The sequence below is a fragment of the Miscanthus floridulus genome, chromosome 8 (genome assembly GCF_019320115.1).
Source record: "Miscanthus floridulus cultivar M001 chromosome 8, ASM1932011v1, whole genome shotgun sequence".
NCBI classification, from domain to species: Eukaryota; Viridiplantae; Streptophyta; class Magnoliopsida; order Poales; family Poaceae; genus Miscanthus; species Miscanthus floridulus.
In genome coordinates this window covers 172,681,557-172,753,202 of record NC_089587.1, presented here as the reverse complement: position 1 = coordinate 172,753,202, position 71,646 = coordinate 172,681,557, and the positions used below count along the sequence as shown (strand labels likewise).

At 47.3% G+C, this 71,646-nt stretch overlaps 3 protein-coding genes across 3 annotated transcripts; 2 read left to right on the top strand and 1 right to left on the bottom strand.

The window, feature by feature from the left end:
- The first annotated feature begins 11,263 nt into the window (after positions 1-11,263).
- Positions 11,264-13,774, top strand: LOC136474026 (small nuclear ribonucleoprotein SmD1a). Its single transcript, XM_066471645.1, has 4 exons — positions 11,264-11,415; positions 11,535-11,611; positions 13,141-13,332; positions 13,419-13,774. The coding sequence occupies exons 1-4, from the start codon at positions 11,402-11,404 to the stop codon at positions 13,478-13,480; spliced, it is 345 nt and encodes a 114-aa protein (XP_066327742.1). The 5' UTR covers positions 11,264-11,401; the 3' UTR covers positions 13,481-13,774.
- Positions 13,775-14,342: 568 nt separating this feature from the next.
- Positions 14,343-18,102, bottom strand: LOC136474025 (ras-related protein Rab-2-A-like). The gene is made up of 6 exons (XM_066471644.1): positions 17,871-18,102; positions 17,536-17,675; positions 16,287-16,369; positions 15,994-16,198; positions 15,841-15,909; positions 14,343-14,685 (listed from the first exon to the last, which is right to left on the bottom strand). Exons 1-6 carry the CDS (start codon positions 17,914-17,916, stop codon positions 14,596-14,598), a joined length of 633 nt encoding a protein of 210 aa, XP_066327741.1. The 5' UTR covers positions 17,917-18,102; the 3' UTR covers positions 14,343-14,595.
- A 32,337-nt stretch (positions 18,103-50,439) lies between these two features.
- Positions 50,440-53,481, top strand: LOC136474024 (cytochrome P450 724B1-like). Its single transcript, XM_066471643.1, has 8 exons — positions 50,440-50,639; positions 50,811-51,135; positions 51,431-51,583; positions 51,942-52,184; positions 52,288-52,374; positions 52,602-52,680; positions 52,928-53,034; positions 53,120-53,481. Exons 1-8 carry the CDS (start codon positions 50,440-50,442, stop codon positions 53,375-53,377), a joined length of 1,452 nt encoding a protein of 483 aa, XP_066327740.1. The 3' UTR covers positions 53,378-53,481.
- The last annotated feature ends 18,165 nt before the right edge of the window (positions 53,482-71,646 follow it).

Sequence of the window (71,646 nt, the reverse complement as noted above, 5' to 3'; positions counted from 1 at the left end):
GAAGAAGCCCGAGCACTTGGAACAAATCGTAGAACTGCTCGGGATGATCCCGTGGGAGAAACTGGATGGTCCAAGCGTGGTCGGGAACTTCATCAGCCGAAGGATCCAGCCCTGCAAGAGGAGGGTACATCCAGGCTATGAATACTAGGGTAGTGTAGATCCAACGAGGACCAGGAAAGAGGCGCTCGACAAGATAGAAATCAAAGCTAGGATTGGAGAGCTATTCAACTTAGCTGATCCGAATTATGTCAGGTTAAGCGGCATCGAGCACGCCTTCAAGCTAGCCCAACCTCCCCCAATGGTAAATTATGCTGCCTTGTACCTGTAGAGTTATGTTGTAACGAAAATTGACTGTGTTGTCGTCTTTATGTTTCCTAGAGTAATGGCCATGACAGGGCAGCATTGTTCATGTCTCCACCCCCTGGTATGGATTGGCCGCAAGTTACCGGCCCAACCGCCCAGACCAGTGCCAGGGCCGAAGACATCGACTGGGCCATACTCGGGGTTGGGGAGGAGGCAACGACCAGGGCTGCTAGCAAGCGGCCAGCGGCTAGCAAACGTCGTCAGGCCATCTTCCCATCGTCAGATGATGAAATAGAGGATGCAGACATCTTTCGACTCGTTCCTCGAAAGAGGAGGAGACAACTAGAGTCAACGGAGCAGGGTGGCTCCTCTGTGCCAGCGAGGATTGCATCACCGACCACTGCAACACAGAGTACAAGCGGCAAAGGGGTCGAGCACCAAGCCCCGGCGCCGGTACTGGTTGTGGAAAAAGACCCAGTGGCACCCATCGAGCACATGGAGCAAGCACGGTCGAAGAGATGCTCCTTCGCCATGTCATTCCATGCTTCCAAGCTGCAAGTATTTGCAACCTTGATGTAAGCTTACAATCTGTATTGGATACTGTTGTCTTTTGAACTTATCTCTGATATATTAGGTCAGCGTCCACCGAAAATCCCGAACAGCTAGCCGGGTGCGGCATGGCTTTGCCAGCAATGGCGGAGAGAACTGCCCAGCAGCCGGCTATGGAGGAACCTGTAGAAGAAATTCCACCGAAGCCTCAGTAGATGAGCGGCCAAATGACAGTCCCCGAGCAGCTGGTCGAGAAGAGAGCCGAACCAAGTACAAGTGCTCCGAGCACTAACCCTGCTGAGGGGGATACGTCGGCGCCAAGTGGACCAGACCAAGCCGTGGAGCAGCAGCCGGAGGTGGCACAGAGCACGCTTGCCGATGCCACGGCTCATGGGAAAGCCATAGTGGTCGCAGAGACTACAAACTCTAGACCAGCACCGCTTCCTGAACAAGAGGCTGAAGAAGATGAAGTAGAAGAGGTCATGGGCCGTCCCCAAGACAAACGACAATATGTATATGTGTCGTGCTAGCGGAACGACGAGTGGGTTATGCATGAGGAAATCCCAGAGGTCAAAGAGACCCTGAAAGTTGAACGAGCGGCAAAACGTCTGGTGACGGAAGTCCAGGTATGTTTGGCTTGACCACTTGATCCTGTTATTCAATCGAACTGTCTAACTTAGCTTGTTTACATGCAGGACTTGATGAAGACCGCAAAGTACTGAAAAAAGTGCTTCGACCAAATTGAGGGGATCACGGCAAGCAATAGAGAACTGTCTGCCGAGGTGGAACGCTTGCGCCACCAACTTGAAGCCGCCGACCAGGAGAGGACGGAGCAAGAGGCACAAAACCAGAACCTGGCCATCCAGCTAAGTAACAAAGAGCAGGAAAAAACAAGTAAGTTGTCATTTTATCACAGCAAGTGCATGACACGTGTTGTTGCATTGTTGGTAGTGATAGCTGTAGTGTAGGCTTGGAGGCCAAAGTAGTCCGTCTCCAAGAGGAGAATAGCCATGTGGCCACAGAGTGTGGTCGCCTGAAGGAGGACAAGGAGAAACTGGCGCGCGACCAGTCTCAACTCTAGGACCGCACAACTAAGATGAAGGAGGAACTAAAAAGTAAGTGTTCTAGACCACCTTGCTCATTCTGTTGGCCGCCTTATCCTGTTGTGGCATAACCTTTTAATATCTTTTGCGTGTTACAGTTTTAAAAGTCAATGCCAAGAAGCATCTGGAAGCCGTGATGAAAGATCATGACGACTGGAAGGCACGATGCCTAGAGATCACCGAGGATCGGGACACATGGAAGAACCGGTGCTAGGAGGTAGCAACTGGCATCTTGCCCATCCTCGACCTTATCGACCTAGTGCTTATAGAGGAAGTGCCAAGGACGTCGTGGCTCGGACTGGTCGAGAGATGCCGAAAGGCATGGGGATGGTTCCAAGAGTTCGTGAAGGAGGCGGATGAGTACACAGGTGCACATGTGCTAAGCATGGTGCGTGCCCACTACCCCCTGATCGATCTCAAGTGCCTGGAGGCTGGGTACCCGAAGGAGGTAGACCCAGACAAGGCTGAGGAGCTTCGAATGACCCAGCTAGACCTATTGTCAAAGATAATTGGCGATATTAACTTGTGTGGAGACGGGACAGCATCTGTACAGGGTACGTCATTGACAAGCCAGCTGGAAACGCCATCCGTTGCGAGCCAACCGACAAAACCTGCGGTCTCGACCAGCTAGGCATCGGCGGGGCCATCCCCTTTAGCTCGACCAGTACAAGAGTCCCCGAGACTCGAGTAGGATATCGGAAGCAGCGAGCAGCGGGTGCCGCGTGTCCCGACCAGCCAATAGAATAGGCTAGAGCTGTAGAAGAAGGACATAGTTGTGTTATTGTAAACTTGGGCCTTTCCAGGCAAGCTTGTAATAATGTAACTGTATATCATCATAAGCTTGTTTGCGCTGTATAAAACGTATTTAAGCTTGAAACTCATTTTGGTGTAACTAAGTGAGAACATGTTAACGTTCTGTTTAGTTATACCATTTTACTTGACACGTCATCCCGAAAAGTTTGTGCGGCCCTAGTTTGCCATGTGGTCGGAGTGTGAGGTGCGTGACCTATGCACACGTAGACGCGAACAAGTCAAACCAGGGGGGACCTGTCGATCACCCGTAGCGTAGAGAGCGGATCCCATGCACGCGTTGGGAGGAAACAAAGACAGGGCCTGCTTCGAAAACCGTAGAAGGAATGGTGGTCGACTTTTACTGGCTAAGTTGGAATAACCATAAAATTCAAAGTGACACATTAGAGTGGTCGGAGAAATCATAATAGCTTTATTGATTTAAATTGAAAGTACAAGAGGAGTACATATCTTAGTAGTTAAGCATAGAAACGTCTAAGCTTGTCGATATGCCATGAATTTGGTACGTCCGTACTGTCCAGGTGAGCTAACCTGTAAGACGTTGGTCGTGTGACTTCCTTGATCATGAAGGGCCCCTCCCATGGGGTTGTGAGTTTATGGACACCAGCCTGATTCGTCTTCCACTTCAGGACCAAGTCCCCGACCACAAAGAATCGCTCTTTAACGTTTTTGTTGTAGTACCTACGCAAAACAGCAAGGTATTTGGTTGTACGTACACAAGAATCGAGCCGCTTCTCTTCTGCACTATTCACTTCTAGCTCTCGTACTTCATTGACCTTGCCTTCATCGAAGTTCTCTACCCGTGCTAATCTAAAAGCTATATCTGCTGGGAGGACTGCCTCAGCGCCGTAAACCATAAAGTATGGTGAGACGCTGGTGTTACGACTGGGCTGAGTTTTGAGGCCCCAAACCACGACTGGTAACTCTTTGAGCCATCTTCTGGGAGCTTTGTCATTTTCTCTGTACATCCTCTTCTTCAATGCGTCCAAGATCATACCATTTGCCCGCTCGACTTGTCCATTAGCTCTAGGGTGCACCACCGAGACGTATTTTACTACTATGCTCCTTTCATCGCAGAAGTCCCAAAAAGCGTTCCCAATGAACTGAGTACCCAGATCAGTGATGATGCTGTTGGGTATGCCGAAATGGTGGATGATCTAGTCAAGGAACATGACAGCCTTTTCTGAGGATGCCTATACCAGAGGCATGTATTCTATCCACTTAGAAAATTTATCGATCAGCACAAAGACGCATGTAAATTTCCCAGGAGCCGGTTTGAAGGGCCCGATCATATCTAGTCCCCAGCATGTGAAGGGCCAAGAGGCTGGTATTGTCTAGATCTCATGTGCTGGTACGTGGATTCTCTTGGCAAAGAACTAACAACCCTCACAGTGGCGGACTAGCTTCTCTGCGTCGGCTACTGCTGACGGCCAATAGAACCCTGCTCGGAAAGCCTTACCGACCAGTGTTCTTAAGGCCGCATGGTTGCCGCAGCAGCCAGAGTGGATTTGGTCCAGGAGGTGTTCGCCATCCTCCTGGGTTATACACTTCATCAAGATTTCCTCCTTTGCGTTCTTGCGCCATAACTTACCATCGACGAGCAGGTACTGCTTACTACGATGCATCAGGCACTCATTTTCTGTCCGATCAGTGTAACCGCTACCATCTGTTAGGTACTTGATGAAAGGTATTCTCTAGTCAGGCTCATGAGTGGTCGGTGGCGGCTCGGTGGTGCTCGATGCCGGAACCGTAGCCACCAATTGCTAGTCTGGAGGCTTGTCGACCATGGAATCTTCCTCTTCGATGGAAGGCGTGAGCAGGTCTTGAACGAATACGCCATGTGGGACTTTGGCTCGGGATGATCCTAACTTTGACAGCGCATCCGCTACTTGATTTTTGTCCTGGACCACGTGTATGTACTCGATGCCATAGAACTTGCCTTCCAGCTTTCTGATCGATTTGCAGTATGCGTCCATCTTTTCGCTGGTCGTGTCCCAGTCCTTGTTGAGTTGGTTGATGACCAGAGCCGAGTCTCCGTAGACATAGAGACGTTTAACGCCAAGTTCAACCGCAATGCACAAACCACGTAGGCATGCTTCGTACTCGACGGCATTATTAGATGCTGGGAAATAAATCCTGAGGACGTATTGGAGCTGCTCCTTAGATGGTGACATAAAAAGGACTCCTGCTCCCGCACCATCAATGTTGAGAGAGCCGTCGAAGTACATCATCCAATACTCATTGGATCCCGGAGAGGCAGGCGTGCTTAAGTCTGTCCACTCGACGATGAAATCGATGAGTGCCTGAGACTTGATTATAGTACGGCTTGCAAATTCCAAGGAGAAGGGGCATAGCTCCATTGCCCATTTGACGATGCCCCCATTTGCATCCTTGTTGCTAATGATGTCTCGCAGAGGGTACTCAGTCATGACCACCATACGATATCCGTCGAAGTAGTGTTTCAACTTTCGAGATGTTATCAGTATGGCGTAGATCAACTTCTGAATCTATGGGTACCTGGTCTTGGACTCATTGAGTACCTCACTGATGAAATAGATTGGTCGCTGTACCTTGTAGATGTGGTCAGGTTCGTCACGCTCGACCACCATGGCCGTGGAGACCACTCGATTAGTAGCCGCAATGTAAAGCAGGAGTGTTTCATCTTCTCTGGGAGTAGTGAGGACTAGAGGTGACGTAAGGTATTGTTTTAGCTGTGTGAAGGCAGCGTCTGCTTCCTCTGACCACTTAAACTTTTTGGATGCTTTGAGCAGTTTAAAGAACGGTAATCCTTTTTTGCCTAATCTTGATATGAAACGGCTGAGGGCGGCCATGCACCCGGTAAGCTTCTGAACATCCTTCACCTTTTTGGGCGGCTTCATGTCCAAGACATCTTTAACTTTCTCTGGGTTAGGGCGTATGCCATCGTGACTGACGACGTTGCCAAGTAGTATGCTAGAAGGAACACCAAAGATGCACTTTTTGGGTTTAATTTCCACTGGAATGTGTTAAGGGCTGCAAAGGTGCGTTCCAGGTTGTCAACAAGGGTATGTGCATCCTTGGTTTTGACAACTATATCATCAACATAAGCCTCGACGAGGTCGTCTTTGATCTCTTCTTTGAGGCAAGCCTATATAGCGCATTGGTAGGTAGCCCCGGCGTTCTTGAGCCCGAACGACATGGTCGTGTAGCAGTAGGCGCCGAAAGGCGTAATAAAAGATGTCTTGATCTGGTCGTCCTTTTTTAGAGCGATCTGGTGAAAACTAGAGTAGCAATCAAGAAAGGATAGCAGCTCGCAACCGGCGGTTGAATCTATGACCTCGTCTATGCGAGGTAAACTGAAGGGGTCCTTAGGGCAGTGTTTGTTGAGATCAGTGTAATCAACGCACATTCTTCATTCATTATTCTTTTTGCGTACAAGAACCGGGTTGGCTAACCACTCAGGATGATACACTTCTTTGATAAATCTGGCTACCAAAAGCCATGTAACTTCTACCCTAATCGCCTCCTTTTTGTCGCGAGCAAACCGTCGTAGCTTCTGCTTGATAGGTTTGGCCTTGCTGTTGACATTCAAGGAGTGCTCGATCAAGTTTCGAGGTACACCGGGCATGTCAGCAAGTTTCCATGCGAACACATCCACGTTGCTCCTCAAGAACATGACGAGCGTGTCTTCCTATTTGGGATCCAGGTTGGCCCCGATAAGGGCTGTTTTGCTGGGATCGCCGTCGACCAGCTGGATCATCTTGTGCTCCTTGGACTTGATGTTCTTGCGTGGAGCATCGAGCTCTGGGATCTCCAGGTGGTCGGTGGAGGTCTTCTTGGCATCGAGAATGGTCTCGGCCATGCGAATAGAGAGGTCGTGAGCCTCTGCTATTTTGAAGCTGTCGTCCTCACAAGTATAAGCTACGTATACGTTGCCCCTGAGGGTTAGAACTCCTTTCTCAGTGGGCATCTTGAGCACCAGATACCTGTAATGAGGTATGGCCATGAACTTGGTGAGCGACGGTCGACCAAGAATAGCATGGTAGGTGCCGTCGAAGTTAGCGACCACGAAGTTGACGTAGTCGGTGCGGAAGTGGTCCGGGGTCCCAAATTGCACAGGTAGCATGATCTGCCCGAGAGGTGTAGAGCTCTATCTAGGGAGAACCCCCCAGAACTGTGCCTCGTATGGCTTGAGATCCGCCTGGGTTATCTTTAGGGCGGGTAGACTGTTCTTGAACAGTATATCGATGGAGCTGCCGCCGTCGATCAGCACTCTGTCGAACTAAACCTTGTTGATGCAAGGATCAAGGACCAGGGGAAAACGTCCTGGCTCAGGTATTGCAGCCCATTGGTCCTTTCTGCTGAAGGAGATCTCGCGGTGAGACCATGGAGGGAGTCGCGGATCAGCGAGGAGGTTATCGGTGTTGGCCACGTTCAAGCAAGCGTGGGCGAGTAGCTTGTGTTCTCGTTTGGTCTCGATGGACACTTTGCCTCCGATGATGGTGTGGACGTGATCGGTTGGCTTAACGTACTTGTGACAGGGATCTACGTCTTCATCATCGTTGTCCTCGTTGCGCTATTCCCTACGTCGTTAGGCTTATCGGATGTATCCAGAGCCTATTGACGCGTGTAGATAGACTTGAGAACGTGGCAATTCTCCATAGTATGGTTTGACTTGGGATGGAGCTGACAAGGCCCTTTCAATGCTTTGGCGTAGTCATCTTCGTAGTTACGACGTCCGCCACCTTTTTTAACGGTATTGACCTCGCCGTCGTCTTCCCTAGCACGCTTGCCCCTGTAATCGTCACGGCGGTTACGCCACTGATTACGTTGGTCATAGTGGTCGTGGGAGTCATTGCGCTGGTTGCAGCGGTCAAAATTGTTGTTCTGACCACGGTTGTTGCGGTAGTCATCGCGGTGTGGGGGGTGGTCGGAGCGTGGAACCCTTGCTGCTTCTTCGATAATTATCTTTTTAGCGTCGTCGGTGTCCGCATATTTCTTAGCAGTGGCCAGGAGCGCTGTGACCGATTCAGGTCTCTTGCGGAGGAGCTTGTCCCTTAGGGCGTCGTGGAAGCGGAGGCCAGTGATGAAAGCCTCGATTGCCTCGTTGTCGGAGATTGATGGGACCTTGATGCGCATCTCTGAGAAACGTCGGACGTACTCGCGCAGTGGCTCATCTTTTCAATCTTGAATCTGTTGTAGATAATATTTGTTGCCGGGTTGTTCGCAAGTAGCAATGAAGTTGTCGATGAAGGCTTGCTTGAGCTCTTGCCAAGAATCAAAGTAGTTCGCCGGCAAGCTGACCAGCCATTGGTGACCTGCATGGCCAACAGCGACTGGGAAGTAGTTAGACATGACGTGCTCGTCAGCCATGGCTGATCTGCACGCAGTTTCGTAGAGCATGACCCATAATTCAGGGTTTTCCTTGCCGTCGTATTTCTAAAGTTTCTCGAGCTTGAAGTTTTTGGGCCATATGACTTGGCAAAGGTGCGGAGTAAACTATTTTAGACCCGGTGGGCCATGGGTAGTGTCATATTCCATACGGCGATAACTTTCGTGGGATGCTCGATCGTTGGCTCTCTGGTTGATGCGATCGCATAGATCGCGTTCCCCGAGGTAGCGACGGAGATCGTTATTGCCATCACGGCGATCCCGGTTGCCATCCTAATTAACCCTGCGACCATGGCGATTATCGCGGTTATCTCGGCGGTTGTCCTCCCGACGGCGATTGTCGTCCCGACCACCATCATGACCACCGTTTCCGCCTTAACGGTTGTCTGATGGGTCGTTGTTGCACGAGCCACGTTGGTTGAGTGGCTGTGAGCGACTTGAGTATTGGCGGCTGTGGCTTGATTCGACTGAAACGGATGGAGCCTGGGCTTGATTCACCATCTTTGCGGTCTGAGCCATAGCTGCTGTCAGATAAGCTTGTATATCATCGCGAACTGCCTGGCTTTCGGGGGTGTTGGGTAGCCGTTGCATTATCGCCATGGCGATGACTATGTTGGCGCTTGGAGTCCTGAAGACCTATTTGTCCCCCACCCTGTCGAAAGCATTGTTGAGGTCGCGTGGCTGGACCCTTATGCGTCGTGCCTCTTCTTCTGCTTCAGCTTTGATTTGCCGGCGATTAAATCGGTCAATATTGCGTGCCTCGCGTGCAATCCTCTTTTATTCTGTTTCGTCAACTGCTGGTGGTTCGTCATTGCTGACAACATTGATCAAACCCTCTCGCCTTGGCGGGAAAGACAGGAATTGCGGGAACCCTAGGGCATGGTCAAGGATATCCAGATCGTATTCGACGCCTTCATCGTCGTGATGCTGGAGCTTGGTGTGGATGGAGGCATTAGATGCAATGCCAGACGAGGAGCTAGAGTCACCCTCTTGGACCGTGTGGATGGATCCTTCTTGATAATCCTCAATCCGGATCATGTTGACGAAGTTGCTTGGCCTCGGCTGAGGCTGATGTACAAAACATAGATCTGAGCAGCGTTGTATGTTATACGCGTAGTTGGAGGCAGCGTTTCGCAGGCCGTAGGGCTAGGCCTGGTAGTTATCCATCGAGGCTTCGTACTCGAAGAGCCGGAGACCCATCGCGGAGGCTGGCCGGCGACGAGCGGAGCGCCCTTCAGGAGTAGATATGACCACGAGATCTATACCAAGTCATGCAGGACGACTGGCCCAAGCTGGTCGGGTAGATCTGTTGTGGGGAGCGGTTACCTACTCATTAGGTTGACTTTGAATTGTACTTACCAGAGCTAGGGTTTTAGCAAGTTTGGTGCTGACCCGATCGATGGAGTCGAGCAGATCGGTGTTGTCGATCTGCTTCCCTTTATAGCGGGGAAGCGGACGATGGGTTGTCGGCATGGCTGAAGATGATGCAGGCGTGGTCGGAGCCAGATGTATCGTGGTCGGAATCAGATCCATTGTGGTCGGAGCTGTATCCACCGTGGTCGGAGCCGTGTCCACCGTGGTCGGAGCTGTATCCACTATGGTCGGAGCCGTAGCCGATGTAGGTGGAGCAGTGGTCGACGCAGATTGAATCTGCGCTTCCTCCATGGTCATGGCGATGAAGTCGTCGGAGCCGACGGTCTAGGTGATCTGGCCGACGGTGAACGTGAGGCCGTTTGGTGTAGCCACAGAGCCGGAGATGATGACCATCTTATTTGCTTGGAGAGCAGTACGCACACCCCCTACCTGGTGCGCCACTGTCGACGAAATATGGTCGGCAGTCTACCTAGGGGTATGCCCAAGGTAGTAGATTGTCGGCAGACAAATGTGCAAGCCACAAATAAGACGGTGACGTAAGACAGACACGAGGTTTTATCTAGGTTCGGCCACCAAAAAGGCGTAATACCTACGTCATGCGTCTTGATTGTATTGCTGTATGTCAATGAGAGATGTTTTTTAGAGGGGTCCCCTGCCCGCCTTATATAGTTCGGGGGCAGGGTTACAGATCTAGAAACTAATCCTAGTCAGTTACAATTGCCATAGGTGACCGGATAAGGATTCCTATTCTAACCGACCAAGATATTGCTTGATCGCCAAATCTGTCTTGACTCCTTGCGCGGGACTCCGAACAGGTTGGCCGGGCCGCGCGTCGTCTTTTGGTGGACCGGACCCACTGATCCGGGCCGGCCCAATCTTAGCCGTAAGGGTATAGGGGTCAATACCCCCACAGGGTGCGACACAGGGAGGGGCGTGCTTGGGCGGGAGGGGCGCGCGCGGCTCGGGCAGAGGCGTGGCGTGTGCATGTGCGGGGGGCGCTGCTCGGGTAGAGGCGCGTCGCGTCCGATGGAACGGAAGCCACGGTGAGAAAAGGGGTTGGAGGATGAGCGGGGTGGGTTTTTTGAGAGAGATGGGAGCTGGTCCTATGCATGTCAAGCCGCGTCCGCCCGTGGAGAATCATTATCGAATTATCAATTGTTCTTAGCTTAATTTGGGCTTTCAGCTCCCATGGCCTATGTATCTATATGAATTGTTTAATCAGCTGATACAGTACATTGTATCTTTAGTTCTAATTTTGCCTTTTATTCTTTAGCTCTATGTTACCTATTACTTCAATGAAATTAAAGATGAGTACCTGTTTATTTTATGGTATTTGGGTTAATCCAACAATACTAATGATTGCTTCGATTAATGGATTGGAAACTTTGTTGGATTATAAGTGAAAACAATTTATTGGAATTTGAAAATTTTAAATGTAAAGATGTTTTATTTTGTGTCATAATCTAATATACTATTCGGATAATCAGGTTTCACTTAATAATGGTCTTCAGGCTTTCGTGTGTCATTGGACAAAGTTGTTAAAGTTCAATAATTTGTATCCGAAATATAATCTTCTTCTGTTTGCATTATCATTTGTCTTCATATAAACTTATCTATTGTGCTAAAAAAATTAAGATCCATAACAAAGTTCGAGTCGGACTTGAGGGATGTCAAATAAACCTTTTCCTTCAGAAAACCCACCGTAGGCCCAGCTACAGCCCATTGAGCCCATGCCCATCACGCGACTACAGTCCCGCAGATTGGGACTTGGGAGAACCGGAGTAGGGGTTTTATGCCTCCTCACCCCGCTCCGAATCAGCTCGAGGCAGCAGCTGCCCCGCAAAAACCCTAGCTTTACCTCCGCCCCGAGTCTCCCACCAAGCGGCTCCAAGATGAAGCTCGTCAGGTAAGCCATCATCCCCTTTTCCCCCTCTTTTTCCTCGATTCGGTTCACTCTGCTGATTCGTTTGGTGCAATTTTCGCCCGAATTGGTGCGGACTTGGGCCGGGGATTGCGCTTTTACAGGTTCTTGATGAAGCTGAACAACGAAACGGTGACCATCGAGCTCAAGAACGGCACCGTCGTACACGGAACCATTACCGGTATGACGTCCTGCGAGCTTTACCACTGTGGGAACTAGAGGGGCGGGGCACCTTTAGGTGTGCCGGCTTAGAAAGTAGCTTAATACTGTGTTTGTGGCTATAACCGTGGAACATGTGACTAACAGAGCCGATATATGATCTTGTACTGTCATCCAGTTTCCGCTTGGTCCAATTACAGTGGATTTTATTCATCTCTAGTATGCCCATATATTCGAGTTATTCCTTCCATATAACATGTGACTTGCAGCATCATGTTTCCATTTTGTGTAATTCACTTTAATTTTTGCATTGCTACCAGTATTGGCGGTTAGAAATCTGATTTGAAGTGTTGGTCATTTTTATAGTTTCTAATGGTGGTTTCAATGGGTAATGTTGCTCCTGCATACAAAAATTATTCTTAAAGTGGGTAAAATTTTTAGGCGATTTCAGTCGTCAAATGTGGAAATGAAAGATTTCCAGATGCAACCAAAGCCAAATTTGAGTATAGTTTTCCATGTTCCTTCTAAGTTAGGTGCTTGTGAAAATGGATGGTGAACCAAACATTTATTTGTGCTTCACACACAGACCATGTTTACTTTTCTTGTAGGCGTCCCCCCCCCCCCCCCCCCTGAAATCTTCATGTTTACTGACTTAGTTAGTCTATACTAGTGTGAAATCTTCATGTTTAGTTTGTCTATACTAGTGCACTTTTGAACTTTGGATAGTATTTTTTTCATGTACTCATCATATGTTAGAATTTTCAAGAAATTCAATGCCTGCACTAGATACTATGGTATTTGATAAAGGATATGTGCATTGTCCTTTATGTATTGGATTAATCCTACTTAGCATTAATAGTCACAATGTAATGTTTCTTTCATAGGTTGTCCGATTGATTATGATTTACATGTACAGACAGCTAGGTTCAGGTAGTTAAGTATTTTTCATGGTGTTTAGAACTTACCGTATGACACTGTAATTAACACCTAAGAGTAGAGAAGATTTATGTCATTTGTTTGTGATTTAAAAATTGTTCTTCTAATTTCACTCCTTACAAGAACTCCACAAATCTTAGATTTTGCTTCATTGGTAGCATCAGTTACTCCATACCAGTATAACTAAACATGGCAATCCCTACCAACATTAAAAAATCTGAAGCAGGGAGAAGTTTGAAGTTTGATCTTGAGCTATTGTTGAATGTGTATTACAGAATGTGTAGGGAATACTACTATGGCATTTAATTAGGTTAGTAAGCTGCCCAAGTACATATAGGCATAGGATATTTCAATGGTAGTTTATTTAGAAATTTGAATGTTGAAGTGACATGATTTTGCCAGCAAACAACAATGGCTAGTCTTTTAATCTTTTACTTACTAGCCTTTCATTTGTCGCCTATATCATTGCATATCTGTCAGCAGCTTTCGCATGATTTTTATTATGATCAGTTTTTAACATCCCATTAAAATTCTCTTCCATTCCCTCAAACTTTGCAGTAATCCTAGAAATAAGATTATTCAGTACTGTATTCTGAATTTATGATCACTTTGTAGGTGTTGACATCAGCATGAATACTCATCTGAAGACTGTAAAGCTGACGCTAAAAGGGAAAAATCCTGTTACCCTTGATCACCTTAGTGTGAGGGGAAACAACATCCGCTATTATATCCTTCCTGACAGCCTAAATCTGGAGACTTTGCTGGTTGAGGAAACACCAAGGGTCAAGCCTAAGAAGCCTACTTCTGGTCAGAGTTCCTTTTCTTATTCTCCCATTTCAACCTTTGAGCTACCTGCTAGAACTGTCATCTCATCCATCTTCATCCAAAACCAGGGAAGCCCTTGGGACGTGGGCGTGGCCGTGGTCGTGGGCGCGGTCGGGGTCGGGGACGCTGAGCATGCTAACTGCTTTTGGAAATTGCACTGCGTGCATCTGCAGTGTAATCTACATTCCTATCAGTTGTACGGAGCTTGGAAATTGCACTGCAGGCATCTGCAGTGTAATCTACATTCCTATCAGTTGTACGGAGTATGCCTTTGATTACGGCAACCATATTAGTGTCAGTTGTTTTTGCTGTGGATTCATGTTGATGAGGTTACAATGTGATCATATGTTCTTTCCCTAGAACTCCTATGGATGACCACTAAATACTATCTTTATTAAGCATGTCAATGATGGTGAACAGAAAAGGTTGCACTATTCTCTAATCGCAGATGTTCTATGCCTTACATTCCCAATGTATTTGACGTTATCAGAGCCGAGATCATTCTCTAGTCAGCCATACCTGTGGCAATTCTGAAGGAAATGCAAATGTCATGATCTTTGTTTTCTTTAAAGATTCTCGTGAGAATCCAGTGATGCAATCAGGGAGATTGCCCAGTCGCCATAAGCAACACCTGACTTTTTTTTGTTGTTGAAAAAAGACCTGAAAAGAGTGCCTTATATCTGATATTGATCAAGGAAAACAATAGACTTTTCCACAGCGATAGGCAGCAGAGTAACAACACTGGCCACACAAGCATATTCACATTTTTAACAAATGAAAATACTGTAATAAAGCCGATCGCAGTTTGGCTACAGAAGACAGCCCATGGGGCAGTAATAATCGTGAATGATTGCCTTTACGGAATCCAGTACTGCAATCAGGGAGAGATTGTCCAGCAAGATCTATGCCTCGGGTTGTAGCTATAAGCACCACCAAATTTCATCGTAGCGATAGGGTTGCAGGGAAAGAACATGACTTGCCAGAGAAGCATATATAAATTTTGAACAAATGAATACCATAAAACTGATTTCAATTTGGATACAGAAGACACATAGGGTAGTAATCGTGAATGATTGGCTTTACAGAAAGATTGCACAAGTAGAAACGACAGCTAACACTGAAGATGGTTTGTTCATGGATTGAAACGTGATGGCTGAAAGAACAAATCATCCAGGGCCAGCTATAGGCAAACATCAAGATACTGCAGGGAGAACCTTGTGCAATTGTATGACTTGCTGCCACCACTCAACTGCAGCAGCCACCAGCCTGAGAGGACGAGCCAGCACCACCTCCAGATGAGTTGGGAACAACGTAGCCAACTTTGATCCCGTTGGACTGTAACATTTAGGGAAAACATTATATATAATGCAAAACATATAAAAGATTATGATGCTCATCAACACACACAGAAAAAAGGAATAGTACGGTACCATCCTTCACCTGGATACTTCATGCAAAAGACATGTACCTCTTTCACATTGAAGAAAGAATTTCTCCACCCCAAAACCGTAAAAGAATATCAAATGTTGGTTTCATGTATACTTATAGTATTTTACAATCTATATCATATCAATACCGTCATCGAAAAAAAAACCTTAAAAGGACATCTATCATTACACATTCACACTCATATAAAAAAAATAATGTAAGACTACTCTTTCAATCATTAGCTTTGATTCGGATTAGAGATTCCATAACCATACTTCCTACTGTTAAGTAGTAAGTAGAAAAGGTTTGAACTGGAAGAGTTGTAATGTTTCCCCCCTTTTTCTGCACCAAAAAATCTTCCCGAAGCTGAGGTTTTGGGAATCCTAAACAAAATACTACGAAGTACTCCCTCTGTTCCAAATTATAAGTCGCTTTGAGTTTTTTTATACATCCATCATATCAAATTCTATTGTATCAAAAAAGTCAAAATGACTTATAATTTGGAATGGAGGGAGTACATAACATCATATGGTTCATATGGTAGTTCAATTGGTCTTGAATGTACAAGTAAGCAAATGCATCAGATAGGCCTCAAACATTTTTAATTATATCTAGAAAGACGAAAGGATTTGGGGGTAGTGAAAAAGTGCAAGAGTGAGTTTTTTTTTAAAAGTTTTGTGCAAAAATGTGACTCGAATGACAGTTCTATTCTTTTGTTGATTTTTACGATTCCTAGTGGCAAGTTTGCAATAATCATGCGAAACCGGTGGCAAGTTTAAGACCAATCCCGCATTAAAGAATTATTACTGTAAAGTGTAAGCGGTTTTTTTTTAGTTTTGTGCAAAAAATGTGACTCGAATGACAGTTTTATTTCTTTTGTTGATTTTTACAATTTCTAGTGGCAAGTTTGCAATAATCATGCAAACCGGTGGCAAGTTTAAGACCAATCCCGCATTAATGAATTATTACTGTGGTATAAACTTGCGATCTCAGTAATTACCAATGCTTAGCACAACCTTGAACAAACACTTGAAAAAGGAAAGGAAGTTACTAAAGCCTAACCTCATTTGATACATCAAATATGCCATCTTGGATTTTCTTGTATATTGTACCAGCGGTCTTAATGAATGCCTACATCAGAAAAAGATGTTAAAATGGTTAGAAAACACACTAGTGGGCAATAGCAGTAAACATGTAGTAGGGTAAAAATTTCACCTCCTCAACATTTTGTGCAGTTTTGGCAGATGCCTCCATAAAGACCAGACCATGCTCCTTGGCAAACTGTTCGCCTTCCTCATAGCTGACAGCACGTCTATGAGAAAGATCACATTTGTTTCCAATCAGCATCACTGTCATGTTAGCATTTGCATGCTGCCTGGCATCTTCTAGCCAACTTGCGAGATGATTGAAGGTCTCCCTCCTGAAGTCCGGTAGCAAAAGAACTATCAGTGATTGTAAATGCCGAAATAAGATATATATAACCAAAAAACCATATAAGTAGTGAGTACCTAGTGATATCATAAACCAAAAGGGCACCAGCAGCACCTCTGTAGTATGACCTAGTAATAGATCTGAATGATTCTTGGCCCGCCTGAAATTCAAGTCATAATCAAATGAGAATATAGAGCTTTATGACTTCAGACTCAACAAAATAGTAATGAATGTGTTGCAGTTGTAGTTAATAAAACCATACTCCTAAGCAAATAAACAAAAGGCAACATGAACATACCACATGATGAAGAAACCAAACAATTATAAAGATAAACAGATTCTGAAACTCGAAGTTAGGTGGGAAATGGCAATAAAAAAGGCTTTACATGTTACAATACCCTGGTTACAAGTTTTAAATAAATTCTTGAAAAAATGTAGCCAGACCATGGGAGCAATTACCAAAGGTTTGCAATAGAAGTGTTGCAATTACATATAGTTGAGAAAAATACAGGTGCAATTGTCTAAGAGGAGATATTTCTTACATCACTATATAACTTTACTATGTTTATTGATAAGTACGAATAACATCAGGCAAGACTACGCTTCTTTTGGTACTGCCAGTAGTATTCCATACGGAAACAAGGACTAATAACATATAATCAAAACATACTTGTTAGCTTGTTGGGGTCCGGTGGTATTTCACTACCTCGACAGACAGTGGCGAAGCATGGCCCATGAATTAGGGCTAAATTGCTTACTTCAGCATCAAATCATGGTGAGATGTTAAATAGACATGTAGTTTAGACTTCTAGGGATTTATGGGTCACTGAATTTCTGTCAAGCAAGGGGGGGCTGAGGCCCAGTTTGGCCTCCACTACCCTCCGCCCCTGTCGACAGATGCTGATTGATTTGATAGTGGTAGCCTAAGTTTGGGACGTTTTTGTAAACCAGCAGTATGTCCGAAACATGCATACAACCTTATTCGCTTTCTATAAAAGCAGGGTATCCTACTTCAAAAGGGAAAATTGACAAAAGTCTGCAAAAGGATACACAATTTTGCACAGAGCGGCTGGATGTTGCAGAACTGCAGAGTCCATGTGATTCCAAAATTGCAACATTATCAAGTCAGTACAGCAAACACCAAGAGGAACATAAGTACCATCGGCAATTAAGGATCCCAATGTCCAACTCAACTGCCTTGTTTATGAATTATTTTGAAATTCCTACAACCACCGTTGCTTAAAACTGCTAACCTCGCACACAGCCTAAACGACACCACGAAGAGGACAGGAAAAAAAAAGAACGGAAGGGAGGAGCAGGACGGACCGTGTCCCAAATCTGGAGCTTGATGGGCTTATTGTCGATGGTGATCATGCGGGCGCCGAATTCGACGCCGATGGTGAGGTCGTGCACGGGCTGGAAGCGCTTGTCCGTGAACTGCAGCAGCAGGCACGACTTCCCCACGCCTGCAACACAAACAAACAAACAGCCAACCAACCGATCAATCGCCGCTCGAATCTACCGACACCGACGACCACACGTCCACACGACACCCGAGCAGCAGATCCCCAGCCGCGTGGATCCAATCCAATCTCCCCCGCGCGGGGCAGGGCGGCGGGGATCAGGGGAGCAGCGGGTTCAGAAGCGAGAGGGCGACGGACCTGTGTCGCCGATGATGATGTACTTGAAGAGATAGGCGTACGACATCCTCGATCGATAGGATCAGGTCGGTCGGTCCCGGCGGCGGCGGCAGTCCTACGGCGGCGAGTTCCGGAGGATTCGGTTCGATCCTGCGTCGTTGGGGACTTGGGGTGGGGGTTGTCAAGGCCGAACGGGAACGGGGCTAACGAAACGTAACTGACGCGACAGCTAATGGCGACGCGTCCCGTCCCAGCGCTCCCAATCAGGATTCCAACGGAGCGCCTCGCTGGCTGGCCGGTGGGCCGGCGCGCGGCGCGGTTTTGCTACCTAAGGCTGTCTGCAACAGCAAACAACTGCGGAACCCAAACACAAATAAGGTAACAGAGTCCGAAGACATATTTTAGATGTTAGAAGAGACATAACTTAAATTTAAGTATCCTCTCTTCTGGAGACCTATTTATAGAAATGGTGGTCTTTTGGGTCTTGTTGTTTGAGAAGAAAAAAAAAAGTATTGCACCCTTTGACGGTAGCGTTATCCAAAGGACAAATAGGTCTTGTATTTTGGATCGCGGTTGTTAAGACGGTATAAGAAACTGATGTATGCTTGTATGTGATCCCGTCCCATCGCGACGCGGTTATTAGATTGTGATGTGGGTTTTTTTTTTCATTTCTTCATTTCAGGTGCATGAATTTTATGATGATTTCACACAATACTCTTGTATCACCAATTAGTACAAGTAAATTGTTATTTTTATAATTTGTTATTTGCCTTTATGTCATAACATTTTTTTGTCTTTGTCTAGATATAGAAACAATTGTAAATTGTTAATTATCTTTGTCAGGTTTGTGGTTTTGTCTAACGGGTTTTTTATTCTCGGAACTGAAAATTGCAGATTGTGCCTACAGAATTGCAACGAACTAAACCTGCAATTTTAATATGATTATATGGAATAACCATCGCCTGAAAGAATACTAAAACTCAAGCACCTGAGTTTTAGCAATTTTTTTTATATATAATTGCACCAAACAAGTGAATGGATATTCACCGGCACATACTTCTTATAATCTTATATGAACACAATGAAGAATAGCATTTTGAGATTGACGAAAGTTACCATAATCTCGCTACATCGTCTATATTTCAAAAGATGGTCGTTTCTTTCGAGAATAAATATCGCTACTCCATTGCATAATAATCTCTGCAAGACACAACATAAGCATATTCTAACACTAATATAATCAATTCTTAGCATTGTGCTAACTGGGAGCTCTCAAATGTAAGTAAACACGTCCCCTCTAACTTTAGCCACCTTCAATAATATCCACAAGGCCCAATCAATAATATCCACAAGGCCTGGCGTGAGGTATGAACAACTCTAACACATATATCTAGCCGTTGCACTTACTGGCACAAAAATAATATCATTGTGTGTACTAATGTGTCTTCACTAAAGCACATGGGTATAGTCAAGCTAACATTTAGAAATGCTATTGAACCCTCAACAACATCTTTATGCAATCTTCTCAAAAAGTACATGGGCATAAAGTGTCTAAGCAATCTTCTACTATGGAATTGCACCGGTAAGCATCTTCCTCATAACTAGTGTGGGATGATGCCCTTGTCAATGTTCCGGTGAAACATTGGCACACATTGCTTGTGCAATTGAAAATAAGAAAGGGAAATTTTGCCATTAGAAAATCTAATTTGGATGGTAATGGCCTGCAACACCAAAATTTATAAGGTACTGTTACAAAATAACGGTTGTTTGCCATGAGACCACACCCATTAAAATATTAATTTTCAAATCTCAAAGAAAGAAAGTTTAACACCCTAAATTTAATTTTGCAATAACTAAAATTTTTGTTAGAGTTAAATAGAGACAACACCTAATTATTAGAAGGAGGAAAATAACATGTCATAAAATAAATTAAAGACAATATGTTGTGAAGTTGTTGCATTCATGCCCTCATGCATTGTGTTTTATTGGATGTGAAAATGATTTAAAATGCATTTGAATAAAAAGGATTTAAAATCTATTTCAAAAACATGCTCGCAAAAATATCAAAAGTTCCTAATGTTGTTTTGGCCAAATACCAAGCCTGTCCCAAACTCCTCTTTTCCATCCCCCTTCCTTTCTTTTTGGCTAGCCCATCGTCCTAACTCTAATCAAACCTAAGAGTTTTGGTGACTATGTGAGTATAGGAATAAATGAATGAAAAATGGGCCAGATCGGAGGTCAAGTGACCTAACCCTAGGTCGACTGACTCCCCATCTACCCACCAATGCATCCCATGCAAAGCAAACACACTTGGAAGTCATCCTGCACGCTGGTTCAACGTCGATTTAAATCGAGGGATGAGATGAATCCAAAGGAAAGCACAAGGATTCATGGGCCCATCCAATAGGTCCAATCCAATACTTTGTAGTCAAAGCTTTTTCCATTTAAGATCACTTAGTGGCTAAAATATCCAATACAAGGTTATGTGATGCTGTATTAACATTTCTTAATCTTGTACGAACATTTCATGAACATCCTCTACGTCATACGCCAATAAATGAAAGAAGTCTTGGGGCCAAGACACTTGTGGCCATTTTCATGGTGACTAGCTCAATTAGATTCACCATAGTAAAACACACGTTAGTCACAACACTTGTGCTCATCAATCGCCAAAACTCTAAACACAACACATTGGGCCTAAATGCGTTCAACCATATAAGGATTAATAGTGTGCAATTCCAAAGCATATTGTAAAAGAAGTTTAATTAATTCATAAAGGTTGTTTGATGAGGACATCGCCACGCTGGACACACCGACGCCATGGTCTTCCCCAAGTTGCAATTCGTTCCCAACTCAGCTGCCACGTCACCCTCGGATTCAGCAGATACGTCGTCACTGTTTCGGTCATAACTTTCTCATACGACATCGAAACGGGCCGTTCTTGGATGCGTTGGAAAGGGGACGACGGCGCCGTCGTTTTAGATCTGGTCCCAGCTCCAAAAGGTACGTGGATCATTCTGTGTGACCACGGCAAGGTGCTGCGTCACCTATTTGGGCCAACTTGGCCATGTATCGTGTCGGGCCTTAAGCCTAAGTTGTGGGCGCCCAACCCTTGGCCGTCCCCAACCCTAGGTCGAGTCTTAGACTATAAACACAGCCGCCGCTGCTGCTACACAATTGGGTTTTGTTTAGAGTTTAGTTTTCCATCGAGAAACTGAATCGTTCATTGTAACTGTGGTAACAAATCCTTTTACAATGATCTAGGGCCCCCGTTCTTGATCTCCTCCACTGTGTCGATTAGTCCTTTGGAACCGAGTTCTTGAATCATCTATTGATATTCGCGTCATTCATATTTGCAATTTCAGATTGCGTGTTTTACCTTCTTGCTTGTGCTCTTCGATTCGCTTGCAGGAAAAGCCTTCTTGGCGAGGTCAATCAAGTTGTGCTTGGTTGATAACCAACGGAGCAGTGGTGTAACGGTTGCAGGGTTCGAATCGCGTCTGATTTGAAGCCGGATCGCCAACGTCGAGATCTCCACAAAATCGAACTTATCGGCTACCTCTCGGAAGATCGGGCCTGTACTCATCATTGTTGGTGCTGGAGGGGTTAACACGTTTCTACCACCCCTTAAGTTTTATCAGTTGGCCAGAGAAACCAGCAAAAAATAAAAAGGCTCACACTTTTCTCAAGAGATTATTGGGCTAATTATTGAGGTTGAAGGCTTCTATCACATCACCGCACCGCAAACTATCTATCTATAATAATACCACTTTGTAGGATTTCGTAGGATATTATATTGTAGATTTGTAGCCTTGTAGCAGTTACGTGTAAGGAGTGGTTTGGACTTTAGAGAGTTCTTTTTTAATTATATCTATCTCTGCAACTGTTCTTGACGTGACCATATGACACGAAGGCAACAGCGAAGTCAAGTCAAAAGATGACCTCGGAGAAATGTAGGCAGACAAAACTCAGGTGGACGGATGATGGAGGAATTTAAAAAGGTTATAACAAAGGCAGAATGCAATACCAATCAGCCTGTTCGTTCAGCCAGCCTAAATCAATCAACCAACAGTATTTTTCTCTCACAACAAATCAACATTAATTAATTTAAATTAGTTTAGAATTCAACCAGCCAACAGGACGAATGAGAGAAAGAGAAACACGACAAGAAACTGGCCCTCGTGCGACCTGGAGGAGCGTGAGATCACGGGCACCGACGCGCCGTACGTGCGCCAGCATGCAGCGTCAAGCGTCGTCGTTTCGCCCAGGCCAGCCACACGCCCACGGCTCTCACATTCACAGGGGGGCACACCTGTGTCCGGACCGCTGGCGCTGGGGCCTGCGGCGCTGCCTATCTACAGTACAGGACGGCGCACGCTTCCGACAGAACCAGTACACACGTGCGCATGGCAGGTCTATCTCGCTTCTTGTCGTTGTTGCCTTGCCCTTGCGTTGCGTGCCAGATGGTCGGCCGACCATCCAGTATGTACAGTACTCCCTTTCCAAAAAAAAGATGTAAGCCCTTGTTTAGTTTTTCAAAAGTGCATTATGAAAAAAGAAGATTTTCCGTCACATTAAATTTATGGTACATGTATGGAGCACTAAATATAGACAAAATCAAAAATTAATTGCACAGTTTGCTTTAACTTTGCGAGACGAATCTTTTGAGCCTAATTAGTCAATGTTTGGACAATAATTCATAAATACAAACAAAATACTACAGTGAAGAATCGTGCACTGTGCAAAGTTTGCAGGTGCAAACTTTGCCGAACTAAACGCGCCCTAACTGTGGAAACCACGCCGATCAAGCAAACTCAGGTTTGACCAATGTTATAGTAAATAATATTAGTATTTATGTCTCTAAGTAATTTTATTATGAAAATATAATCTATAACTAATCTAATGATACTCATTTTATATCACGAATGTTAGTATTTTTTATATAAATTTAGTTAAAATTTAAACTATTTGACTTCTCGTAAAACGAGAATTGAATTCTTTTGAGGACCGAGGAAATATATATATATAAAAACATGTGGTCGTATCAATGTATGGTTCACATTGGGAGCAAATAATAATTGTGTATACAAATCGCCAGCGGCGCACCGCATATCGTGCACCGTGCACCGCTGTTTGACTTCCGGGGGAAAAAACGGCGGCCGTGCCTTGACGACGACACACACAAACATCTCCTGGCTAGCGTACGAACTAGCTAGCTATATATTCAGTACTCCTCATCTATCTATGAGTAAATAAAATAAAACAAAGAAATAAAAAGGATATTGTTCCAACGTTCAAGATATCATGTTGCATCACCATCGATCTGCTACCACAGTCCACAAGCCACTGGCAACCGATTGCAAATTGATCAGCACTATCCGCACACACAATAGCTATAGGGATGAAAACGGTACGGATATTTTTCGACCGTATTCGAGATCGAATTCGTTTAGAGGGTTTTAGATCTGTCCGTATCCGAGTCCGGATATTCAACATCCGATACATTATCCGTATCCGAATACTCAAATAGCATATTTATGATGTCGATATCTAATCGTATCATATCCGGCATGGTTGACACTATCCGTATTCGAATTCGAATCCGGACAGAAATATGAAAACAAATATAATATCAGTGATATCCGTCCGTATCCGATCCGTTTTCATTCCTAATAGATACTGATAAAATTTCCTATTTAATAAGGGGCATGTCTCCATTATAGTACTTCCCTTTTGGTCATAAATGCTTAAATAATTTTTGTTTTATCTCAGCAAACCTTTTGAACTCTGATTATCTTTAAAATATTTGGCTTAAAATGGGATTTAAGAAAATACTTTCATTATTACGTACGTTTGCCAAAGTCCTATTTTTCCATTTTTATGAACAACTTGCTCACAACTTTTTGCTATTAAACTTATTAGGTAAAAATTGTTCAAGAAACTTTCTTTTTTAGAAAACTTTAATGGGCAACGCATTATACATATAAGTCTCTCACTGTCCAACATCTTCAAATAATAAGGTTTAACAACATATCGAAGATCCAGAACTTTTTTGCTCACACACTACGCCTAAGATGAATGTGGCACAAGTGGACATGTAAGGATCGAGCATGGCCACAAATGGAGGTGCCTCGTCATAAGATTGACAAAGAGCTCTTCTCTGCCTTGACCTAGTGATAACGTCGTTCTGGCACTGCAACTGGGTTAATGGCTTGGCGCCGAAGAATATTGCGCCATTACTATTTGATAAATCAAGCAGGGAAAACATCATTATCCAAAAGGCTGTGCAAAATAACAAATGGATTGACCACATACCCTGAATCAACTCAAGAGAAGAAATAATTCAATTTGTGGCTCTTTGGTCTGCATTAGAACATGGTCTTAGATCATGGACAAGAGGATATACAATTTGGTGGCGGTGGACACCCGGCGACATCTATTCTACTAAAAGTGCTTATCTCATCCTGTTCAAAGGCAGGACCACTAGGATGAAATTATGTCCAATATGGAAAGCAAAAGCAGAACCAAAATGTAGATTCTTTACAAGACTCTCATGCATCAGAAGATACTAACGACAAACAATCTGGAAAAAAAGGCTGGCCAAATTATCCAAATCTACATGCTTTGCTCCAACCACCACCGAATCTGGACTGTCCAGGTTACATCTATAGATCGACATTGGGGAAAAAAAAACAAGATGCAAGATGAAAAAAGAAGAGCAGAGACAACTTGATGGTATACTGGTTTACTTTTGGTAGTATATTTGGAAAGAAATGAACTAAAGAACTTTCTAACCTACCTCTTTGCAACTATTACAGCTGGCGTTCTTAATCAAGGAAGAAATCCAACTCTCGGCCTGTTCGCTGGTTGGTTTCTGGGCTGGTTTGGGCTGGCTGGTGCTGGTTTATTATGAGAGAAAAACACTGTTGGCTGACTGGTTTGGGCTGGCTGAAACCAACAAGCGAACAGGCTGTCTATAAGATGTCACACTCCCCAAATATTTCTTAGGAGCAGCGTTAGGAGCAGTCTTGCTGAGATTTTTGTTTAGGTTAAGTCTATGGGTCAGCCTGTTTAAGTGTTGGCAGGGTGGTGTGAGGATGTTTTATCCGCTTTAGTTATAGCAGCCCCCCGTTTTTATCGGTTTCATTAGAAACACATTTTGTGGAACAAGTGGTGAGAAGAGGATGGAGCTGTCACCTTTGCCATCGCCATAGTGATCATTGCCGCTACTGCTCCTCCTCCTCCTCCTCCTCCTCCGCCGCCACCTGCTCTTCCTCTCCATGCTCTTAGGCCTTTCCGCCTCCTCCGTGCTCTTTGCGCTCCTCCCATCACCCTCCTATGTGCGCTGGGGCATCACCATGCTGCCTACCTACTCACGAGCATCCGAGAGGATATCAAGAAGCTCTTATGGCTGCTTGTCCCCCTCTACCAGTCGAGGAACCAATACCTACTCCACCTCTCCATCGTCCTCCGAGCGCTCCGAGCTTGCCATGGCTGTCATGCGCACTACTCCCAAGGTGTGTGCGCTCAAGAACTATGGACCCCCGCCTAGCTATGCTCAGGCCACACCTTGCTTCGCACATGTACACCCGTTCGCTTAGTGCCACGTAGCGCCAAAGCGTCATGGCACCAAGAGGAGCACTTGAGGTGACATGAATGCTTACCGTGCGCTAGCCAAGCCAGCCTTACAGGAAACGAGCCCACCCAGCCTTTCAAAGAAGCCAAGCTAAGGGATGGTCGGTGTATTAGCTAGGCCTAGCTATATGAGCCAAAAATAGGCAACCGATAAACAGACCTAAACTGTATTCCTAGAGCCTGGATAGGGGGTGAGCCACCCAACCAAACACACCCTATATAGTTTGTTCTAGGCAACTCTTAGAAGGTTAGAAAATTAAAATGGACATTGAGATCGAGGTGAATAAATGGCTTTGAGCGATTACTTCGCAATGATATAGGAGGACTCAGGGGGGAGATTGAGTGTGTGATGGTTAGGTGATTTGAAAGAGAAACAAGATGGAAGTAGCGGTAGAGGAGGTAGCAGAGCTTCATCGAACCTATGTCAAGTGGTAAGATAAGGTGGACATGAATGGACATTTTTTTCTGCAAAATTAGGTTGAATTCATGTTAGTAAAGAAACTGCATGCCTCAAATTACGCAAAGGATCCTAAGACTAAGAAAGACAAAATTACAATGGAGTCATTGAGAAGCCCTCCTGATCATCTTCTTGGTCACAAAATGTATTAACTCGTGGCATCAACACCCGGTTGAAGCTAGGAAATACGTAGTAATAAAGGATGAATGTGAAAGACGCTTCTAGACTAGATGCGGTAGGGTGAACCCTTTGGAATAGTGCAGGAGATGAAAATGTTCCAAAACTTTTGTAGGCATCCGTAAATAACTTTGAATGATGATTAATTGGCCTCAACGACTTTTGTGGATATGAAGGAGATTAGACCCATCGCATCCAACTCCACAACTGATGAAAGTGGAAGCTCATAAATCAAATCCACCACTAGGATACTGAGATAAAGTAGGAGATATATGTAACTCCTCTAGCCTGTGCACAACAAGATGAGGAAAACAAACCTCATAGATGAAGAATATTTGAGTTCTTCTAGAGTATACAAATTAAAACTAAGTCAATGCCAGAGACTCTCTGAACTCTAGCTTATTGGCAACTTTATAACTCGAATACTTGAAGTTATGTACTATGCCAGGCTTTGATTTGTTCATTCCCTTCCACTTGCTCCAGTGTCAGCTGAGACTGTTATATAATGGAGTTCACTCAAAGATCGATATTGGAAACAGGGTCACCCCTGTTTTGCCCTCTCCATTACTGTAGTAAGGGGAACTAGTTTTGGACAATAGGATATTCAATTTTATCCTAGTCTAATTAGTGATATATATGGTAGGATCATTGACAGTCAAATTAGTATTTTTAAGGTACCCTCTTACCTTTTATAAGATTTTGGAGCTCAAATGTATTTTGATGGGTAATGGTTTTCTTTGCACAAGATTAGTTATATCTTCACATTCCAATTGATACATACTTTCTCCAATTCAAGCAAGTGAGCCTTCAAGTTGCAAGTAGCCAATTATAACAAATATTGGTTTGAACTTAATTTTTGTTTGCTAAGTTTGGATAGTTAAAATGATACTAGTAAATTTATTTTGAGATGTAGTTTCATAAAATATATATTTTTGTATTTAAAGTATATATTACAACAAAAAATACTAGTTGATGTTATGTGCTCCAGACCATGTCAATGTTCGAAACATCGCATATGTATTAGAGTGTACAGCAGATCCGGTCCAATGTTGCTATACCCATGTGTCGGTGTAACACTAGGCCTAGATCCATCCACTAGAGCCCACAACACACTACTACATAAACCTTTTGTAGGGGCGGCTCCAGATGATTTGTAGGAGCAGTTTGGCTAGCCGCCCCTACCAAAGTGTGGCTACAAATTATGTATTTATAGGGATGATTCCTAGACCGCATCTATAAATCAATTTGTAAGGACGGTTGGTGTCACCAGCCGCCCCTACAACTATTTTTGTAGGGGTGGTTGGTAACACCAGCCGCCTCTACAAAAATAACTTGTAGGGGCGATTGTAACACCAGCCGTCCCTATAAATCCTATTTCTAGGGATGGTTTACTCTATAACCGCCCCTACAGTATATTTTCATACCAAAAAATTGAAATTTGAAAATGTAAATATGACCAGAACATATATATATATATATATATATATATATATATATATATATATATATATATATATATATATATATATATATATATATATATAGAACTACTATCCTATAGCTGGCTGCAGAATAACTTATTCTGTAGCCACTTTGAGTTACGATAATTACTATGTTAATTTACGAGATTTACAGTAACTCCTTACTAAGTGGTTTACTATAACGTTATGGTAAATATTCCCATGTGTTATAGTAACCCAACTATCGTAAATATGTATTGACATTATGGTAAATTAGTATATAAAATTATGGTAAATAGAGGTGGCTACAGATTAACTTATTTTGTAGTCGGCTATTCAGTAGCCGGCTACAAAATAAGTTATTCTGTAGCCACCTCCATTTACTATAATTTTATATACTAATTTACCATAATATAAATACATATTTACGATAGTTGGGTTACTATAACACATGGGGATATTTACCATAACGTTATATTAAACCACTTAGTAAGGAGTTACTATGATCTCGTAAAATAACATAGTAATTATCGTAACTCAAAGTGGCTACAGAATAAGTTATTCTGTAGCCAGCTACAGGATAGTAGTTCTATATATATATATATATATATATATATATATATATATATATATATATATATATATATATAGAACAACTACTCTATAGCTGGCTACAAAATAACTTATTCTGTAGCCACCTTGAGTTACTATAATTACTATGTTAATTTATGAGATTATAGTAACTCCTTACTAAGTGGTTTACTATAATGTTATGGTAAATATCCCTATGTGTTATAGTAACCCAACTATAGTAAATATATATTGATATTATCGTAAATTAGTATATAAAATTATGGTAAATGAAGGTGGCTACAGAATAACTTATTCTGTAGCTGGCTACTGAATAGCCTCTCCCTATATATATATATATATATATATATATATATATATATATATATATATCTATATATATATATATAATATATATATATATTATATATATATATATATATAATATACTATAATTCACAAGGACATTATATCAACAACTAATTGACAAGAAGATATATGCATTATAAACCCATAATATTAAATTACTTTATTACAAACCCATTCATTACAAACACATATAATTTAAATTGTTCTATACAAACCATAATAATTTAGATCAGTTCATTATTACCACTAACAGTAATTTAACTTCATAGAATTTTCTAACATTGTACCACGTACTCGAAGAAGTGCAGATCATTCATTTCATATGCCAAAATATCACTGATGTAGCGCAATGTATTTACTAGTGCACTCTCCTTTGCTTTACAAGATTGTTCACAAGGTCTACTGACGACAATCAGCATTGGTCGAGAACCTTCACTCCTAGTCACAAGAATTTTTACCTAGATTTCCTCTGAAGTGAGAACAGGGACACCATATTCCCATTTATAACGACCCAAGTGATACATGGCCTGATTTAAAATAGCTTCAAAGCTACAACTTGCGTATGTTACATCGTTCTTCTAAATCTGTAAGTGTTGGAAAAAAATGTGGTTATCAGAACATGCATATATATAGGACATAACAATTAATCTGGATATAAGTTATGAGACACATCATTCATGTTGTCCTCAGCAAGCTTTGCACAAAACAGTCTAATATCGTGGTGGAGGCCCACATTCAAAGCAGCAATCCCCATGGAGGAGTATGTAAGAATATTGTACCCCAATATTTTGAAGTGCCCTTAAACATGCTTGCACAGCATATTTTTGCGCAGTAATGTCATGAGGTTGACCGCTACTCGTCCTATCGATGTATAAACCATACCTTGTTGGTTACCTACCCTAGCGAGAATAGAAAAGCCAATTCAACATTGCTTGATTCGATCAATCTATAGGGAATGTATCAACATTGAGAAAAATCAACCCTAAAATTTGAGAGTGTCTCTATGAACCATGGTATAGGATGAATTGTCTACTGTCGGGGACCTAACACCGGGGTACCCCAGGAGATGGAACCAATAACCATCGAATGTTAAAAACTCCCGGACGGACAAGAACGCCGCTGCTTTCCTTGCCTGAATAACAGGAGTTTGGTTCACCTCGCCCGACGCCCTTGGGCCAGCTCCGCCTCGCCTGAGGGCTAAGGTTAGACTCTGCCTTGCCCAACCCCGAGGGCTGGGCTCCACCTCGCCCGACCGCCCTTGGGCCAGCTCCGCCTCGCCCGAGGGCTAAGGGCTAGACTCTGCCTCGCCCGACCCTCGAGGGCTAGGCTCGGCCCCCGCCTGAGGGATAAGGGCTAGCTTCGCCTCGCCCGAGGGCTTAGGGATAGACTCCGCCTCGCCCGACCCCTGAGGGCGGACTTCACCTCGCCCGATGTCCAAAGACTGGTTTTGTCTCGCCTGTCAACCTCTCCCCGCCCCCTCATAATAATAGGTATAGAATAGGACAAGACGTTTGGGTCAACCGTGGCTTCGAGGACCATACCCTACGCCCCGGTAGGAAAAGTACTACCAGGGAACGACGAGATGGGTGCTCTAGACCCTCCCAGGCATAGCAGAGTCTGCAAAGTATTGCGGGTGCGTGCTCTTTGCCCTATAGAGTTGTAGGCGTCGCCTTCAGCTCCGAAACACGGAACTCGACGTAGACATACGACAACCATTACAGTCAAGGAAAGGACTCACGTCCTCCACAATTGACGGATGTGCTATCACCATGTTATGATCCTAGGGGAGTGGCGCCCACTTCACGGCCCCTTAGGTCCACTAGATCGGAGCACTCGCTTCAGCCTCCGGACGCCCTCTCCGATTGAAAGGCCTTGCCCACAACGCTACTTCGGACCCTGACCCCTCGTCCCTCCGATGGGGACTCATAAGAACCAGAAGGCGTGTGGAGCAAGGTTGGGCAAGGCTCATAAGTCAAAACTACTATACCAGAGTCCATACCCTGCGTGGGGCAGTACTTTGTAGCCATCCTGACATTCTACAGTGGCATCGACAGTATTGTAGGCGCTTACCATCTTCTTTCACCCGCCGGAATGGACAACAAGGCTAGGTAGATGTGAACAACAAGGCTGGGCAGCATACGCATCCTTGCCCTCTCACTTGTAAAGCCTCCCCTTAATCTATAAAAGGGGAGGGGCTTCCTCCAACAAAGGGACGGAAAACAAGACAAAACACATCACACATAGTCAAGCTGCTACCAAGCTCTTGGCATCCTTTCGACCCTTCCATCAGAGACTTGGGACTAGTCCCTCTCTCGACCATTTGTACCCCCTACTATGAACTATTTTCAGTGCTAATAACACGAGCAACAACAAACTGGACGTAGGGACATTCAGCCCGAACCAGTATAAATCTTGTGTCCTTTAGCGCACCATCTAGGCCTAACGTGTATCACTATAAATTTACTTGCCGGTGCTTGTACGAAACACCAACAGTTGGCGCACCAGGTAGGGGCCTTTGCGCATTCCAAATCAGGCCTCGGATGGCCAACCACGCAATCAGCTGGGTCCCAGGTGCACATGTGCGCTTCAGTGACCTAGATTTCATCGTCACACTAGGAGGAGAGCTGGCGTTGGCTGACACGGCTGTCTAGTCTCTCCCCTCCATCAGCTACAACTACCGGAGGCTTGAGGGCAAGCCCAGCGACTCCCTTGGACCCCAGTCATCCAGGGAGGCCCCGTGCTGCATCACCCTCTCTCCAGGACGCCACGTACGGAGTGCCCCAACAGTGTTTCTGTCCGGTCTCCATAATGCCATGACGATCGCTAGCCACTTTCTGGCGCTATGCATGGTTCAGTCGCCCACGGACAGCGAGTTCATGGGGACAATTGAACACAATACAGAGACTCTCCATAGGCTCCTCATGGAGGAACCAGGATCGTCCTCTAGCTCTGACTCTAGCAAAGGGAGCCATCACCCTTCTCGGGAATGCTTCATGGCGCAAACCCCCGAGGGGCACGTTGAAAGCATCTCCGGAGAAGAGGCCACCCCGATAAGCAACCCTGACAGCAGGTCTGGAGGGGAGACAACGGCCCCATCTCACATGGGGATGGAGCAGCTGAGAGCCTGCAAGCTAGAGATCGATGAGGTCGGACAAGGGCTTGTCTGGGAATACGTGGACATCAATCGCGAGATCAAACGCCACGAAGGCAGCGGGCGCGCACGTGCCATGGCCCGCACCATACACCAGAGGATCCTCACCGATGACGGGACCCTTCCCTACTTTGCTCGGGCGAGCCAAAACATCATCGCTGCGATGGCCTTGCTGCATGACCTTCCAGAGGTAGCGATGTCCGAGGATCGCCGGGCCCGCCGAGAAATTCGCACGTTGCTCGAGCGTGCAGTGGCGCAGCAGGCAGAAAGCTCGTTGTCTCGATGACATGAACCTAACGCTAGCCAGCGCACGCCTTCAGTGCACCCCACCAAGGACACATCCATTCACTAGACACCGCCAGGCGGTAGGTAGCACACCGCTGTCCTGGTACATCAATGTCTTGGCAACGACCATGACGAGCGCAGCACCACCGACGCCCGTAGGTGCACCCACGATGACGTAGGGGAGGGAGCCTGCCGCGGTTACCATCCTTGATGCGACGAACGCTACGACAGCGGTGAGGACCGGAGCCTGAGCCCCGGCCTACCAGGCCCTTAGGCCTTCGGCCGACACATCCTCAACACTGCCTTCGCATCAAGGTACCGACCGCCTACCAACATCCCTAAATATTCTGGGGAAACAAACCCCGGGCTTTGGCTCGAAGACTATTGGCTTGCATGTCAAGCCGGTGGTGCGAGTAATGACGATTTCATTATTCACAATCTCCCACTATTCTTGGCCGATTTGGCACGAGCGTGGTTGGAGCACCTACCGTCCAACGCCATTCAAAGTTGGGTGGATCTAAAGGAGATCTTTGTGGGGAACTTCTAGGGCACATACAAACACCCTGGAAACCCATGGGACCTCAAGAACTGCTGCTAGAAGGACAATGAAATCCTCCGAGGGTACATCCGGTGCTTCTCCCGGCAGTGCAACGTGCTCCCAAACGTCGCCGACGCCGACGTGATAGGAGCCTTCCTATCTAGGACAACCTGCGAGTCTTTGGTTCACAAGCTGGGGCGTAGGGGCCCGCAGACCACCAAGGAGCTCATGGACATCACCACCAGCCACGCCTTAGGAGAGGAGGCGATCGGAGCCATCTTTGACTACTCCGACAACAAGGCAAGGTGGGACGAGGACACCGGCTAAGGCACCTCCAACCATCCCGCCAAAAGAAAAAACAAGAAGCAACGACACGACAACTCGCTCATGGCCACTGCCGACCACAAGGGTGGTCGAAAGCCTATGGAGGGCGCTCTGAACCACTTTGAGAAAATGCTTGAGGGGCCATGCCCGAACCATGCTTTCCCGGCCAAGCATCTATACAAGGATTGCGGCCTCATGCGCAAATACTTGTCCGGGGGCCTTAACAAAGGGAAGCAGGGGAAGGTACCTGCCCCACCATAGATGACGCAGAGGAGAAGGACGATGCCTTCCCAATGCTGAATGGCGCCCTCATGATCTTCAGAGGATCAACGGCCTATGACTCCAAGCGCCGCCAAAAGGTCACGCGCTGTGAAGTCTATACGGCCGGACCGGCCACGCCTGCCTTCCTCTGGTAGTTAGAATCCACCATAACCTTCGATCGAACCAACCATCCGGATGCCATCCCACACCCAGGAAGGTACCCGCTTGTTGTCGATCTAATCGTCGGCCCAAAGCAACTCATGAAAGTACTGATGGACGGAGGCAGCGGCCTCAACATCATGTACGTTAAGACGCTTGACGAGATGGGCGTCGACTGAATGAACCTCTGCCCCATCCAAGCATCTTTCCATGGCGTCATACCTGGCAGACAGGACGTACCGCTAGGGTAGATCAATCTGCCTGTCACTTTCGAGGATCAATCCAATTATAGGACTGAGACCCTCACCTTTGACGTGGTAGGGTTCCCTGGAACTTTCCACGCCATCCTTGGACATCCATGCTACGCGAAGTTCATGGCCATCCCCAACTACACGTACCTCAAACTGAAGATGCCGGGCCCCCATGGGGTCATCACCGTCGGCACCTCCTTCCATTGCGCTTACGAGTGTGAAGTCAAATGCTGCGGCCACGCCACAGCAGTCGTCGCCTCCGAAGAGCTCGCCGCCCTTAGGGAGGAGGTCATTGAAGAAGCGCCCGACGCAAAGAGGCCATCCGGATCATTCGAATCAGTGGAAGGGTCCAAGGAGGTCCTCTTGGATCCTAGCAGCTCCGAGGGCAAAAAAGTCTGCATCGGAACCGCGCTCTCCTCTAAATAGGAAAGCGCGCTCATCGACTTCCTCCGCGATAACAAAGACATCTTTGCATGAAAACCCTCAGATATGCTAGGCGTCCTAAGGGAGGTCACCGAGCATACCTTGAAAATCCACCTAGGCTCCAAGCCAGTGAAGCAACGCCTGTGCCGCTTCGATGAGGAAAAACGCAGGGCCATCGGCGAAGAGATAGCAAAACTATTGGCTGCTGGGTTCATCAAGGAAGTACACCACCCAGAGTGGTTAGCAAATCCCGTTCTTGTACGAAAGAAGAGCGGGAAATGGAGGATGTGTGTCAATTACACGGGCCTCAACAAGGCGTGCCCAAAGGACCCATTTCCTTTGCCACGCATAGACCAAATAGTTGATTCCACCTCAAGGTGCGAAACCCTCTACTTCCTTGACGCATACTCTGGCTACCACCAGATTATGATGAAAGAGTCTGACCAGCTCGTGACGTCTTTTATCACCCCCTTCGGATCGTTCTGCTACATTTACATGCCGTTCGGTCTGAAAAACACAGGGGCAACATATCGGCGTTGTATGCTCAACTGCTTTAGGGACCTCATCGGGCAGACCGTTGAGGCCTACGTCCATGACATCGTAGTTAAGTCCAAACGGGATGACCATCTTGTCGTCGACCTCGAACGAACCTTTGTGAAACTCTGGGCAAATAGCATCAAACTCAATCCCGAAAAATGTGTTTTTGGGGTCCCGAGGGGCATGCTGCTCGGCTTCATTGTCTCCAAGCACGGCATCAAAGCCAACCCAGAGAAGATCTCAACCATCACAAGGATGGGCCCGATCCAGAACATAAAGGGGGTTCAATGGATCACGTGGTGCCTTGCCACCCTTAGTCGATTCATTTCACGCCTCAGTGAATGAGGGCTCCCCCTTTATCGACTCCTGAAGAAGTCCGACTGCTTCGAATGGATAGCCGAGGCCTAGGAGGCGCTTGACATGGTCAAGCAATTTCTAACCAAACCCCTAGTCTTGGTTCCGCCAAGCAACGGAGAATCCCTCCTCCTATACATAGCGGCCACCACGCAAGTGGTTAGCGCCGCCTTAGTATTAGAGCGGGAAGAAGAGGGGCATGCCTTCGAGGTGTAGCGCCCTATATATTTCATCAGCGAGGTATTATCCGACTCTAAAACCTGCTACTCCCAAATCTAGAAACTCCTCTACACCGTCCTCATCACCAAAAGGAAGCTACTCCACTACTTTGAGTTACTCTATGACAGTCATGACGTCGTTCCCCCTTGGTGAGGTCATCCATAGCCAAGACGCTACGGGGAGAACCGCAAAGTGGGTGCTCGAGCTGATGGATCAAGGCATTACTTATGCCTCCCGAACGGCGATCAAATCCTAGGTCCTTGCTGACTTCATTGTGGAGTGGACCGAAGTCCAGATGCCACCAACGGTCGTCGATCAAGAGTATTGGATGATGTACTTCGATGGATCATTGATGAAAAAGGGCACCGGCGCGGGACTAGTCTTCATATCCCCCCTCGAGGTCCACATGAGGTACATGGTTCGGCTCCATTTCCCCTCATCAAACAATATCACAGAATACGAAGCGCTCATCAACGGCCTACGAATCGCCATCAAGCTAGGCATCCGACACCTCAACATCAGGGGTGACTCCTAGCTGGTCGTCGACCAGGTCATGAAGGAGTCAAGCTGCCACAACACCAAGATGGCGGCATACTGCTAAGAAGTCCGACGACTGGAAGATAGATTCGACGGCCTCGAGCTCAATCACATCCCAAGGCGCCTCAACGAAGCAGCCGACGCACTCGCAAAAGCAGCATCTAGCCGAGAGCCAGTACCAACGGGTGTCTTCGCCAGTGATCAACACAAGCCCTTGGTGCGCTATGAGGGGTCAAAATAGGCCAACGATGGCCCATTTGATCCAGCCCTAGGGGCCGACCCGCCGACTGCTGCACCCAACCCCGAGGTCATGGAGCTTGAAGAAGGTCCAGCAATAGATCCCGACCCTCTTGATGACTAGAGAATGCTTTACCTTGACTACCACCTCCACGACATACTACCGGCAGATAAAATAGAAGACTGACGGCTCGCACGCCGTGCCAAGTCCTTCGTTCTTGTAGAAGGCGAACTCTACAAACAGAGCCACATCGAGATCCTGCAGCTCTGCATCCCTAGCAAATAGGGAAGACTTCTGTTGAGTGACATCCACGGTGGGGTCTGTGGTCACCATGCCGCACCAAGGACCTTGGTTGGAAACACATTCTGACAGGGCTTTTACTGGCCCACCACAGTAGCCAATGCCGAGCGAATTGTACGCACCTACGAAGGGTGTCAGTACTACGCTCGGCAGATTCACCTTCTGGCCCAGGCGCTCTAGATGATCCCCATCACATGGCCCTTTGTGGTCTAGGGGCTCGACCTAGTTGGGCCACTAAAAAGGCACCCGGAGGCTTCACCCATCTACTTGTCACCATTGACAAGTTTACAAAATGGATTGAAGCACGATCGATCTCCACGATCAAATCCGAGCAAGCTATGATGTTCTTCCTTGACATTATCCATCGCTTTGGAGTACCGAACTCCATCATCACAGACAACAGCACGTAGTTTACTGGTAGGAAATTCATTCGATTCTGCGATGAACAACACATCCGGATCGATTAGGCAGCCGTCGCGCACCCCCGAACGAACGGGAGGGTCGAGCGCGCAAACGACATGCTCCTGCAAGGCCTTAAGCCCAGGATCTTCAACCGGTTGAACAAGTTCGGCGTGCGCTGGCTCACTGAGCTCCCGGCAGTGCTCTAGAGGCTAAGGACAACTCCTAGCCGGGCCACCGGCTACACACCCTTCTTCATGGTCTACGGTTCTGAGGCCATTCTCCCAACGGACCTTGACTATGGAGCACCAAGAATCAGAGCATATGATGAATAGGGGGCTGAGGCATCCCACCAAGACACCATGGACCAGCTAGATGAAGCCCGTGACTTCGCCCTCCTCCGTTCGGCTAAATACCAGCAGGCGTTACGATGGTACAATAGCCGACAAGTGCGGGGCCAGGTCTTCAACATCAGGGACCTTGTCCTCCACCTCATGCAGAGCAATAAGGACTGCCACAAGCTCTCCCTGCCCTGGCGCCTACAAGTTGAAAAGCATCAATGGTGAGGTCTTCACCAACGCCTGGAACATTGAGCAGCTACGTTGTTTTTACCCTTGATAAATGCATGTTCCTTCTTATCAGTTTTTGTCTTTACAAATCCCCGATCTTTAGTGACATCCGACCCCTGCAAATCACGGGGGGCCAGACCTCACTCGGGGGCTAATACAAATAACACAAGTACATTGTGCAAACACTTCCTGTGGTTATCTTTGCAAACTTTATCTAAGTTTTTCGATTCTCTTCAAGTCCTAAAAAACTAAGATTTTGGGAACAAATTCTGAGTACAACTGGTAGGACTACAGGAGACCCACGCCCCAGCGGCTACAACCTCTTTGCTCACCAGCATAATCAGAACTAATTCACCCACCTTCCTAGTTTTTGCAACTTGGGCCATGGGAGGGTATTGAAACCTCTTTGTAAAAAGAGGAAACTGAAAAATTGTTACTGTTTGCCGTAACAAAACATGAAAACTTGTTCATTTTTGCACAAATTCACCACTTACAAAGTGATTTCATCACACAAAGGACTAGTGTACTCTTAAATTCAAAGGACTATTCATTTAGGGGCTCCCCCAAACTTATTCAATTACAGTCTCTGCTTAGCTTTACTATGAGTACTATAGCGGCCACTGCGCCAAGCTCTCCATCGGCGACGTCTGGGCATGTACATGGACCAGTTCGTCTACTATGGCCACCACGCCATGCTCTCCATCAGTGATGTCCCACCGCTCCACTGGATCTTCAAAAGCACCATCATCTGCAACAATGAGCACCACGCCGGCGTCCCTCCGCCGGGGTGCCCAGGGACTATGCCATCGTCATCGGCCGCAACCTCGACAACGGTGCCTCCACCGGGATGCTCGGGGACTATGCCATCGTCATCAGCCACAACCCTGACAATGGCGTCGGGGCAGAAAGTGCCTCCCGCTGAAGGAATGCCGCAACCGACGATGGCAAAATCGACAACGCTTAGGACCCTCCGGCGCCTTTCCTCCTTTGGCGGCAGCGACCCCTCCTCAGCACCGGCGAACTGCGCCATCTCATCTATGTTGGATGACCTCCAGCTCGATATCATGCTCTAGATTCACAAGCAGATATGTGACCTCTTCTCTCCTTGGCATTACCCTCTCTTACTTAGGAGCTGATGCATTCGGAGAAATGGAATGAGAAGAGGTGGCGGCTCAGAAGCTAGTAGGCAGGTGGGGTGAGAACTCTTCCCCCCCTCCTATTTAAAGAGGGGGTGAGCAGCTAAGGAAAGGTGAAAGGTTTGAATGAAAAACTCTCTGCCTTTCCCTATTCAATGCAAATACAAAATCAATGCTGATAGAAATCTGAGGGGACGTGCCCGAAACGACGGGCCACCGCCTGGTAAGCTAGAACGTCACCTAGGCATGGCCCGCCACTAATGCGCCCCAGACGCGAGAACTGGGGCACGCTCACCTACAGGCAACTTTCTGCTTCCCCAAGCTGGACCATGGAAATGACCCAACGACAGAACCTCCCTCTAGGGGGAGTCCAGCGGGCCTCCTGGGTTGATTGGCCGGCCCAGGCAAAACAACGAACGAACGACCAATTGAAAGATAAGCACCCCTGTTTACTTACTTTGAGTGTTGAATTCTTTACTGAGCCTCCGGCCCTAGCAACGGCAAAGGCACAGACATCGCTCGGGGGCTGCCGAGGGTGCCTGTTTGTTTAAACACCCTCTTGGCCCGACCCCTCCATACATTTGGGAGACCAAAAGCACGATGTGTGGGAATAAAATGGTGAGCACAACTGGACGAACCACTAGACCCTACGCCCCGATGGCTACGGTATTTTTTGGTTCACCAGCATAATCGCATTCACAGTTCCTCACGCTACTAGCCTCAGCTCCTGCCTTTTCATAAGGAGTTTGGAGGGGTTCACCTGTAGAACTTATGCAGGTTACGCTGGCCTCATCGCAAATATTGGACCCGAACCTGGCACGAACATATCTGGTAAGAACTTCCCATGGCTCGTACCACCAAGGTAACATTACCAACCCCCTCTTTTGTTTTGATTAAACTATACGCTAAATCCATATATCTAGATGCCATATATGCAAATCCTTGCATCTCAATGCTTCATGTCGCGTCACGAAGCGGCAGCCGCCTCATTCAATATGAGCGACGCCGGACCGGGGTTCGAAGGCCGGCCCACGAAGGGCTCGAGGCCGCCTCGTGTCAAACAGAGCCAGGGGAGAAAAACCAAAATGAGCCCCAGCGGCCCCGCCCAACCCCGTTCAGAAGCGGACAGGGACATCTCGACCTTTCTTGTTTGATTCTAAACCTCGAGCCAGACCCACATAATCTCCTTCAAGGAGAGGCCAATGGGCCGCCTGAGCCTGGCAAATGGCTCGGGCATCTGTCGGGAGGCGGGTTAAGAAGTAGTGGAATGCCATATGAGGGCTCTGCCGACCCCATCAGCGAATGATGGATCTAGATTCCACATGAACATACCCATTAGCGAGCTCATTGAGCGTGACACTCGAGCTATCGAGGCAAGTGTCGTCAACTCAGCCCCTCCGGCCGTGAAAACCGAGGACGGGGTAGCGCGTGAAAGCACGGTCAACCCCTAATAGACCCTAAAGGGCTCGAGGGCTCGAGCCGCTCAATCCAAGATTGAGAGACCAAGGTTCGAAGGCTGACCAATGAAGGGTCTAGGGTCGCCTCGCGTTAAACAAGAACCAGGGGAGAAAACATAGATGAGCCTCAACGGCCTTTGCCCAACCCGCGTTAAGGCGAGTAGGGTCGTCTCAACCTTCTTGTTCGAATCCAACCTCTAGCCAAGCCCATAGAAACCCCATTGAGGGGGAGTCTATTGGAAGGCGGGCCAAGGAGTAGCGAAGTGCCACCCAAGGGCTTCACCGACCCTGCCGTGAAGCAAATGGGATCAGGTTCTGTCCGAACATCCCCGTTAGCAAGCTCATAATGCACAGTCATGCAACAATCATCAAAGGTATGGGAACGTAAGTTTGCCTCCCTCGCTCCAGTCTCTAGTAACATCCGACCCCAGCAAACTGCAAGGGGTCAGATCTCACTTGGGGGCTGATAAAGGTATGGGAACCTCTTTTCCTTTCTTTTCGAGAAAACATTACATTAGACTTCCTCTTCGCATCAAGACTAGTGGCAAGGTTCGGTGGAACATACTGGTAAGACCACAAAAAGCCCACACCCCGACAGCCACGGTAATTTTGCTCACCAGCACAATTAAAATTTCCTCTACAAAACTTCAGGCCATACGGCCTTAACAAACGAAAGGGTCGGTTGTCTAAATCTTTTTTCATCGCAAAAAAGAGAAGGTAAGATCAAACAAATGAAATAAAAATTACGAAACTGTTTCTAGGACACAAAAGTGCTGACACTTGTTCACATATTACAAATAAGTGTTTATCAAGCTAACTACTTCCACGAAGGAAGGACCTCTTCTTTCAGCCTGTTCGACAGGTTCCGTGTGAGGGGAGCCACCGTCTTTTCCATCTCGTCTAGCTCATCGTCATCATAGACAGGCGTGAAGCCATGGCTCATTACCTCCAGGTTGATCTCCTGAGCATAATGGGAATGAGCGATAGCAAAGGCTTGGGTGATCCCGGTGTGGAAGGCGTCCTCCTCAAGTTGGCCCACCCGCGCCGTGATACCCACGGCACGAGCCACGAGTGAGCTGGTTTCCACCGGTTGCTCCACCCTTAGAGCATCGATGACCAGCTCGACAGTGGCTTGCAAAAGGTCATGCTCGTCACTCTCGGTCCAGAGGATCTCTCGCACTTCGGTAAGCTCCTTCTCTAGTCTGGCAGCAGTGCTCTCAACATCCAACCTTCGGTTCACCACGACGCCAAGATCCACCCGGAGGGAGTCGGCCACCCCACGTGCCTCGTCACGCTCCTAGATGGCCTGGTCGCGATCCTCATGAGCTATGCTGTGTTCCGAGCGAAGCCTTTCCTCGGTCCGACGTAGCTCGTCCCGCTCCTCACGCAATCGGGTGATCGACGCGGCATCCTGGTCCACCCTCTGCTTCCACACTGCAAACCTCTCCTTAGCCTTCATCTTGAGGTCTCGCTCCATCTCCAGCTTTGCCAGGAGCTCGCCGGCCCGCTCACTGGCTGTGGCATCCTTCTGTAGCAGCTCGTCCCGCTCCTTTCGAAGCCTGGCGGCATCCTCCTCGTCTAGCTTCACCCTCGCCACCAGATCCTCAAACATTCCATGAGCCTCCTCCACATCTCGACGCACCTCGGCCTCCCGCTACTGTACAGCAGCGAGTTGCACGTCTACATCTCCTCGCAGCCTGGCCTCCTTGGTAAGGTAGTCCTATTCCGCCTTTTGCTCATGGAGGAACCGGTACTTGTCTCGGCTATGAGCAATAATGTTCTGAAAAAAGGACCGGAATCAGAAGACACCAAAAAATATGTGAAGAAAGAAGAAAACAAGCGAGAAGATCAAGCAGATACCCAGCTAGAAGGAGCTAGGATTTCATGCAAGGCACCACTGGCCTCGTTCAAGGCATTCAACGTAGCCAAGAACCTGATGTCTAGATTCTCCCACACCAGGCTCTCAGCAGCATCATCGAGCGAGAATAGAGCCGATGATGGGTCCTCGGCGGCCATCCACTAAAGCGGTGGCTCTCCCCTCATGGGAGAGCAGCCGCCTCCCGACAACAAGGCCAAAGGCGGCTCCCTTCGGGTCCTTCCCACCACCATCATGATGACCGAAGACTCTTTGGCCATGTCCTCCTCCATCTGGCCTGCCCCGGGCGCCACGGCCTAGACCACCGGTGGCATAGGTTGCACCACCCCCTCGGACACAACCACGGTAGTATTCGACCTTGTCGGGCTTATCATGGTCGCGGCCACCTCCGACGGGGCCCCTAGCGGCGCAAACTACGCTGCTCCCTCGAATGCCACTGCGGTGGCATCCAACTCCACCCGACCCACGTCTGCGTCACTTGGGTCACCAGAGGCACGGAATGCGCCACTGCGGACGCCGCCAGACCAGCCAACGAGGCCGCAACGACAGCATCACTCCTGCCCAAAATAGGGGTAACACCAAGCAGCGTGATCCGTCCCTCCCGAAGGGCAAGGCTCTTCCTAGGCGCCGACCCCAAAGGGTGGCCCCGTCGCAAGAATCTGCAAAATGAAAAAGGGCATTAGGTCGGAACGAAAAAATAAAGGAAGAGAATGAGAGGAATAAGCAACGTACTCTGGTGCTTTCGATCGATGGGTACATTTTGAGGACGAACCTCTGGACCCCTGCTCCAACTCATGTGGGTGGGACCATTTCAAGCCTACCCCCTGCTCCGACGTAGGGGGGCTCATCTCTCTTGCCTCTAGGGGTGCGGCACCAGAGCCGCTCCCCTCCATCGGCTCATAGGGCGCAGCGCCAGAGCCGCCCCCCTCCATCAGCTCATGGGCCATGGCATCAGAGCTGCCCCCCTTCGCCAGTACCTTGGGGATGGCCTCGGATCTGTCCCCTCCCATCCACCGATCCATCGCTGGCACCCCGCGGGTGACGACGGATCCTCCGGCTCCCACCGGACCCAAAGGCAGGCCCGGCTCCACTGTCCCCACGAACCCACTTCCCTTCACGTGGAATGGAAGGGGTCCCTATAGGAACAACGAGTCCTCATTCACTAGGTCACCCCAATCCATGCCGGCTACCGTCTTGTCATCGTCGTCATCGTCGTCGTCGTCATCACTACTAGTCTCCTCTCCTCGATCGCGAGCTTGTTGCTTCCGTATCACCTTCTTCTTCGCAAGCTCCCTCATCTTCTTGTCCCAACCGGCCAGGGCGCAATTTGCTATCGCCCAGGCTAGGTCCTTCGGTAGCGGAACCGGGCTGTTCTTGAAAAATAGTCCCCCCGTTTCATCCCGCTATCCCACGATTAGCATCGGAGGAATGAAAATTTCAAGCAAAAGAAGGAGCAAGTGAAAAGAAAACTTACAAAGTCAACAAACCCCGACTCTAGCCGCATCAGAGGATGCCCCGGCACCGGGTACACAAAATTAAGGATGGCGCCAACGGAGTCCTTCATGGGCTCCATCGCCTCCTTAATACGATGTGCCACCTCGGAAGGAGGGAGTGCGTCGTCGGCAAGCATCGCCCCTTCGAACAACGCTTCAGGCACCATTTGATATAGGGGAAGCATGTGCACCATCAGCGGCGCAACCCTCCTCGCGTGGTAGGCACCAATAATCCTCGACCCCTTCACACCCCTCTCCTTTAGGGTTTGGAGGGCAGCGAGAAGGCCGTTGAGATGCTTCTTTTCCTTGGCATGAATGCCCCATCCCCATGACCCCGGGGCCTCCAAGATGTAGCGCCTAGTGAAGGCTAGCAAGGGAGTGGTGGCGTCGTTCTTGATGTAGAACCATTGCGAATGCTTCCCCTTGTTAGAGGTGGTCAGACACATCAATGGATACACCCCTACCCGGGTGCTGTGGAGGTGGATGTTGGCGCACCCCACCGACGTGTGTAGATCCTCCTTCTCGACCCGCCTCTTCACGAGATTAATGGCAAAGAGGTACCGCCACAGGTCAAAGTGGGGATCGATCCCCAAGAACCCCTCGCATAGGGCGACGAATGCCGTAATTTGCTGAATCCCGTTAGGGGTAAGGTGTTGAAGCTCCACCTAGTACTAGTCCATCAGTCCCCGAAGGAATTGATGGGTGGGCATGGCGAATCCCTGCTCGTGGAAGTGGGCGAAAGAAACAACGTACCCTTCAGGTGGCTCCGGTTCTGCCTCTTCACCGAGCAGCCGCCACTCCACGACGGCGGTCAACGAGCGAAGAAGGCCTCGGTGGACGAGGCCCTCTAAGCGCTGATGAGAGATGTTGGATTTGTGCCCCGGGTCCATTACGACAGGAAGAATAGCACAATGAACAAGGCAGCAACGAGTTTGACGGCGGAGGCAGTATGGGTGCGAGAGACGCAGGCGATTGATGGCGGAGGCTAAGGACGCAAAGGCGAGGAGGCAAAATGTGGAACCCTTGGGGCGAACCCTGTGGTTTTATAGGGGCGACGGATGCGAGAAGGATAACCGTCCCCCTCGATCTCTGAGCCTGCCACGCGCACCGCCGTGTCACCTCACGGGATACACGCACACGATCCCTATCCCTTCCCAAAAAATCACGCCAGACGGTTCGCCTTCCCCCGGCAGACCGGGACTCTCTCTCCATTGAGGGGACATGGGTCACAGAGCTTTTCCCTCTAGCCCACCTAGGGTCCCAAATCCAAAGACCCATCCGAATGAGGGATAGGCCCGTAAACTACTGAGACTCAAGGGCGCAAGCGTCACCAGGGCCTCGATCCGTAGTCAGGTCCCAGCCAGGCTGGCACTAACTAAAATATCCCGTCGATGAAAAACCAAGTCTTTCAGCCTTACCCACGAAGGGTCTGATACTACCCCCAGGCGATTCTACTCAAATCACCTAGGGGCTCAGGGGCTACACCCATCAGGTGTGCTTGCGCGCACCCTCTGGCAAATTAACTCCGACGAAATCGAAAACACCCCCGAGTGATTCTGTCCAAATCACCCGGGGGCTCAGGGGCTACTGTTGGGGACCTAACTCCAGGATACCCTAGTAGGTGGAACCAATAATCATTGAACGTTAAAAACTCCCGGACAGACAAGAACGCCGCTGCTTTCCTTGCCCAAATAACGGGAGTTTGGTTTCACCTCGCCTGACACCCTTGGGCTAGCTCCGCCTCGCCCGAGGGCTAAGGGCTAGACTCCACCTCGCCCGACCACCGAGGGCTAGGCTCCACCTCACCCGATGCCCTTGGGCCAGCTCCGCCTCGCCCGAGGGCTAAGGGCTAGACTCCGCTTCGCCCGACCCCCGAGGGCTGGGCTCGGCCCTGCCTGAGGGATAAGGGCCAGCTCAGCCTCGCCCGAGGGCTTAGGGAAAGACTTTGCCTCGCCCAATATCCAAAGACTGGTTTTGTCTCGCCTATCAACCTCTCCTCGCCCCCTCATGATAATAGGTACAGAGTAGGACAAGACGTTCAGGTCAACCGCGGCTTCGAGGACCATACCCTATGCCCCGGTAGGAAAAGTACTGCCAGGGAACGACAGGATGGGTGCTCTAGACCCTCCTAGGCATAGCAGAGTCTGCAAAGTATTACGGGTGCATGCTCTTCGCCCTACAGAGTTGTAGGCATCACCTTCAGCTCTGGGACACGGAACCCGATGTAGACATACGACAGCCACTATGGTCCAGGAAAGGACTCACGTCCTCCACAATTGACGGATGTGCTGTCACCACGTTATGATCCTAGGGGAGCGACGCCCGCTTCACAGCCCCTCGGGTCCACCAAATCAGAGCACTCGCTTCAGCCTCCGGACGCCCTCTCCGATCAAAAGACCTTGCCCACAGCGCTACTTCGGACCCTGACCCCTCGTCCCTTCGATGGGGACTCATAAGAACCGAAAGGCGTGCGGAGCAAGGCTGGGCAAGGCTCATAAGTCAAAACTACTATACCAGAGTCCATACCCTGCATGGGGCAGTACTTTGTAGCCATCCTGACATTCTACAGTAGCATCGACAGTATTGTAGGCGCTTACCATCTTCTCGCACCCACCAAAATGGACAACAAGGCTGGGTAGACGTGAACAACAAGGCTGGGTAGCATACGCATCCTTGCCCTCTCACTTGTAAAGTCGTCCCCTTAGTCTATAAAAGGGGAGGGGCTTCCTCCAACAAAGGGACGGAAAAACAAGACAAAACACATCACACACAATCAAGCTGCTACCAAGCTCTTGGCATCCTTTTGACCCTTCCATCAGAGACTTGGGACCAGTCCCTCTCTCGACCGTTTGTACCCCCTACTATGAACTATTTTAAGTGCTAATAACATGAGCAACAACAAACTAGACGTAGGGACATTTAGCCCGAACCAATATAAATCTTGTGTTCTTTAGCGCACCATCCGGGCCTAACACATATCACTATAAATTTACTTGCCGGTGCTTGTACAAAACACCGACATCTACATTTAAGAATTATATATATCAAAACAAAATATCTATAGAGGTGTCTTTAAACATGTTACTTACTATGCTTGGATATGGGTGGTTTGCCCTCTCCAATGCTAGTTGGAAGCCCAGATCATACACATAATTATTTGGCAGATCTGGCAAAGGGAGTTAGGCCATATCTTCTCCTAAATTTATGTCAAGGAAAATAGTTATAGTAGAGGAACAAGAGAGGATAGGAGTAGAAGAAGTAGAAGCAGAGGACTAGAGAGGAGAAGAGTAGAAGTAGTAGGACTAGGAGAGGAGGGTCTACAAAGCAACATCAGCATTGGTAGCTCATGGAGAAGAGTAGAAGTAGATGCAAGAAAGCGTGCTTTAGGTATGCGAGAAGGTATAATAAATCAAAAAGGTCTATAAACTAAAGTAGTCCTATAAAACAACAATATATAAAAAATGAGTAGTAGAAGTAGTAGAGGCCTCAGAAACATGTCAATCATCATTTGATCATGAACTTCGAGCATCAAGGCATCATAACAGAGAAGAGAGGAGAAGGTAATGTAGGGGCGGTTGCTAATGATGCCAAGTTCCTCACAAGTTCTTGATCATCAGCTCATATTTCATATAATATATGGACTTAGACAATTTCATCATCGACAAAACAAAGGAGAGGAGAGGAGAGGAGAGATTTGGCAAAAAAAGCAACAGCTGCTTAACAAACATAGAGAGGAAAAGGTGTAAAAAAAGCAGCTGCTGCTTCCCAAACATAGAGGATAGGAAAGGTGGCAAAAAAACAACAGCTGCTTATAAGTAGGGAGCCATTCGATCATCATATGAGCTACCTCATATGCCTAAGTTGAGTCTAAGTTGTGGCATGGATTGCCATACTAACTTTGCTCGATCACACATGAACATCATATGCTTAATATCTTTCGAACCTGATAGGCAGATCAGACAATCAGAATTTTCTCCAATATGGCGATGGAATACAACCCCCTTACAGGGAATGAACCCATTAACAATTAACTAGGCAGACAATCATGGCATATATAAAGATACTACAATAGCCGTCCTGTCCATGCAGCTGCCGCTAGTCATCTTATCCACCACAGCATAGAAGCCCTCTTGTATCTAGAGCGGCAGTCACATGGCCATGTTAGGCCACCGGATGCAAGCAAGAAACCAAGAAGAAACTAGCACAGTAGGCAATCCCCAAGGTGTGGAATGGATCCAAAACCAAGAATGGTGCGACCTTAGCTTTAGTAGGGAGGACCCAACCCAAGAAAGAAGCTCGTGTTGGTACTAGGAAAAGGGGAAGAGAGAGGGAGGGAGGGGTTGGCTCATGTTTTTGCCTTTCTAGATTTGGTACACCCGGCGCTGCTTGTGCTTGGCCGTGGCCATGGCCGGTGGCTTCGCTCTGGGTCTGTCCAACATGCAGCAGCAGCAGCGAGCGCTCTTGTTCCAGTTCCGGTGGTTTGTCAGACTTGCTATTTGGAATTGGATCGAGGGATAAGATTTTGTGGTCTCTCCACTATCTATCTATGGGTAGAAGGAGAATAGAAGGACATCACAACACATCCACCGGGATTGGATTGCAATAGGAAGAGGATGGTGCGTCCTGAATCAAAACAGAAATAGGGCTATTGCGTTGCTCTTGCCCTTGCTTCTTTTGTCTCTGTCCCCTTCCCTCGAGAGGCTAGAGTAGACGACAGAGGACACACTATCCTAGAAAGGAAGTAAGTAGAGTGGTGGAGATGGAATCAGTGAGAAGTCATGGGTGACCTAGCTGAGCGAGTTTAGGCTGTCACGCACGCACGGCAATGACCAATATGGCATGGAATCGTCGGCGCTGCGGAAGACGAAACGAGGAAAGGAGAGGGATAATAAAGAGAAGGTATCGTATTCCACCGTTCCTCTGTGGAGTAGTATACTAACTCTATTTCTTGAGGCACGACAGGGCAACTGGATGAGCGCAGCGCAAGTCATACAAGTACAGGTCAAGTATGTAGTTTATGAGTTCGGATCCAAAAGATATATCAATATATGTATGGAACTATGGGAACATATGTTGCATTGAACCAACATGCAGTTTATGAGTAGAGTTGATTGCATTAGCATCACCACAGATAAGCACCAAGGCATCAAGTATAAAGCTAACTTGTCTATAGCAAAACAAACCTAGGAAAGGGGCTACCACCCTTGTTGGCAATCTTAGAGCCACGCACAACAACCATTATCACTTTATCGGTCAGGACCCACCAACACAGATAAAGCAAGCATCCAAGTTTTCTTATAGCAACATACCCATGGAAAACTCCAATAACATCTAGAGGTTTTACTTTCTTATAGCAACACACCCATGGAAAACTCCAATATCCAACAATAGCTTTTATTGAAAGAATAAAAGAAACAATACATATAGCTACATATGGTAGTATGGCACCAAGATCTTCTTAACAACCAGTAATACAAAAGGTGGAAAGTAATTTGTCTGTAGCAAAACCAACCTAAGAAAAGGCCAAAAATCCTAGTCATTCACACGCCAGCCACATATATAAGCATCAACAAAAGAGGTTGCAACTAATTTGTCTATAGCAAAACTACCCTGAGGAAAAGTCAAGCATCCTAGTTGCTATAATCAGGCATTCATGAACATGAACTGAGCAAAGGTAATCAGGCATTCATGAATCTTGGAACAAGGTAATCAGGCATTCATGAATGTGAACTGGTTAAATAAATCTTACCTTTCACAAGTTCCTTGGACCAATAACTTCTTAGTTATGAACGACAACTGCTATGATTGTTTTAGATGTCTAGAAAACTTCAAATGCTTGTAGGCACCTCCTTTACCCTAAGAACAGGTGGCTAGTGAAAATGAAACAATTTACACTATGAATCAAAGTGGAGGGCAGAAGTAAACGATTAGCTTGATGCTTACCTGTTGGATGTTTCACTTAATGACGTTTGCTTGTACGGGATGATTCGAACAAGGTCTGCAGGTGGGTAATCTGCAATAGCATATATTTTTACATGAGATCCACATGTATTTTCCTGCCGTCCATGTCAAATAGAAGCTAATACTTGAGCTAATATATCCTATGCCATTAAAAATCATTACAAGACAAGACAAGCTTAAAGCTTACTCTAGTGAAAGGAGTTAGCAATATAGCTGTTACTATGTTCAATAGAGTGTCCATGTTAACTGAAAAAAAATTAGGCTAGTCTTATGATATCAATTTAGTAACAAGCCCATGCTTATGTCCAACCTAATTTGGTAATCTCAAGCTCCATCGTGAACAGAAGCTTACTCTAGTGAAGGATGATTTAGAATATCTAAGAGGTTGTGTCATCTGCAACAGCTGCTTGATCCTAGCCGGTACAATTAACCTTTTTATCTTAATTGCATAAGCAGTGATCCTTCCATTTTATAACAAAAAAGGGCTAGCCTACAAGGTTGCAAGGGCTTACAAGGCTCAACTAATGTGTAACCTCTTGTACTAACTTCAAGAGTTAGTTTGTTTCACATATGTGCACAGCAAACCGGATGAGATACACCAACAAGATAAAACCTAGGAGGCTAGGACTATGCTTTATTATTTCCCAATTTTAACAGGATCCTACCAAAAAAGGAACAATAACTCTATACAGATTCATTAGATGAAAAAAAGAAGAGTAAAAAAGGTAGGATCCAGCAACAGCAAAATATACCACCACAACCACACAAATTTCTTGTTGGAACACTACATATAAAATATAATAAATTTCAATTGCATGTATGAATATTCAATAACATTCAAAAAAGAAGTGTTCAGATAAAGTATTTACCTTCAAAAGATTTGGGGTGACGAGCTGTGGAGGGACCCTGCCAGTGTGGGCCGCCCAATGGGAGCGAGTAGGCAATGCAGAGGAGGGTGCTCGCGGGACCTGCCAGATAAACTTAGTAGCTATTTAGTTCAAAGTATCTTGAAGGATCACATTAAGAAGCAGCATTACCCTTGTGACCCATGAGCATAGTACGCTATGGAACATTTGGACTATATCAATCAAGCAATATACTGTACTATAATATGTAGATATATCTCTTGAAGTAAGCCATACAATCAATCAATATATACTATAAGTTTCACAAAAAAAAATCAATATATACTATAATATATATGTAGATATATCTCGTGAAATAAGCCATTGCATATATAAGTAGAGGTTGCAAGGTAAAAACTCAAGGATTCCTTTTGAGTAACAGAAATGCTAGCTGCCAAAAGCATGCATACGATATGCGTATAAAAAGGGCCGGGGCCTCATCCCCCTCCCCGCAAACCAACAATACATACCTTAGAGTCCCGTTTATTTTGCCTCTAAAAAAAGAGTTCACGGCCCTTTCTTTTGACTTGTACATCTGGAAGGTGTACAATGGTGACGACTGTGCTGCTGGCTGTCTTTGTAGCCGCCATCCTCGCCGCGGTGGTGTACCGCCACTTCCTGCCGCTGCTCCGCAACCCCGGCGCCCCCAGGGGCAGCTTCGGCTGGCCCCTCGTCGGTGAGACCATCGGCTTCCTCCGCCCCCACGCCTCCAACACCACCGGCGACTTCTTGCACAGTCACATCACCAGGTTCGTTCGTCGCCATGCACATCATGCATTCTATCTAGTAGTCAACATCGTAAACTGGTACCAGCAAGCAGTACATGCGTCGTTGCTCATGACGGTCTCTCTCTCTCCCATGCGGCACGCATACGCCACCGCCGCTGTCGCGCCACCGTGCCGTGCTCGGCCGGCATGCAGGTACGGCGCGGTGTTCAAGTCGCACCTGTTCGGCGCGCCGACGGTGGTGTCGTGCGACGAGGAGCTCAACCACTTCGTGCTGCAGAACGAGGAGCGCCTGTTCCAGTGCAGTTACCCGGGCCCCATCCGCGGCATCCTGGGCGGGTCCTCCCTGCTGGTGGTCACGGGCGAGCGCCACCGCCGGATCCGCGGCATGGCGCTGGCCTTCGTCGCCTCCACGGGGCTGCGGCCCGCCTACCTCGCCGACGTCGACCGGGCCGCGCGCGCCGTCGTCGCGTCCTGGCGCGGCCGCTGCGCCGTTGCCTTCTGCGACGAGGCAAGACAGGTGACGTCCGTCCCAGCAGCTCTCTCCATCCCTAGCCGCTAGCCTTGTTGATGCGCAGGCGCGCTATAGCTCCAGATCGGTGGCTGGCCAGACAAGATCCCGTGTGACAAAGGACAGCACTGCGCTGTAGCCGCTCGTGTGCATGTTTTGTCTGCACACTGGCACACTGCACTGCACGCGTGGTCTTTCTATACTCCTAGTTTCTATCATATCCCAAGCTCTGAGTTAGCGCGTCTCTTTCTGGCTTGAATTGACTTTGGGTTGTATGCCTGTTTGGCCGGCACTTGGCGTGCAGTTTGCATTCGGCGCGATCGTGGAGCAGGTGGTGGGCTTGTCCCCGGAGGCGCCGCTCATCCGCAGGCTCCTGGAGCACTACTCCACCTTCATGAAGGGGCTCGTCTCCCTCCCTCTCAACATCCCAGGGACACCGTATGCCAGAGCTGTAGAGGTGCGTAGCTATAGTATATTCGTGGTCAAATATCTTAGGCGCCTGATTTTTTTTTGTTATTGTTCAGGCATGCAATTTTGTCATTGTTCGGATATAAAAAAATTGTAAATTGTTCCTTGTGAGTTGTTCTTTTAATTGTTATTATCTGAAAATTCCTTAAAATTCAGTTCGCTGAAATATAGCAACTCCCTATAAGTACGACGAATATAATGTGGTCATTCCATCAAATTTAAGGGACGATGAACTCATGACGCTCCACTTTATTTAGAACGGGGTTGTTCCTCTCGAACCATAGTTGTTTTACCTTTTCTGATAGTCTTCGTCGCTTAATTTAGCCTCAATTATGAACTATGAACAGGCTAGGAGGAAGATATCTCTCACTTTGGAAGAGATTATGGACGAGAGGTGGAAGGGCGATGGGTCGTCATTCAGGAAGCCTGCTTTCCTAGACGTGCTCATCGCAAATAGCGAGCTGTCCCACGATGACAAGGTCACCTTCGTGCTGGACTCGCTTTTAGCAGGCTACGAGACCACCTCCGTCTTGCTGTCCATGCTCGTGTATTTCGTCGGGCAATCTCCCCAGTGTCTGGAGCAACTGAAGGTACGTAAGACCACCTCGTGATTATTTTAAGGCGAATAATCAGTTTGCTGATCAAACTGTTGTGTTGAAAGATAAACTGAGCAAATTCTTGTGTAATATGTAGGTAGAGCATGAGAGCATAAGGTCCAGCAAGGGCACAGATGAGTTCTTGACTGCTGAGGACTACAGGAAGATGGAATATACCCAACGTGTAAGCTGTTTTTTCTTTTTTTGGGGGAAGCACAACGTGTAAGCTGGTTGGTTCATCTCTATTGACAAGCGGACGACAAGCAAACTCATCCCTCTTGTTATCTGTAGAAAACAAAAACCTTATTCATCCATGTTGTAGTCAGCGTGATACTTGATCCATATGAATAATCTAGATGATATGTACTTGCATTAAAATGGAGCCTAACATTTGCCTGCATGATGTTGCAGGTTATCAACGAGACGTTGCGATGCGGTAACATTGTCAAGTTTGTGCACCGGAAGGCCCTCAAGGATGTCAAATATAAAGGTAAAAAAATAAAATGGATGTACTTTTTTTTCTTTCTTTTTGCTGTGATCATATTCATACGATCATTTCTAACACAGTTACCATGCATGATGGGAGGTTTATTACACTGTTCCTTAATTTCTGTGGTATCTACTACTGGTGTGTGGTGCCTCCCAATGACTACTGTAAAATCAGTATACTGCGAGAGGATATGTCTGTAGTGGCTGTTCCAGTGTCCCCTAATCCCTATTGTACTTTGTTTTGGCAGGGTATGTGATCCCAGCTGGCTGGAAAGTGCTGCCAATTTTGGGCTCCGTTCATCTGGACCCTGCGCTCTACAAGAACCCCCAAGAGTTTGATCCTTGCAGATGGGAGGTACGTACGCATGAACCGTGTTGTTTGATCGATTCGATCGATCCCAGTACTCCCTGCGATGAGTTCGTTATTTGCATTATTGCAGGGGCTGGACCAGACGTCGTCAGGCAAGAAGTTTGCGCCGTTCGGCGGCGGACTCCGGCTCTGCCCCGGCTCGGAGCTGGGCAAAGTGGAGGCTGCCTTCTTCCTTCACCACCTCGTGCTCCAGTACGGTTGGAGGTCGGACGGCGAGTACGTCCCGATGGCGCACCCGTACGTGGAGTTCAGCAAGGGCCTGCCCATCGAGATATGGTGCCACCAGCAGTCTGATACGGCCCCTTGGTTCGTCGGGCAGCAGCTGTAGCGTACGTGCATCCAGCTATCGATCGATCAGGAAGCAGGAAGCAGGAGCTGAGGACGACGAACGACTGAAACTCTTGATAGTAGCGCTACAGAGACAGAGCGGGAGCCCGCCGGAGCCCCTCCAAACGCGTCCTTAATAGTTAATATACCGCCTTGGATCTTGGATGCTGTATAATGTGCATGGCAACCTGTCAAGTATGCTAAGCAATACACATAATGTAGTGCCTAGTACTTCCCATAGGATCAGACCCACCGGAATTTCCCCACTGAAAATGCTAAGCAATACACATAATGTAGTGCCTAGTACTCTCCATAGGATCAGACCCACCGGAATTTCCCCACTGGAAATGCTATCCCCGGACGGTGTCCATGTCACACACTGCCATACTAGGGATTTCCCATTTTGCATATTTAGCACTCAAAAGATTGACTCCTTACGTTGACACTCAGGTGGAGGTGGATGACAAATGGATCTATCTGTATATGAATATGGGTTCAGTATCAACATAATCAAGAGTTAATGTTTCAGAGTCCTAAATAATCAAATCTCTCGCGGCCAACCATCCATGCTCGTTGGAGTGGAACGCACAATTCGCCACGAACTGATTGCCTCTTCGACGATATGGTGCCTCCCATATCGCACCAGGCAACAGCGATATGGGAACTTACATTGCCTGAGAAACCGGAACACTAGTTGGCCCAAACAGAGCCCAAATACGATTCGTTTAGACCCCATCTTGTCCTCTTCCTCCAGCAGTCCAACAGAAGAAAAGCTGTTTCTCAAAAAAAAAAAAAAAGGAAAGCTTCTCAGAGATTCAGCCATAGCCATACCTCGTCATATCGGATCCTCCGTCCCTTTCTACGAGGATCGGGTGATTGCGGGGATGCGAGAAGACACAGCAAGCGAGGAAAGCTCCGCGGCGGGGAGGCCAGGAAGTCGCACACGACGCACGCGATCAACATGGAAACAAGCGCGCTGGCCGCTAGTTAAACAGGAGGCGACGCATCGGCGGCGCCATTGCGCTGGCAACGTGAAACATTACCCGCCGGCCCGCCACCGGCCGGCCGCTGGGATCAGAATGGGCCACATGGAAACGGGCCTGATGTTTCAGCTCGGTCTTCCGCGTTGTGCCTCCAACCGAAGGCAGCAGTGCAGCCAGAGCAAATCGTCGGAAGGAAACAATTTTACTGCTAGACTCGATGGGGACTTTTGGTGTTTGATCTAGACCTAAAGTCTAGGAGCTGTCGTATTGAGGTATTGTATGAGGTGTTCGGATACTAATAAAAAAAATAAATTATAGAATTCGTTAGTAATCCGCGAGACGAATTTATTAAGCCTAACAAATTCATCATTAGCACATGTTTACTGTAGCGTCACATTATCAAATCATGGACTAATTAGGCTTAAAAATTCGTCTCGCAAAACAGTTCCAATCTATATATTTAATTTTGTAATTAGTCTATATTTAATACTCTATGCATATATCGACACATCCGTTCAGACAGCGACTAAACTTTAGTCTCTTTTCTTCCATGTCGGTGGCGCAGGCATGAACAATCCATAGACTGGATTTTTTTAATATAAACAACCCATGGACAGGGTGTTGTCGGTAGGTTTCTAGAAATCTACACGTGTCTACGAAATGTTAATCTACATATGCAATCATGATCAAGTATGAACAAAATCTTTGTACGCTATTTTGTTGTTCTTTTGGTACAATGAGATTAAATATAAACAAGATGAATGTAATTTTCTTTGAATCATCAATGTCGGCGTTTTTGACCAAACACATTAATCGTCAACCACCGGAAACCATTCAATATTCAATACACTAGATGCTAAAAAAAACGGCACGAAATTTGCATCATTTGCTCAAAACTACACAAGCCAACATATCACGGCCAATAAGACACTGCATCTTTGCTTTGCATATTTGATAAACCTGAGCACCCATGTCAATTTGAAGACATTGCAAGAAAATGACAGGACACCCTTTATTCATACGTGAGTCGTTTCAGTAAATTTCGTAAGATCATTATTAATAGCAGAAACAAGTCCAGATGCAATCCACTAGCAGGAAAAAAAAATCAGTCCACATTCACTTTGTTTGATTATTTTTCCATTCTTTAGCCATCTGGCTAAAATCAATTTTCCATTCTTTTACCATCTAAATCGATGAAAGTAACTGACCAAAATGCTCCCGACGACTAAGCAATGAATAAGAAAGCAGCAGGCATAAACTTCTGTCAATTATTGCTTCTCATCTCTCTTCTCCATGAGTACCGCAAGCTAGCACCTCCCTACACCCCTCTGCACCTGGGAAAATTTCTCTTTATCTGTGCTACTTATTCATCACGAGCAGATCAACATGAGGCCAGAAGTAGCAGCTCACACTTCCCACCAAAATCAGATGAAGCATTCAAGCTAGTACAACAGTCCAGCTTTTATATTCTATCTCACGCCGAGCACCAGAGAAGTATGACGACCCGCAACTCCACTGTGCTCCTTTCTTCTTTCTTGCAAGCAACAAGATGCAGATTGGGATAAGGGCTCTTCATAGAGAGGTCATGGACAATCAAGAAAGCAGTGTTGAAGTATAAGTGAATTGTTTATCTACCCCATTAGTTTAAACTTTTAAGTTGGTGTAAAAAAAAGCCAGGGCAGTGTTCGGCTGGTATGAATATGATACTGTTCATGATGGAATTTACTATTTATGTTGAAATTTTGTGAGAAAAAAACACTACTCCAGCTAAAAAAAGAAGTCAACCAGCCAACCGAACATAGCCAGCCGAACACTGCCTAGAGGTCTCGAGTTTAAATTTTGATTAGCACAATTAAATAAAATAATTTTAATAAAATAAGCAGAGATCTGCAAACAGTGAGGGGTGCCATCTCTTTACACCGCCGGGTGTCGTGTGGTGTGGGAGCACACATCACGTAAAGGCATTCTGCACGAGGTGTTCTCCTTATCAAATTCTTTTTAATTTCAGCAAAAAAAAAATTGTAGGTATCACTCTTTTCCCGTGTTCTCCTTATCAAAATCTTTTTAATTTCAGCCAAATTTTTTTTGTAGGTATCACTTTTTGTCCACCAATGCTCATATGTTACACCTCGCTTGTGAATACCGGGGCATACAAGAAAACTAACACATGACGTTCACCATGTTCGCTTGATCGTATCAGCCATGATATAATATTTTTCTCTCACAATAAAACAGCATCAACCGGCTTATAAACCACAGAAACGATAAGTGAACAGGGTGGACTTACTAATTGCTATATGTTTGTCCTGTTCCACATATGTTATACCTCGCCTAGGCTCTTGTTATAATAACTAAGAGGTAAGAGTTGACAAATTAAAAGTTTTGTGGTTTTAATCCGTAATTATTAATATCATTGATCAGTTTTGCATAATGAAAATTTAAATTAATATAATTGCAGGTTTGATTATCGTCCTAGCAAACTAAAAATGTGCCTTGCTGTTATTCTAAAAAAAAATGCGCCTTGCTGACTCCTTTTTTTCTTCGTTCTGCAATTTATTAATTTGAGATACATGTGTTTGCTCGTGGACCTTGCGTTCGCACCCAAAACAACGCAAAACTCCCAAAGCTCTACTGTACTGTATGTACTACGAACGTGCATGTACCCAATCTCTTAATTGCTAGATTCTACTGTTTCCACAGTACATAGCGGCGTCATCAACATGTCGTTTCAAGACTAGGAATATATGATGTACCAATCTCTTCACTGTTCATTGATTGAGCTGGCTCGACGCCCGTGAATGAACAAGAACAACTTGTGACACGCAGTTGATCTCACTGCCTTATTAGTATGTATTTGATCACATTTTTAAGTCTAAGTCATGTTCTCGGTGTTTCGTAAATCGGACTAGTAAATTTATATGATTGTCGCGCTGCTCTAGGAAGACGATGGTAGCATCCAATAGACACGAGGATTTATACTGGTTCAGGCCGGAGTCCTACATTCAGTCTCAGAGGAGATCGGGTGCGTGTTCCTCATTTGAATGCTCTGAAGTTCTTACAATAGGGGTGCAAGAATGATGAAAGAGGTGGTAGAACCTAAGCTAGTCGAGGGGCAACCCGAAGAGAAGCTCTAGGAGCCCTACTGCTATGGATGGAATGGTAGAGGATGAAGAATGTGTAGATGTCCCGAGATGGGAGCCATGGCCGCTCTTATATAGAGTTTAGGGTCAGGGCTCATTACAAAGAGAAGGTTCCCCCACCGAAGGGTTCAAATTTTTTATTTTTTGGCCCTTTTTTAAAAGTTTATCATAAATATGTCCCTGAAGGTATGCTTTCAAAATCTAGACCCTAAGCTCGGCGCCATCGTTGGTGGCGCCAAGATTACACGGCCCCCTCAAGGGTTTGACGCCTAGATCGGGGGGCCACGTCGGCATCAAAGTAGAGCAGGGGGTGACATGGCAGCCAGCTCGGTGCCATGGATCTTGGCACCAAGCTTGGCGCCGTACATCTTGGCGCCAAAGATCCTAGCGCCGAGCCGGCCTTACAGGTGGATCCGTTTCCTTTATCTCTTCCTTTCTCTCCCACTCTCTCTCGCCCGACACCTCCCGCCGCCGGCACCGCTCATCCTCGCCGTCCCCCGCCCCGACCACCATCGCCGCTCCCCGCCGGACGTGTGCCTTGCCCCGCCGACCGGTTCTGCGCCCCATCCCCCATAGGCCAACGCGGCCCCACCCCGCTCCCCCATCCCTAGGCGCCGCGCGCCGGCCGGCCGCCCCACTGCCCCGCGCGCCTCGCCTCGGCCGCTGTGCCCTACCCGCGTCGATCATGCGTCCTAAGATTTTACATGCCCTTGTGGTAAACCAAGGCAGTACCACTTTCTATGTTCTCATTTGGTGGCAGCAGCTAGGCATCGCAACTTTAATATCGAGAGCAGGATACCTCATGAGTTTTGTGTGGATACGCTTGTGCACACATGGAGCCCCTGCTTCATGCCTTTTCGGGACCTTGGAGAGTGGCCTCCACATGATGGGCCAAAGTACATTACGGATCCAGCTTACCATTTGAACAAGCGTGGATCAAGAAAGAGGATGAGGCACATGATTGTTATGGATCAGATACCCAGAAGAACGAGGCGTGGGAGAGGAACCCCATTTCTAACTGACCCCGAGCAGTATGAGTGCGGCAAGTGCGGTAGACTTGGCCACAATTCATGCACTTGCCATTAACAGATTAGTGAGGTGTGACTATTGGTTGTTTTTATTATTTCATATTTGTCGTATTCATTCAATTAATTATACATATCACAATTTATGCTTGTAATTGTGTCGGTTACATTTCTAAGTTTATGTTTCATTGTATATTGAATATTTATTTCATTGACTATTTTTTGTAGGATGGCGCAATTCCACCTGCTCGACCCAGCGTACGAGGAGACCCACCAAGGACGTCTCATAGCGGAGGGGCAGGTAATAATCTATACGTCTTGTTTAAATTTTTGTGAGCGTACATGTGTTCATGAAGTAACGGGAGATTATGTTTTATTCCATGCAGGACCTTCTGCTCCTTTGTCCTAGAACCCACAATGGGTCTTGGACATGCAGTACGACAATTGGTACACTCATTTCCTGCAAAGAGCTGGCCTAGATATCATCTCTTTTTTGGTTCGTCGTGGGTTGCCCAAGTTTAACTCAGCGGCCATAACTGCATTGGTTGATAGGTATTATCTTCAATCATTGCCTCCATTCATGGCCATTTGTTCATGCGCTTGCCTTTTTGACATGTAATCTTGCTTTGTCTAAAATGTAGGTGGTGGCCGGAGACTCACAACTTTCACTTGCCTTTTGAAGAGATGACAGTCATGCTCTAGGACTGTTAGAAGATGCTAGGTCTAAGGATTCATGGCAACACAGTGACTGGGTAGTGCTGGTCAGAAGGTTGGGGAAGATGAGTAGAGGCCTTCCTTAGGCATGAGGTTGACGAGCAAGGGGCTTGCAGTTCTAGAGTTCTAATCTCCTGGCTCTGGCAAGAGTTCGCACAGTGCCCTGAGGAGGCAGATGAGGAGACAATTGGGTACTACTGCAGGGCATGGATCCTACACCTGTTTGCCTACGTTCTCTTCCCCGACATCATGGGTGACACTGCAACGTGGATGTGGGTCCACTGCCTCATTGACTAGGACCAGGTGGGTCAGTACAGCTAGGGCTCTACAGTGTTTGGTTTTCTTTATCGACAACTTTGCGAGGCGTGTTATCGGACTTCGTCCTCATTGTCACTTGGTGGATGCGTGTACCTGCTCCAGTTGTGGATGTGGGCTCGTCTATCAGTTGGATGTCCCAAGGTTCTTTTTAGTTGTGAGTGGTTCCTAGGTCAGCCTCCACGTCGGCAGCCGATGTGGGCGTACCTTTGGGACTAGGTTAGGGTTCCGCACGTGAGGTTAGAGCGGGCGTACATTGAATTCATGAACGAGCTAGACACGCTTACAGCGTCTAGTGTAAGTAAATTTTATTTCCCATGCTGGTTTAAAATGGTTTAGTATAGCATCTAACATCTTGTTTGGACATGTTGCAGGTGTCGTGGGAGCCGTACGATGAAGAAGGGGCACTTCCTTTTTAGTTGAGCAATATGTGTGGGTGCGACGATGACTTCTACAGGATGAGGTCCCCTCTAATATGTTTCTATGCTATCGAGTTCCACCTGCCAAATAGAGTTGCACGCCAATTTGGAGTGAGACAGCTTTGGCCAATGGCTTCGTTCTCGACTAGTGTTGACTTACACAAGTAAGTGTTTTGCTATTTTAATTGTCTCATGATGGTCCATTTCCATTAATTCCTATATAAGATGAAGTAATGATGACATACATTTTCCATAGTGAAGCTTACATATGATGGTACTGTTATGTATAATTTCTTCAATCACTCTATACCTTTCTTGAGAAGCTTACATCAAATAGTCGTGTCATATAGCTTAGGTGCCATCATTTTATAGCATCAATTTCATACCTGCTAGAAACTAATTACGTGACGTGCAGGTTGGATCGTCAGAAGAACAAGAAGATTTTTTATTGGGAGAAGCACCACCAGTACTACATTGAACAATGGGAGCTGTTGCATGACAACGTGGACAAGAACAACGAGCCGCACATGAATCATGAGTACAAGCACTACCAAGCTTGGTACCAACGTGTGACACGTTGCAGGCTGAGGCTACAATGGACAGAAGATGACTACGCCAACATCGAGTCCTCCGACGATGAAGACACGACATACGACCAAACTACTCATGTAGGAAGGTAGGTGGAGGCAGGACCAAACTTGGACAGAGTGGTAAGTCAATTGCCTTATTTTTCTATGTTAAGTTGTATACCAATACATTCTGTGTTTGAGGTCTCTATTTTAGTTAGTGGCACATTCGAGTCGTGGCATCCTTATAATTCAGTACAACAGATGGAGTTGAGGAACTGGTCAGGAATTAACTAGTACTCCGTACTAGATTAGTAGTGTCCTCATTTTTCAATGTCCACCACAATCTTACTGTGCTCGGTTGAAGACATTGAGTGCTTTCGTCCGAGAGTCAGGGACGACGACACGCATAGCTTCCTAGATGTAAGATTCAAAATATTCTTTGAAATATATTATTAATATGTTAAATTCTTTCAGTTAACATTATTTTGTACAATAAAGACTGTCACATCGGCTATGTAGTGCAGCTACTCATTGTGGTTGTAGGACAGCCACAATACAAGATGTGCATATTCCTTTCGCAGGCAGAGGAGGCTTAGGTTCGTCTAGCCAAGCACCTACAGGGTCCATATGCATTGCGTACGAGGATGAGGACGAGGATGACGATAAGGTGGACCAGAGGCACGAGGAGCTTGGCCCGTCTTAGCTCCCAGATGCTCCCTCGACTCAGCCTACATAGCCTTCAGGCACTAGGCGACGTCGTCCACCTGACCCTTACACTCTAGCCACCGACGCTCTTGGTCACAAGGGTAAGGGTAAGACTAGGAGGCAATGAGGGTTTGTTGTAGATGTTATTATGTAGTATTATGAACTTTGTGGACTTTCATTATGAACTATTGTGGACTGTATGGACTATTATTATCGAATATGAACTACTATGGACTATAAATATGGATTGTGTGGACTATTAATATGCTCATGTATATGGTTTCAGATAAATGTGGCATATATTTGTATGCTTGTATATGTTGTTTTGAGGTTAAATATTCATCTCATATTTGTGTATGGATGGCATAAAAATAGTGGAAATTATGGCGAAATTTTCTGCCTAAAGTACGTATTAATCAGCGGCATCAGTTTTTCCAACTCAAAATAGTGATTGAAGTCTGAAATCGAATAGACTTTTCAGTCATGGAATCTAGGGGAAATAGCCTTTATAATGATTTATCATGTCACCGTCGAATAGACTTTTCAGTGTCCTTCGAAATAGTGATTGAAGTTTGAAATTGAATAGGCTTTTCAGTCATGGAATCTAGGCTCTCCAGTGTCCTACGATGTAGGCTTTTCAGTGATTCTGAGTATACTTTCTAGGAGCATTTACAGCACAATACAACAGCTAGCAAACCTACCTCTGCATATATATATGCGTTCTAGGATGCATTGCTAACCAAAAGGAAAACCAAACTAGTATTTGGTTTCGTTAGAGTAGGAATGTCTAGAGGGTCATCTAGAGAAAAAGGTTTTAGGAGTGGGAGAGGAAAGAGAAGGACGAAGGGAACTCCCATTGTGTGGGAGGAGTCTCTTGGGCCTGATTTCTTTGAGGAACCAGTGTATCAGTTTCCTCCTGAGAGCAAGAGTGATTTCACTAAAGAGTGCCCTCTCGGAGGATACAATAACAGGAAGATTGGCCAAAATGCATGCATGGTGAGGACTGCTTAGTGCAGATGTTCACCGAGGGGATCGATGGAGGTCGTCGCTTCTTCAAATGCACGCGAGCATGGGTAATTGCTATTACATTTTGTTTGTTAAATATATTTCTCGAATACCCTTACAACTCACAGGACATACTTATTGTAGTCTTTTGAGTCCAAAGAAAACTATGGGTTCACTAGGTGGGTCAAACCTTGACCAATTTATCCGCATCAGCAGTACATCTACTACCTACAGGACCAAATCTTTGATCTACAAAGGGAAGTTAGCGGCGAATATAAGGAAGACGAAGACGATGGCAATGACAATGGTGCAAGTTCACAAGAGGCACTCTGCAATGATCTATATTGCACCTGCCCTAATCACAAGAACAAGGGGCCTCCATTGTCACCCTAAAGAAAACTATGGGTTCACTAGGTGGGTTGAACCTTGACCAATTTATCCGCATCAGCAGTACATCTACTACCTATAGGACCAAATCTTTGATCTACAAAGGGAAGTTAGCAGCGGATACAAGGAAGACGAAGACGATGGCAATGACAATGGTGCAAGTTCACAGGAGGCACTCTGTAATGATCTATATTGCACCTGCCCTAATCACAAGAACAAGGGGCCTCCATCGTCACCCCCGCCACCACCACCACCAACAATGGGAGGCTACTGTGGAGAAGGTGCAACACAATTTGCTATGTGGCCACACTACTAGGATGACTCTATCTTATTCACATGGCACATCCATGTGTTTGTTGTTTGGTTTAATTACCTAAGGCATGTTAGGTTTAGTCGAAGGAACTATGTACCCTTATTTGGTACATGTTCTCACATGCCATTTCTTGTGCTTGTTGTTCACTTCAATTACCTATGTCCGCAATATTAAACTGAATATTATGACTACAAATAATGAAAACAACTACATAATGAAAAGTCCAATACTACGACATATTAAACAACACAATAATACTAGAAGTACGTGCTGACAAACTAAATAACGCAGTACATGACCTAAGCATGCCTATACTTAAAGTGCATTACATGACAACACAATGAAAAGTCCAACAGTAGACAATATTGTTCATGAATAAACCATAGAACTAGCAAGTAATGGAGACTACTGAGTGCAACGAGGCCACTTTCCCTTCTTCAGGGCATCAGGATGCTCCTCCATCGCTGCTTTCGCTCGGTGTGCACGCTCAAGCTTCTTCTCCCTCTCCTCCCTGTACGCAGCAAGACGCCTCCTTTCCTCCTCTTCCTTGTGCTCCTTTTTTGTAGCCTCCTCTCCGCGTCGCTTCTCCATCATCTCCTTGTCCTCTGCCTCTCACCGCAACAGTTCTGCATCCATTCCTTATCTTCAGGCTTAATCTCAGTGTCGATTCACTGCTCAAAATCATAGAGTGGTGGGGGGTCTGCAAAAAATGCTATTATTACAAAACAAAAAAATCATGCAAGATGTCATATGACATAGACATCAATTCCTCACCATCTTGTTAATGCGGCGCTAACGAAGTGTAGGCTCAAACGTAAAATTGGAACACATCCAATACCTCTGCCTATACGTGTCCTCTTCATTGGACTTGGCTACATTGTAAGAATCGCCGCAAAAGCACATGGGCACTAGAACACCACTAGGCAGAGGCAATGGGTTGAAGGCATTTCCTATCATCCGGCCATAACTACAATTTAGCCATTTTCGTTCTAAGAACTGAAAGCAATTAACATTAAATCCTACACCTAGGGTTTCCCATTTGATAAACAACAATGAACTCATATCATAACAACGTGTGCTGAGGTTACCTTGGTTTGGTAGCTTTTCCATGCCTTGGCATCCTATGGTTGTATAATATAAATATTAATATTGCATGAAACCCTAAGTAATGATGATTCTTAAGTTGAAAAATCCGACTAATATATACTTAATCGATTTGAAAAAAAAACTAGGAGGGAGCGAGGATACCTTGCTCTCAAAGATCTATGGATCAAATCAAAGTTTCCTAGGTCCAATATGCCGATTCGTGAGGTTGGGCGAAGTGGGGAGAGAAAAAACCGAGAGGGAGGAGAAAGAAGAGGAAGAAGGCTTGGGCAGGAAGGTTCGGTGCTGGGTTTAAACACCACCTCGGCGCCATATATCTTGGTGCCATTCTTGGTGCCAATAACCATGGCGCCAAGCTCGGCGTCAAGATCTACGGTGCCAAGGTGTCTGCCAAGTCACCGCCACGTCTACGCCGAGCCCAAGACCTAGGCGCTAAAATCTATGGCGCCGAGACGTGTAAGCTCGGCACCACCAATGATGGCGCTGAGCTAAGGGTCCAGATTTTGAAAGCATACCTCTAGGGGTATATTTGTGATTTTTTTCAAAAAAAGAGCTAAAAATAAAAAATTCGACCGAAGGGTCGAGAGCCTAAGGGAGGTCCTAGCCAACTTGGCTTGCAAGCTATGCCATCTTCTGATGCTTGCCTCGGTGTGGCTATCATCATGGTCTTGTGGCCACATCGTGGCTGGGTCTAACATGGTGCTACTGTGCTGGCCGTGGCAGCACTGTAGCCATGGTGATAGTTCATCAGCTGGCCTGCGCAACGTAGCATCCTTCATGGTCTTCACCGTTATCTCTAGGTTCCCGGGGGCATCGTACCCGTATTAGGTAGCCGCCCTTAGTCGTCATTTGCCTGGTCGCTTCATGAGGCTAAGGGCCATGACCCCTATGATTGGGGTCAGGGCTCTTCGCAAGTCAGGAAGATCTCTAGGTTGAGACCTTTGTCATGGATCCCATCCCATAGTGGGTTGGATCGTACACGTGTCCTGTCGGTCTGTATTTGGATGATGGGTTTTATACCCGTTGCCACCATTGTGTGGTGCTGTCTCGTTGGTGCGACGTGGCATAGGGATGGCGTCTGATCGGATCGAGGTGACTATTGTCCCCACGGTCCTTATGAGGTTAGTGCGGTATGCCTGCTCTTGTCAGAGCAAACATACTGAGCCACTCTCGATCTCTCCTCATCCTGCCCTAGGGGTCGTGATGGGGGAGAGGTTGCACATTTTTCGTGTGGCTAAGGCAGGAGAAGGGGTCATGGCCGACCCTGGCCTAGGCATTGGTTTGGCGTGCTCATCCTAGCTAGGCCTCGGTCGTTCAGGCCATTATTAACCCGATGAGTTGTGGGGCACGTGGCCTACCAACTAATTGGTGCCTTGAGACACCCTGGGGTCATAACCCCGATAGTAGCCCTTGAGCATTGTTTGCGATCACGAAGTGATCATGAAAGCGCTGATGTGTGTGCTTGTATGGAACATGGACTCGTGGTCATTACCCACGTGAGCTTCGTTGCTCGACCCCTTGCGTGCTGATGCATTCAATGCGGCGAGTGGCCGTTGTGTTCTGCTTCGCCAGTATGTCCTAGCGTTGTGGTTCATGACCGCTAAACCTTGCCTTGCCAGTGCGCCATGCATCGGGGTTTATGACCTAAGCGAAATCGAGTAGTCTTATCGATGTTTGTACTAGTCCGCCTTTGTGAGGGCCTTGATCCTTCTAACCTCACATGGGCATTTGGCATAATAGGAAGGGTATTTTTATGGAAAGCTTAGAGGAGTCATTTCCCTGACCTCTGGTTTGCACGGTCGTAAGGATTTTTTGCGACCGTGCCCCGGCTCATAGGTTTTTGGACCTTTCTTATTTTTTCTACGTGACCGAGTCACGATCACACTTCAGGCTTTGCATTGTGCGTCACCTCAGCCTCTTTGCTTCGTTGATCTCTCCCAGAGAGGTCGTAGACCACTGATGGTTTGTGAGTCTCTGGAGTAGGCCTTAGGTTGCCCCGACCTCTTTTAGGGTCATAGGGACCCAACTCTGTTTTTCCCTAGTGTCCTTGCCAACCTTGAGAGGTCGTGTTGCCTTGTAACAGGTAGGTTTGGTTTCACCCCATGCAGGGAGAGGCATGTCCACCATAACCACATGGTCAAAGCGGTGCGCCTCGTTGAGGTCTATGGGTAATCTGAGCAGGACCCAATATCCTCCCTGATCGACGTGGAGTTTGACTGTGCCTCATGTTAGACATCCCATAAATCGTTGGTCGTCAATCCTGTTGGTCCCTAATCGCCTCTGCAGTGTCCAGAGGGCAAGATGCCTCCCCTTAGAGGGGGTCAACCTAAGCGACTTCGAAGCGGACGACTTGGACATAGGGAGAGATGGTCATGTGGCTCCGCACCATCGATTAGAGCCATAGGGGTCCATCTCCTCCCTACCCCTATCTCTTTTGTGGCCTCGAGCCCTTCTAAGGACCGACCAAAGAGTGGATTACCTAAGTACGCTGCGGGGTCATGGATACAAAGGGCCACTCGGCGTGTGAGTCTAGGGGGCTATCGACCTCCCCTGGCCACATCATGTCTTGGTAGTGCCCTATTGTAGATGGTTGTACGCCATGAGGCACGTGCGAGGAAATCAAAAGATGATGAAAGGTACGAGGCTTACTCAAGATACGTTACTACGTTGTCATCTGCTTCTTAGCTTTTCATCTGGCCGCCTCCCTTGTGTAGCGAGAAAACGGTTGGTAAATGTTACAGAAGACGCATGCATTCAATGTACCTCCAACGACCGTTGCTGGTCTCATGCTGCCTCAGGGACTAAACCGCCACGTCTTCTGCCCCTTGATTGCGAGTGCACCCGAGGGCCTACGCCCGCCTCAAATGCGAACCGCCGTCTTCTCCGACTTCGTCTTCGTGCCGCCTATTTAAGCCGAGGGAGAGGAGGGTAGTGAGTCTCATCCTCACTTCTTCCCCTACCTCTGAGTTTTCTCTAGCATCCAATCCGAGTGAGAGAATGGCTACCTTCTTCAAGCGTCAGGGCTCATAGTCCGAGAGGGATTTTTAGAGATCAGGCTCCGTCGCACCATGCTGGTGTTCGTCCTCCATAGGTATTAGAGGAAGTTCCATGAAGATAGGGTGAATGATGCCATTGGAGGGCCAGGCCGCTAGGCTCCTCCATGGTCGGCGGGCGCGTGGCTTCCAACTCGGGTCTAGGAGCATTCGAGCATCGACTTGGCAGCTCGCTTGCTGGCTCGTTGCTAGGCGTTCCTCCCCTGGCTCTACTGAAAGTGGCATCAGGGTGGTTTTTGGTGGTCTCCTCTTCCTCGGATGTTAGAGGAAGCTCCACGAGCTGGTCATCCCCAAAGCTTCTTTCGACAGTCCTCTCCTGCTCATGGTGCAACTTTGAAGGCTAGAGACACCTTGTACCGATGTCTCTACTTCATGAGATGTCCATTGCGAGTGGGATGGGATCTGATAATTATTGTAACCTTAAGTCCATCTAGTCCTGAGATGCGCTAGACTAGATGCCTTCATTCGTGGCTTTAGAAGCCAATGGTCCTAATGTTTGGGACGGTGTTGTAATTGACAAATGCGTTAGCTCTAGGGGAAATGATGCATGCATTGCTTTTTCCGCTTTCCCTTTTGTAACTACCAATGTCAGTTGTTTGATTGGCTTATTTCAATGATCCTTGGCGTAAAGGGTTTTTGCTCAAGCTGGTCGATCTCTGTGTTGCCGATTCTCATGAATCTTTCTGTCTGGCTAGGCTCATCATTGAGCCATTAGCAGGCTATGGGGATTTGTGTTCCATGCCGCTGTGTGGTCCACCACAATTGGGAGAGGCGACACGTCTGTCGTTCCCCACTAGGTTTCCCTCCGTGGGAGCGGTTATCGCAGACCCAGATGGAGTGACCCTAGCAGGCCGTTTGGGTGTGTGCCGAGGCGCTCGGTGTTCCCAAGTGGGTCATGATTCTTGGAGACTCAAGGAGTTCTTGATAGTTTTGTCTGATTGGATGGCGTGCCCGCCGCGATCGTTCAGGCGAGCACGAGTGTTCTGCAAGTGGGCCGCTTTCGTTGATTCGGCCCTCGATGAGCTCATCGCTTAGGATCCTCTCCTTTTGCCTTGTGATCTCGGGCATGAGTCCTGGTCTAGGGTTCAGTCATCAAGGCTAAACGTTGCGTAGCCTAACGCAACAGTCAAGGCATCGGGGAATAGCTCGCCGTTTTGCCCCATCGTAGGTGCGCTCGGTGGTGCTTGAGGCTGGTCCCTTATTTGGTGATAGGGGGTGTTTGGGCTCTCCGCACATAGCTCACGACCATCATATTTACTTGTCGTGTTATCGCTATCTGACTTACTTTTCGTTCGAAGTGGAATGTGCTTTATCCCCACTGCCCTGTGCTTGCGAACATGCTTTTTAACCTAGGGCTGGTCCACGAGGCTAAAATGTGCACGATTCGTATGGGCGGCAGAGTGGCGAGGGATGGTGGCAGATCTTGTTCGATGCGAGAAGGAAGTGAGAGGTCGACATGAGCCCCCTTTCCCTTTGCACCCTTGGTCATGAGTGGATGGGTTTCCTATTTCCTCTCAATCTCGCACGTAGGCACCTAGCCGTGGCATTGGGAGCAGCTGCGAGGCACTCGGGAAAGGGTCGCTAGGACAGTGACAAGCAGTGCTACATCATGGAGCACGTAGATGCACATTCGTGTGTGGCCCCTGTGAGTGAATCGTGTCTGGTTGCTTGCGCGGGTCGGATCGGGTCACTTCAGGAACTTGGGCAACTTTAAGGTGAGGCGTGTGGACATGCTTTTTCGTGGCTCATTCCATGGATTGGCCACGTTATTCTAGGGCTAAGGGTGAGCCTACACGTGCATGTGGATGTGCTTGGGTAGAGCGGCCGAAATCAAAGATAACATCACTGACCGATGTACCGAAAGCTATCGTGGCTCAGATTGCCGTTGCTCGGGGTGTAGCGAGCCCCCGAGCGCCTACTCGCGATGGAGTTGCTGTAGTCCTTGGGCCGTGAACTGATGGAGACACTTCTTCGCCGCTTGGGGCGGTCGTAGCTTGTGTGGATCGGCCTCTCGGGCTACCTTGGGTCGATCCTTGCCGACTCGAAGCCCTCGAGGAGCCTGTGTGTCCATGAGGGTGGCTTCTTTGCTCCCAATATGTAGTGGCTCTTGGTCGGGAGAGCTCACACATTCTGGCGCTTGAGTCTTCTTGGTGCGACGGCGTCATTGTCGTCGTGCCTCCGCTTCCGGGTGTAGTTGCTACTTTCGACAAAGAACTATCGGGGCATGTCACTGCGGGAGCTAGCCCTTAGCATGACTCGGTTTGATCTACTCGTCGTGGCCTACGGTGCGCTTGGGGAGCCCACTTCCTCAGACGCACGTGCGTCTAGGCGACGGCTAATAGTTCACCAAAGTGTGTCGCACAGCTTGCTCGTTGTGTAGGGTCAGATCCTGATTCTGAGTTTGATCCTACGCGGTGCGTTGCCGTCTAGCAGCTAGGTTACCAACATCGATGCCACATGGCGGCTGGTAGCCTCGTTGTTCGTGCACACCCTGAGTCATTGCGCTCTGCCGTCGGGGGCGCTTTCCAGGGCGCATTTCTACCATTAGGTCTAGTTTTGCCACGCAGTGGGCCTGTACCGGGTAAGAGCTAGTGGCTGGCGTTGCTCTGTCGGTTCAGGTGATCTCGTGGTTCTCAGCGGGGATGTGGCCACCGTGGGCCATTCCTCGGGCAACGTTGCCACAAGCCGTGGCCATTCGGCTTTTTAGGTGGAAGGCTAGGTCATGGCCAGTGATGAGAGAGGGCCCTGGGCCCCCTACATAGATGAACTCTAGGATGTAGCCCCCATGGGCAGTTTTGAGAGTGCGCCCGCCATAGGACGTGGGACCCAGATTCCTGAGGTGGAGGTCTAGGCCATGGCCAAGGGCGGACACGGGCGCCGGCCCTTTGGTGTGATTAACCATGTAGTTTCCTAGAAGGATGTAGCCGGTTGAGGCCATTGCTCGAGCGAGTTCGTCATGAGCCGTGGTCCTTTGGTTTCTCGGATGGGAAACTTGGCCACAGCTTGCGATGAGCAAGGGTACTGGCTCCTCTAGGTCGGTGAACTCTGGGATGCAGCCCCTGAGGGCAGTTCTAGGAGTGTGTCCGCCGCGGGACATGGAACTCAGATTTCTAAGGTGGAGGTCAAGACTATGGCTGATGTTAGACGCAAGCACTGGCCCTTTAGCACCGATGAACCAGTAGTTTTCATGATGGATGTGACCGCCACGAGCCATTTCACTGGCGAGTCCACCGATGGTGCGAGGAGCCATCGCTTCCTTCCTCGATAATTGAGAGTGTGCGACTGTCTCCTACCTGACGCGCCAACTGTCGGTGTTTTATAAACCGGACTAATAAACTTATATGATTGCCGCGCTGCTCTAGGAAGACGATGGTAGCATCCAATAAACACAAGGATTTATACTGGTTTAGGCCAAAGCCCTACGTCCAGTCTCAGAGAAGATCGAGTGCGTGTTCTTTGATTGAATGCTCTGAAGTTCTTACAATAGGAGGTACAAGAATGGTGAAAGAGGTGGTAGAACCTATGCTAGACGAGGGGCAACCCGAAGAGAAGCTCTAGGAGCCCTACTGCTATGGATGGAATGGTAGAGGATGAAGAATGTGTAGATATCCCGAGATGGGAGCCTGGACCGCTCTTATATAGAGTTCAGGGCCAGAGCTCGTTACAAAAAGAAGGTTCCCCCACCGAAGGGTCAAGAGCCTGAGGGAGGTCCTAGCTAACTTGGCTTGCAAGCTACGTCGTCTTCTGATGCTTGCCCGGTCGTGGCTATCGTCATGGTTTTGTGGCCACATCCCAGCAGGGTCTGACATGGTGCTACTGTGTTGGCCGTGACAGCACTATAGCCATGGTGATAGTTTGTTAGCTGTCCTGTGCAACGCAATGTCCTTCATGGTCTTCGTCGTTGTCTTCAGGTTCCCGGGGCATCGTACCTGTAGTAGGTAGCCGCTCTTGGTTGTCGTTCGCCTAGTTGCTTCATGAGGTTGAGGGCCACGACCCCCTATCGTTGGGGTCGGGGCTCTCCGCAAGTCGGGAAGGTCTCTAGGTCGAGACCAATGTCATGGATCCCATCCCATAGTGGGTGGGATTGTACGTGCATCCTGTCGGTCTGTATTCGGATGGAGGGTTTGGTACCCGTTGCCACCGTTGTGTGGTGCTGTCTCATTGGTGCGGCATGGCATAGGGATGACGTCTGACCGGATCGACGTGACTGCTATCCCCTCGGTCCTTGTGAGGTCAGTGCGGCGTGCCTACTCTTATCAGAGCAGACATACTGAGCCGTGCTCGATCTCTCCCCGTCCTGCCCCAAGGGTCGTGATGGGAGAAAGGTCGCGCGTCTTCCGTGTGGCTAAGGCAGAAGAAGGGGTCGTGGCCGACCCTGGCCTGGGCGTTGATTTGGCGTGCTTATCCTAGCTGGGCCTCGGTCGTTCGAACCATTGTTAACCTGATGAGTTACAGGTCGCGTGGCCTGCCAACTATTCGAGACATTCCGGGGTGACACATATGTTTTAAAGCATTCCTATTGGTGCATGATCCCATCT

What these genes read in the sequence shown, in the direction of transcription:
- LOC136474024 (XM_066471643.1), top strand. Translation starts at nt 50,440, where the DNA reads ATGGTGACGACTGTGCTGCTGGCTGTCTTTGTAGCCGCCATCCTCGCC. An exon ending in TCTGCGACGAGGCAAGACAG is followed by an intron (nt 51,136 to 51,430) that starts GTGACGTCCGTC and finishes CTTGGCGTGCAG; the next exon opens with TTTGCATTCGGCGCGATCGT. An exon ending in CAAGGATGTCAAATATAAAG is followed by an intron (nt 52,681 to 52,927) that starts GTAAAAAAATAA and finishes TTGTTTTGGCAG; the next exon opens with GGTATGTGATCCCAGCTGGC.
- LOC136474025 (XM_066471644.1), bottom strand. Translation starts at nt 17,916, where the DNA reads ATGTCGTACGCCTATCTCTTCAAGTACATCATCATCGGCGACACAG. An exon ending in AGCTCCAGATTTGGGACACG is followed by an intron (nt 16,370 to 17,535) that starts GTCCGTCCTGCT and finishes CTTGAATTTCAG; the next exon opens with GCGGGCCAAGAATCATTCAG. An exon ending in TTGGTTTATGATATCACTAG is followed by an intron (nt 16,199 to 16,286) that starts GTACTCACTACT and finishes ACCGGACTTCAG; the next exon opens with GAGGGAGACCTTCAATCATC.
- LOC136474026 (XM_066471645.1), top strand. An exon ending in CGTACACGGAACCATTACCG is followed by an intron (nt 11,612 to 13,140) that starts GTATGACGTCCT and finishes ATCACTTTGTAG; the next exon opens with GTGTTGACATCAGCATGAAT. An exon ending in GCCTAAGAAGCCTACTTCTG is followed by an intron (nt 13,333 to 13,418) that starts GTCAGAGTTCCT and finishes ATCCAAAACCAG; the next exon opens with GGAAGCCCTTGGGACGTGGG.